Source organism: Podarcis pityusensis (assembly GCF_964106645.2).
Source record: "Podarcis pityusensis genome assembly, chromosome: 11".
Lineage (NCBI taxonomy): Eukaryota > Metazoa > Chordata > Lepidosauria > Squamata > Lacertidae > Podarcis > Podarcis pityusensis.
In genome coordinates, this window is record NC_138036.1 from 46,578,330 (window position 1) to 46,650,232 (window position 71,903).

At 42.4% G+C, this 71,903-nt stretch overlaps 2 protein-coding genes and 1 long non-coding RNA gene across 5 annotated transcripts; 1 reads left to right on the forward strand and 2 right to left on the reverse strand.

Moving 5' to 3' along the window:
• The first annotated feature begins 4,735 nt into the window (after window positions 1–4,735).
• SRFBP1 (serum response factor binding protein 1) lies at window positions 4,736–52,881 on the forward strand. 2 transcript variants are annotated; one of them, XM_080972943.1, is made up of 8 exons: window positions 4,736–4,892; window positions 24,843–24,931; window positions 25,781–25,853; window positions 36,921–36,992; window positions 47,167–47,248; window positions 49,525–50,257; window positions 51,375–51,412; window positions 52,545–52,881. In XM_080972943.1, the coding sequence occupies exons 1-8, from the start codon at window positions 4,863–4,865 to the stop codon at window positions 52,721–52,723; spliced, it is 1,296 nt and encodes a 431-aa protein (XP_080829069.1). In that variant the 5' UTR covers window positions 4,736–4,862; the 3' UTR covers window positions 52,724–52,881. The 2 variants fall into 2 exon arrangements, with proteins under 2 accessions (XP_080829069.1, XP_080829070.1); XM_080972944.1 differs by lacking the exon at window positions 4,736–4,892 and adding an exon at window positions 5,018–5,235.
• Window positions 25,933–31,074, reverse strand: LOC308458587. The gene is made up of 2 exons (XR_013977586.1): window positions 30,973–31,074; window positions 25,933–28,109 (listed from the first exon to the last, which is right to left on the reverse strand). It is a non-coding gene; the product is annotated as an uncharacterized lncRNA (long non-coding RNA).
• Window positions 52,882–56,013: 3,132 nt separating the features above from the next.
• LOX (lysyl oxidase) lies at window positions 56,014–70,945 on the reverse strand (the record flags this gene model as incomplete). Of its 2 annotated transcripts, XM_080972947.1 has the most annotated exons (7): window positions 70,033–70,943; window positions 68,410–68,518; window positions 66,310–66,447; window positions 64,426–64,582; window positions 63,032–63,127; window positions 62,831–62,946; window positions 56,014–60,223 (listed from the first exon to the last, which is right to left on the reverse strand). In XM_080972947.1, exons 1-7 carry the CDS (start codon window positions 70,676–70,678, stop codon window positions 60,217–60,219), a joined length of 1,269 nt encoding a protein of 422 aa, XP_080829073.1. In that variant the 5' UTR covers window positions 70,679–70,943. The 2 variants fall into 2 exon arrangements, with proteins under 2 accessions (XP_080829073.1, XP_080829074.1); XM_080972948.1 differs by lacking the exon at window positions 56,014–60,223 and having other exon boundaries at window positions 62,827–62,946; window positions 70,033–70,945.
• Window positions 70,946–71,903: the final 958 nt, after the last annotated feature.

The following is a 71,903-nucleotide window of genomic DNA, read 5'->3' on the forward strand; positions in this document are numbered from 1 at the left end:
TATGAAAGGACACTTTCTATTGTTGACCGGTAGAAGGAGATCATCTAATGTTGATTGACATCGTTCTTTCACAATACTCTGAGGAGATGGAGTCTCTGTTGGGCTTTCTTAACGGCCTGGGTTGTATTGATTTTCCAAGTAAGGGCTTCACTGAGATAAACTCCTAGGAATTTAAAGGAAGAGACTCTCTCCACACAGCCCTCCCTGATGTACAGCGGGGCTAGTTCTCCTCTCTTCCTCCGAAAGTCCAACACCATCTCTTGTACTAGACTTCAGCCTTTGCATACCCAGAACCCACCTTTAACCCATTCCTTAATTTTTATCATATACAGTGGTACCTCAGGTTACATACGCTTCAGGTTACAGACTCCGCTAACCCAGAAATAGTGCTTCGGGTTAAGAACTTTGCTTCAGGATGAGAACAGAAATTGTGCTCCGGTGGAGCGGCAGCAGCAGGAGGCCCCATTAGCTAAAGTGGTGCTTCAGGGTAAGAACAGTTTCAGGTTAAGAACGGACCTCCGGAACGAATTAAGTACTTAACCTGAGGTACCACTGTATCTGTCGGGTGATAGTGCTGATGTCACAACTCACATAACCTGGTAGTCTGTCCTGACTCAACCGTTGGTCTAGCGCATCCCCTGAAAGTGTTTGGTGGAATCTGAGTCCCATACCCACAGAATCTTACCTTTCCACAAAAACTTCAAACTCAGGTCTATTGTTTCTAAATTGAAGGGGAGAAAGCAGCAGTACTTACATTGCCCTCACATTCCTGCGCAGACACAGGGAAGGCCTCAAAGACAGTAGGGATATCAGTTTTGAATGAATGAATATGGAACACTGTGAAATTTTAAAGCAAACACAAAGTGCAACTATTAAGTTATTAGTGCGCTGAAAACTACACTTCAATACAAACCGGAGGTTTCTGCCTTTAAAAAAAACCCACACAACTACCCAACCTCAATATGGAGTGCAGTGTGATGCAATTGCAATTATAGTGCAAGGTATCTGAGCTTGCACATAGGACACGGGTGACACTGTGGGTTAAACCACAGAGCCTAGGACTTGTCGATCAGAAGGTCAGCAGTTCGAATCCCCACGACAGGGTGAGCTCCCATTGCTCAGTCCCTGCTCCTGCCAACCTAGTAGTTCGAAAGCACATGCAAGTAGATAAATAGGTACCGCTCTGGCAGGAAGGTAAACGGCATTTCCGTGCACTGCTCTGGTTCGCCAGAAGTGGTTTAGTCATGCTGGCCACATGACCCGGAAGCAGTACGCCGGCTCCCTCAGCCAATAAAGCGAGATGAGCGCCACAACCCCAGAGTCAGCCATGACTGGACCTAATGGTCAGGGGTCCCTTCACCTTTACCTTATCTGAGCTTGCAGCCATCCACAACGAGCTATCATTACTATAGGGTGTTATCATGGCAGTTAAACATATATGACTTCTTCACAGAGTTGGAAGGTAAGCTCACTGGTGGCTGCTAGCAATAACAGCAACACTGCCTTTCAGAGACAATGTGTTTCTGACTACCAGATGTTGGGGATTAACAATATGAGATGGATATTGCCGTCACGCCCTGCAGGCGAACCTCCTTGAGGCTTCTGTCTAGCCACTGCCAACAGAGCGGATGCTGAGCTAAATGGACCATTGTTGCAACCCAGCATGCTCCTTCGCAAACGTACACAGGTCCAAATGTTAAACCACAAATCCTATAAAACGGAGGCATCTGATTTAGATTTAATTTAGATTTCTCTTTTTAAAGCGTCTCAAAGAATATAATTTCTAGACAACAGTGCCACCCAGAGGCCAGCAAGTCACAAGTGTACCCCCCCAAAAGTTTATTTGACTAATTATCCTAAGCAACAGTGCCACCCAGGGACCAATGACTTACTAGCAGGTTTATATAAGTATATATTAGAAGAAATCTATATGAACTCCAAATAAAGCAAAGTAGCCTAGTCTCCATCCTAAGCAGTATGAACTGGAAGCAGCATGCAACTTGCATTACACAGCAGTACTGCTGCTGTCAAAGGCTTTGCATTTGAAACATCCATACAAACATTGACAGCATGGCTTGTATCCAAAGTAGCACTCAGCCAGTTGTTCCATTAGCGGGAGGATTTCTGCTTGTGCAATGGAACTCCTCCCTCTACTCCCCCTGCACTCCCCTAAATCTGTTCCAGAGCTTATTTGGGGAGGATGTGGGGTGCATGTGGGGGGAGGAAGTTCCATTGCACAAGTGTAAATCCTTGTGCTAACGGAGCAACCGCATGCTACTGCCCATATGTTGGCAAAAGAAGTGAAGGAATGCAAACGTTTGCAAACGAATGTAAAATGACTAGAATTATAGCGCTTCAAGAGCCATAATAATAATAATAATAATAATAATATATTTATACCCAGCCCATCTGCCTGGTTTCCCCAGCCACTCTGGGCGGCTCCCAACAGAATGTTAAAAACACAATAAAACATCAAACATTCAAAACCTCCCTAAACAGGGCTGCCTTTAGATGTCTTCTAAAAGTGAGAGAGTTTTTTATTTCCTTGGCATCGGATGGGAGGGCGTTCCACAGGGCGGGCGCCACTACTGAGAAGGCCCTCTGCCTGGTTCCCTGTAACTTTGCTTCTCACAGTGAGGAAACCGCCAGAAGGCCCTCAGAGCCGGACCTCAGTGTCCAAACTGAACGATGGGGGTGGAGATGCTCCTTCAGATCCATGCAGACCTTTTCCTGTTACATATTTTCCTGAAGGTGTTGTAACCTGGCCTCACACTGGGCTGCAATCCGAACCAAGTACACTTAGTCGAAGTTCTAGTCCCATTGAACTGGATGAAACTGACTTCCAAGTGGACATGTACAGGATTGAGCAACAATGGGTCTACGAAACACCTCCCCGACCACACTTTTTTTAACAACATCCAACCCATTAAAAATAATTATATTTTATTAAGGTGATTTCAGTTAAAAGAAATAAAGTGATACAGAAAAAAAGAAGGAAAAGTGAGAGGGAGAGAAATAACAACAAAGATACATCTAAAAACTAAAATATACACACACAAAAAGCAATATGTCAGGAGTGCTCTGGTGGTGTTTCCTGCTTGGCAGGGGGTTGGACTTGATGGCCCTTGTGGTCTCTTCCAACTCTATGATTCTATGAATATATATTACCATACATTCTTGTATAAATTGGTTGTTTTTTTGTCCGAGTGCTTATGTAAATGCTAATAGCCTACTACAATTTGTATAAACTCATTCCAAATGTTATTGTATTTATCCATACAGAGCATAGCTGTCAACCTTTCCCTTTTCTTGAGAGGAATCCTATTCAGAATAAGGGAATTTCCCTTAAAAAAAGGGAAACGTTGACAGCTATGATACAGAGTCTGTGCCTGTAGGCAATCAGTACATAAATTGCCAGTGATATCATATCATCAGTCCAGGGGATCATATCTTTATTTTTCCAATTCCTCAACACTCAACCCTATAAACAGGTAGCGGGGAATCCCACAAAGTCACTGGACCAAACTTAGAAATGTAAGAGTTGGAAGGGACCCAAGAAGACTTTCTAGTCTGACCCCCTGCAAGGCAGAAATCTCAAGTCAAGCCTCCAGGCCATCTAACCTCTGCTTAAAAACCTCCAAGGAAGGAGACTCCACCACTTTCCCGGGGAGTCACGTGATGGATTGCAGCCCGAGACTTATAAATGCCTGGATGGCTCAGTTGGTGAGGTGTGGTGCTGATAACACCAAGGTCGCAAGTTTGATCCCCGTATGGGACAGCTGCATATTTGGGTTAGACTAGATGATCATCAGGGTCCCTTCCAACTCCACGATTCTATGAAACTGTTATCTGGATTTGCCACTGATCAGCGTGGGCGTAGCCAAGTGGAGACAGCTGCCCCCCAAATAAATAAAAAACTGAGGTTCTGCTCCCCCTAACAAAGATTCTGGCTATGCCATGCCCACCCAGATATGCTGGTTTTTTAAAAACACAGATAGTTTCTCATCATATTTATGAGAAACCTCCTGACTCCTTTCCCGCTTTCCACACCACTCTTTTTTATTTCATTAATAATAATTTTTAATAGTTTTCAGTTACAATCCAATAACAGCCTCATTATAACAATACCAATTTATAATACAATTATTCAGTGTGTTTTTTTTCTGGGGGGTCGCATACCCCTAAACAGTTTGTGAATCTAAGCTTGGCCTCGTTGAGGGGCAGTATTTCAATATGAGTAGGAAAATGAGAGCACCCCTAAACATTTTTTTAGAAAAAAGCACTGCAATTATTAATACCAATCGTTCGAATACCGAATTATAATTCTTTTTTTTTTATTTTAAACCCCTTTTCACTTAACAATAGGAAGGGAACCTTCCAAACGATGCTGACATAAAAACCTTACTCATGTGCCAAGTTGGAAAAACGAAATTTTTTTTAGTTTGTTTATCCCCCACCCGCTCGTCTTTCCCCACTGGATACCACATTGCCTTACAATGAACATAACCAAAAGACTACTTATTACTATGATGATGATACCTCCTATGCCCGGAGGTCTGAACCAGAAAAGAGAGAGAGAGATTGCACGTTCCTTTGTCATTCATAAAAATCATTTTAAAAACCCCACAGAGCTGAAGCGGACTCGAAAGCAGCCAGCTTGTCCTCCTAAACCATAGAGGCTGAGCTGCAGAGCGGCACCCGGAAGGAGCGCGCCGGAAGGGCCGCGCACGCGCGTGGTTGTTTCGCTCGCGTCCGTCGTGAGGAGAGACGCGAGGGGCGGCGAAGGTGTGCTGCGCGCGTGGGTTTGGGCGCCGAGACGTCCCTTCCGCGGAGCCCCGGTGCGCGCGGTCCAAGGGGAAGCGATGGCGCAGGCGTTGAACCTCAACAACGAGGTGAGCGGAGGGGGAAGGCGCGCGGCGGGTTGAGGGTGACCCGTGGAGGAAAGGCGCGCGGGGGGAGGGCCGCGAAACGGCGCCCTCGCCCACGGGAGTCGAGGGCGGGAGCTCTGCTGACTGAGGTTCAGGGCCCTCCCAATACACGCCGCCTTCTGAGGGAGTCGTTGCAGGGGGTTGGACTGGATGACCCTTGGGGAACCCTTCCAGCTCCGTGAAGCTCGTCCCACCTCTGGGCAGGAGATGTCGAATTACAGATTTAGGCGTGGGACCTTTAACTATTGGCTTCGGCCGAATTTAAATCCCACCGGTCTACTACCCTTAGTAAAATAGAAAACAAAAGGTAAAAGACGTCTGGATGGTTAAGTTCAGTCACAAGCTATAATAATAATAGTAATAATAATAATAATAATAATAATAATAATAATTTATTTATACCTCGCCCTCCCCAGCCAAGACCGGGCTCAGGGCGGCTAGCAACCAATAATAAAAACAAGTTGATTAAAATACAATTTAAAAAACAAGATTAATATACTATGGGGTTGCAGCGCTCATCTCGCTTTTCAGAGTGATGAGTGTTGCACCCCATAGCCCATGGGTAGGCAAACTAAGGCCCGGGGGCCAGATCCGGCCCAATCGCCTTCTAAATCCGGCCCACAGACGGTCCGGGAATCAGCCTGTTTTTACATGAGTAGAATGTGTGCTTTTATTTAAAATGCATCTCTGGGTTATTTGTGGGGCAGAGGAATTCGTTCATTTCCCCCCAAAAAATATAATCCGGCCCCCCCACAAGGTCTGAGGGACAGTGGACCAGCCCCCTGCTGAAAAAGTTTGCTGACCCCTGATAGCCGAATTCAACTGGACTTTACTGTCCAGGGGTCCTTTACCTTTTTTACCTTTACCCTTATGGTATGCATTTTGTTGTTGTTATATTGTAAACTGCCCTGGGATCTAAGGTAAAGGTAAAGGACCCCTGGATGGTTAAGTCCAGTTAAAGGTGACTATGGGGTTGCGGCGCTCATTTCGCTTTCAGGCAGAGGGAGCCGGCGTTTCTCTGCAGGCATCTTTCCGGGTCATGTGGCCACCATGACTAAACCGCTTCTGGCACAACAGAACACCGTGACGGAAACCAGAGCGCACGGAAACACCATTTACCTTCCCGCTGCAGTGATTCCTCTTTATCTACTTGTGCCGGCGCGCTTTCAAACTGCTAGGTTGGCAGAATCTGGGACAGAGCAATGGGAGCTCACTGCCGCCAGGATTCGAACCGCTGACCTTCCTGATCAGCAAGCGCAAGAGGCTCAGTGGTTTAGACCGTAGTGCCACCCGCTTCACTACTCTTAGTATCACAAGATTGTCACGAGAGCACTTGGACTAAAATGGTCAACCCAACGCTTTGCGTTTCTGGTTTATCACCGCAACAGTTATGAACACTGGGCTTCGGTAAAGCAAATAATTAAATCAGACAGTGCTTATATGATATTGAGCAACAGAGTAATTTGGCCACCATAAGGATATTTTGTCCGTGGTATGGTTATTTGCCTCCTAGTCATTTTGACCCAATGGCATCCTATCTGCAAAATGTAACTATTCCAAAATACAGGCGTTCTTTTGCAAGATGGACTATACTGCCTTCGGCTGTACTTGAGGATCAGTTTCAAAAAATCCTGCTGGAAAAACAGTTATGTCTCTGTGGAGATGGCAATATTTAATCAGTGGCTCATGTGTTTCTGGCTCGCACGCTTTATAAACATTTGAGGAGTGAGGTTATTACCCCTCTATTATTGTCCATGCGGGGTTGCTCAACTATTGCTACTGTGTCCTTTCTTCCAGCAGATCAAGATAATCAGGTGACATCAAAAACTGATTTTTTTTTTGCAGGGGCAATTAGAATAAGATCTATTATTTGATTATTGTTGTAAACCTCCAAAATGTATTTTGTATAGTTAAGTTTTTACCTCTGTCTTCAGTACATTTTATTTTATTTTATTGCTATGGCTAGTGGCTGATGCAAGTAAAGATGCGTCTTCTTCTTCAGGAGCGCTACCTCGGCTGTTTTGGCTTTGTAGTGCTACTGCAAAACTCCTGAGCTTGCCCAGTGTCTGTTGCCCTGCAGATATCGAGAGCAGTGCCCATTTGTTTCTCCATAGGGTCATAGAGTTGGAAGGGACCTGGAGGGTCATCTAGTCCAACCCCCTGCACAATGCAAGGATCTCTTTTGCCCAGCGTGGGGCATGAACCCACAATCCTAAGAGTCTCATGTTCTGCTGACTGAGCTATCCGACACAACATTTCCCAGGTGCCTTTTCTTCCTCTTCGAACAGCTGCAGCCCCATGCCTCTGCATGTTTACCCTCAGAAGTAGACCCTGCTAAGTGCACCAGTTAAGGGTGAAGTGAGTTGCAGTATTGACTTTCCCTCTCGCTATAGGGCCACTGTGTTAGGTCACATCCACAGCATACATTTAAAGCACTGTTCTAACGGTCATGGCTACCTGCAAAGAAGCCCAGGAACTGTAGTTTCTTAAGGGTGCTGACCTCACAGTCCTACTACTGCCAGCACCTTTAACAAACTATAGGGTTCTCCATGGCTGTTAAACTGGTATAAGAGCACTTTAAGTCTGCGGTGTGGGTATGGTCTTAGCCTTTTACAGCAAAAACAACTGAGTGTCTTGTCACACCTGAAAAAAACAATCAAATTTATTATAGCATCCTTTTTTTGCAACTTTTCAAAATGCATGTTTATATTGATTAAATGACCTGTGGTCCACAAAAGTTTACTTCTTAATAATCCTTATGTTGACCCAACATTTGGTTGAAACATTAACTTTGCCTTTCCTTCATTTCTGTGACTTTCTTTTCTCCTGCTTCCTTTCTTTCACGCACACCTGTCTTCATTACTTCGTTTTGCATTTCACATTCTCTCTTTCCCTGTTTCATAGTGTTCCTGTGCATTTTTTTGTGAAGAAGTAAAAGAGCAATCCAGCCCCCTTCCCTGCCAGTGGTGGCCTTACTGGGGGTAGCCAGCACAAGCCCTCAAAACAGGGAATTGCGGGAGTAGAGAAGGTGTGGAACTGATAAGGATTTGCTGGTTCAGCTACTGGTTGAGTCTCTACGCTGCACCAGCATGGATTGAGTGCAGTGAAAACTGGAAGCTTGTGGCCATAAGTGGCAGGGCTGCAGACACGTTGTTCTGCACTGTTGCTTCTGCTTGGAAGTTAGACTTGCTCCCTAAGGCTTACAAAATACTTAAGGACACCGATTGTGAAGGAGAAAGTTGGATTTCCTCATACATGTGCACCTCTTTTGTGATTCCATGGAACAGCATCATGTCCTTGACACCTGAAGAAGTAGGTCAATTTCTAAGACTGTAAATGATGAACTGCTCTGTCCTCTGGTGTCCCACTGTAGATCCAGTTAGATGCCTTGACATTCAATTCTTATGATTGTCTTATTTGACAACTTCCAGTGGGATCACTTTGTCAGTCTGTTACACCAAAAAACAAAGCAGGCGAAGTAAACTCTAGTTCATGAAAGCTTATTCCATAATAATTTTCTTAGGCTTTAAGGTATCACAGGATGCCTTCTTCTCTTTCATTGGGTGTTTGATATTTTGGATACTTGCACCAAGTTTACCCTTGCTATCTTTTATGCTTTTTAATGCTAGTTTTAATTGTTTGATAGTTGTCATGCTTTATTCTGATTTTAGTTGGGCTTTGTGTTTTTGTTTTTTGCTGTTTTTATTGTGAATTGTATTTTCTATTTTAGATTTAGATCTGACACACTTGCAAGTGTTAAAAAATACAAGAAGTGGTAGAAAATGTTTGAGGTTACAAAAGGGATAATATGCTCCAGCAATACATTTAATTTTGCGGTTGTTTGAATATCAGACTTCGAATTTAACACTGGTTTATACTATATATATATATTTTAATACACACTATACTTAATCTGCTTCTCCCTGCTGTCCAGCTTGATCATGCAGCACCACAGCTGCAGTTTGTTGTGAGTTCCCTTCTTTTCATATCCATGCAAAGCACTTTAGCATCAGAGATAGCTGTTATTGGGTAAGAACTGCATAAGTGTCTGTTGCTGACTAGGAATCGGGAGTAGGGACAAATACTATTTTATTCAATTTCTAAACTGTCCTTTGTAATCAGTTACGATCCCAGGGCTGTTTACAAAACCAGCGTCAAATTATTTAAAAAATGACGTTCAACCAACAGTTATATTTTTAATCAGAACAGCAGACATCGCTCATAATCACTTCTCAAATTAGCTTCCCCAAAAGATCAGGGTGAAGAGGTAAGTCACCAGCTGGGTGCCAATAATGATGTCACCAGTCATACCCCCAAATAAGTTTCATAGACAAGATGCCAACACAGAGAAGGCCTTATCGCATGTCATTGTCACATGAGCCTATCTTAATGCACAGGCAGGATAATAGGAATATATAGCCACAAGTGAAGAAGCCATTGTGCTGTATGTGTGTGAATATTATTGATCTCATTCAGGTCTCTGAACTGTTGGGAAAAGAAAAATAATCTCTTCATACATTGGTATGAAGCAGAATTCATTTAAGGTTAGTGCTGGAGCAGGGAATGATCCCGATTTGCAATTATACTTGCGATCTGGAAACAACCTTTTCCCGGAGACCTAAACAATCAGCGATGCATCGTTAATTTGTATAATAGAATTTTGTTTCTTCCCGTCATGACTTTTTGGCAGAGAATAATCTAAAAGAAAAAATTAAGATGAAATGGTAACATATTTAAAAACATACTCGTAAAATAGCTTTATGTGCAAATTATACTTGAAAATGTTGCTAGGTGGCAGCACAAAATAAGTAATAAGCTCCTCTTAACCCCTGCACTGCTTGTACAAGTTCTCTTGCAAATGTGCTTAATTTACAAACTGATTAATTTCAAGCCTTAAATATATGTACTGTTCCAAACAGAATTGTGAGATGTATTCTTTTAGGACAGAATCCCCCGGCCCTAAATTTACGTATACATTTTTAATGGCACTTGGGCATTTGGGGTGAAACTTCAGGACTTCATTCTACTTTCCTATAGATGGAGCATAGCAAAGCCCTCTCACCTATTTTGCAAGGAATTTGCTGTAGTGGAATAAATACTGCTGCTTTGTTTCTCCCATTGCATCTATTATATTTAATATACAGTAACACCTGAAAGACCTACATTGGCTCCCAGTATGTTTTCAAGCACAATTCAAAGTGTTGGTGCTGACCTTTAAAGCCTAAATGGCCTCGGCCCAGTATACCTGAAGGAGCGTCTCCACCCCCATCGTTCAGCCTGGGCACTGAGGTCCAGCGCCGAGGGCCTTCTGGCGGTTCCCTCACTGAGAAAAGTGAGGTTACAGGAAACCAGGCAGGGGGTCTTCTTGGTAGTGGTGCCCGCCCTGTGGAACGCCCTCCCATCAGACGTCAAGCAAATAAACAACTATCTGACTTTTAGAAGACATCTGAAGGCAGCCTTGTTTAGGGAGGCTTTTAATGCAGGGCTAGGCAACCTAAGGCCCAGGGGCTGGATGCGGCCCATTTGCCTTCTCAGTCTGGCCCGCAGACAGTCTGGGAATCAGCATGTTTTTACATGAGTAGAATGTGTGCTTTTATTTAAATGGGTTATTAGTGGGGCATAGGAATTCATTCATTATTTTTTTTCAAAATATAGTCCAGCCCACCACATGGTCTGAGGGTTGGTGGATCGGCCCACGGCTGAAAAAGGTTGCTGACCCCTGTTTTAATGTTTGATATTGTCGCTTTTTTATTATTATTATTCTGTTGGGAACTGCCCAGATGGGCGGGGTATAAGTAAATTATTATTATTATTATTATTATTATTATTATTATTTTAGTGAATCAAGTGGAATTGTAAGCTAGGTGAATCAAAACAATTTGTGTATATTGTTCAGTGGGGCTTACACTGTTGGAAATATATTTAGGACAGTATCCATTGGTCTAGTTTACATGTGCATAAGCAGGAAGGTTCACATGTCACACAAAATTATAGCTTTGTGAGGCATGCATTAGCAGGAACAAAGTATTGATAACTTAAAATTTGTGTCCTCTCGTCTCCTCTTCCTTCCCTGCAGCTGCAACAAGTTCTACAGCAGTTTTTCCCCCTGCTTTCCCTGAATCCTGGATTGTCATGTTATCCAGACCAAGGATCATACTTTATAACAAACTTGGGTAGGTTTTAAATCAAGCCAATGTCCAACTGTGGTTTCTGAAGCTCACTTCTTTAACTTAGAGTTTGATAGAAAGCACGATCCTTGGTCTGGACAACACATGAAGTTGATTTGGTAATGGAAAGCAAAACTTAAAAGCTACCCAACTTGTCCGCCCAGCTGCAGGGAGGAGAAGTGGGAACGATGGTGGTTTCTTCCTGCTCATGCACATCTCAGAATACCATTTCTAGGCTATAGAAATCAAATCTTGAAACTAGGTTTAGAACTGAAAGGTCATTTCCTAGCCCTTATGGGTTGTAGCTTGCAAAAGAGGTCTGGAACTACGATGGCCAAAATACTCACAGATCTGAAGTATAGAATGAAAGAGTAACAGAAACCCGGATTTCACGAAACTTTGAAGTGCTATAAAATTAAAACTGTTTGAGATAGAGGGGAAATATTTAAGGGGGTTTCTTTCAACCATAAGGGAAGGGTGTACACCAAGTTTCATCAAAACCCAAGACGGTGGGTGGGATGACCACGTTGAATAGACGTGGACTGACCTGGAGAGTAGCTGGCCACAAACTTCACACACACACTTCCCTCTGCCCAGAAATAGGCTGATTTTTTTCCTTTAATTTCTAAGGATAAGAATGATGAGCTAAATTTAGACTACAGTGGTACCTCGGGTTAAGTACTTAATTCGTTCCAGAGGTCTGTTCTTAACCTGAAACTGTTCTTAACCTGAAGCACCACTTTAGCTAATGGGGCCGCCGCACTGCCGGAGCACTATTTCTGTTGTCATCCTGAAGCAAAGTTCTTAACCCGAGGTACTATTTCTGGGTTAGTGGAGTCTGTAACCTGAAGCATATGTAACCCAAGGTACCACTGTATTATAGTAAGTTGGTAATTCTACACATCTACCAAGTATCTGCTTCATAGAACTTTGTCAGTGTTTGCTAGAAGGCATTGGTAGACTGTATTGAATTCAATTTAGTCTTTTTGTCCAAAGGTATGAATGTGTAGATTGTTAAGAAGCAAACCATTCTTAGGTTGCCCTAAGCCTTTCTTCATCCTTTGAGGATACGTGTAACAAGTTTGTCTCTTGTTTAAAATAGTTTAATATTCTCTAGCAAGTTCTTTAGTAAGAATTTCCTGTGATGGATTGAGTTCTGCTGAAAAAAAATCTCTTGACATTCTTTCGGACCATGTCAGTGTTCTCAGCAACCATTCCGATAAAGCTTATGAAATTTCCAAGCTCAGCCTCTGAGATAGAATTTAGAAGAACATTTTCCCCCTAGGATCTCTTCCAGCAGCTATTATTCAAGTTTTGAGTTGCCACATCATCAGTTGCAGAACATTAAAGGCATACTGTGACCAGCAGATTCAAGCACATTTGCTTGCAGCAGATTATGAAGAAATTAAAAATGCAAAAGCAGCCTGCATACTTGTTGCAAACTGAGCAGTATTAAATGAATATAGATGAAAATGAGATTTTGCCTCCCCCTTCTGCTCAGAGTGGTTTGTGTGAAGTGCATTTGGTTGGGCCACGTAGCCTAGTTAGAGGTTGCCAGAAATAAAACATGTGGCTGCTTACTTGAGCTGGTGCGTAATAAAAAAATTGCAAGCTCAGTCATGGGAGCTTGCTGTAGACTATATTTAAAGGAGCTGTAGCATAGCTGTGATGAAAACACTGACTGGTTAACTGGTAAAGCTACAGGTGTCTAAAAGAGATATTAATTGTACCAGGTGACTTTTAATCAGAACTGATCATATTAGTTATTGCACATGACATCCCTTCATTTTCAGTCATTGAACTGTTGAACACATCATTCATTTTTCTTTGTAATTGGGATGAGGCTGTTTTTGTGTGTCTAAACTCTGAATGTCATTCCTAAACCTGAACAATCACATTGTGTATAACTGAAACTCTGATGTGTACAATTCAATTTAATTTGGTGTTTTTCCAGCATACGAAGGGAAGATGCAGGGTTCCCCCCCAGTCCACTTCTCAGTCTCTCTTCTGATTCAGTGACCCCTACTGCATGCAACACATCACAAAAGAGACCCTCCTGAACCTCCTTTGTAGAAATATGGCAACTTTTGCCTGCCTTCTCCTCACCAGGCTCTGCAGTTCATTTCATTTGTTTTTGCATGGTTCCCTGCTCCAGTTCTGCTGGCGAAGGTTTTGCAGTATATGGTGGTTAGAATTCTTTTTGTTTAACTTTCTGATCCTGTCAAAAACAAGAGAGACACAAACCACAGCTTACACTCTCTTGGTGTAAACACTAATTTGAACCACTGAGCTTATGTATCTTAGGAGCTGTGACCCTGAGCTACAAGGATCTCTTCTTTCGGCTTAAATGGAGCTACATGCTCAGTAGGTGATCCTCAGTTGTGTCCTGCTTGGCTGTGCTTTTCTTTAATCCACAGCAAATATTGACCATAGTGCCAACCATGACACTCTGCACATGTCTAGCAACCCCCTTGCCACTTACTGTTCCCAGGCTCCACAAGTAAATTGGGGCATTAAACGGGACATTCTGCTCCCCATTATACTTCCCCAGCTCTGTATCCATCTCTCCATTTTTCCCTCCACAACTCACCATAAACTATCAGGGAAAAGGAATAAATTAGTTTGGAATTCTCTGCCATACATTTGTCTGATTGTCCTTTGCTTTAGAAACACTTGCCTGTTTGGTTTAGGTTGCCCTGGGGAAGATAAAACAACTAAAATTCTAATTATCATGATGATGATGATGATGATGACAACTTGACCTCATTCATTACTCTCTCAGCGCCACACTCTACCCATGTACAGTGTGGGGATAATCATGCCAGCATGCATATCTTTTTATGTTTGGAGCATTTGAAATGTGCCATTTAAATGCCTTCTTTACATGAAGCTAGTTTAACCAGGCCTTCGGCTGATTAATATTCTGCAGCCTTTTGTGTTTGCAGGTGGGTGGTTACTATTTTGTTGCTTCCATTTTGACTATTTATTTGTGCCTTAAAGGGCAGTATATAAATCAAACAAACAAATACATGTGGGAATGTTGTAATAATGTGTGATTTATCATTTGTAAAGAATGTGAAGTGTGACGTTGGTTCTTGGTATCTTTCTTCAATGTTTCTTCCACATTAACAGGGATTTTGTCAGTCTTCAAGATATTTTTGAACAAGTTGGCAAACAGTGCTATTGATAGTACCAGCTAGGTTCACAAGCACAGTGGTACCTTGGGTTACATACACTTCAGGTTACAGACTCCGCTAACCCAGAAATAGTACCTCGGGTTAAGAACTTCACTTCAGGATAAGAACAGAAATCGGGCTGATGGACTACATGGAACTGGTGGAAATGACTGGCAGAATCCGAGACCAGGGAGAAGAGTTGGTGGAAGAAGACTGGAAGAAATTTAAAGTTTATTTACAGAAACATTGTAAAATTAAGGAATGTTAGAAGGATGTTGGAATGAAATAATGCAGTTTTAGCAGAAATGCTATAAAGGATTAAGAAAAAATAGATTGCTAAATGGTGAAGGAGGGAAAGTAAAGTTACATTATATTAAGATAAAATAGAGGACAAAAACTGGAAAAGATGGCAAGGATTTGCTGAAATAGCTAATTGAACTAGAATACAAAAAGGGAGGTGTGAGGAGGTCAAGGAAATAAGCAAATAAAAGATAAGTTATGGGAAGATTCATTGTATTTTTTTTCCTTTCCTTTTTTATTTTTTTATTATTGTGATGTGATGTTTTGTATTTCTTTAATATGCTGTTTTTTAATTTTTTCTTTTTGTAACCCTTTAAAATTCAATAAATATTATTTTTTTAAAAAAAAGAAATCGGGCTCCGGCAGCGAGGCGGCAGCTGGAGGCCCCATTAGCTAAAGTGGTGCTTCAGGTTAAGAACTGTTTCAGGTTAAGTACGGACCTCCGGAATGAATTAAGTACTTAACCTGAGGTACCACTGTAAAAACTTTTGATTTTTGTGACTTGGCAAATAAGATTTAACATCCAGGTCACTCCATTCCCGTTTTATATTTCCTGTCATTTTAGGAGTGTCAGCTGTTACAAGTTTTGGTTATGAGACCGTGTATTTGGCATAAGAAAAAAAATTATTTCTTACAGCAACTCCATGATATATGGTAGAATATAGGTGGCCAGTATTAAGTATGCAAGGAATGCCAATTGTCAGAAATGGTTGGGAGGCATAATGTTATACACTACCCTAGAATGAAGTATAACTGCAGCTGTGAACACAAGTATGCCACGCTGCACGAGTCATTATCAAACTTATGGATAATGAATATTTCCTTCCCAGTCTTGGTTTCTTTTTGACATTTAAAGAGAGTACAGAGTGGAGAACCAGTGGATGTGGAGAGGAGGTGCTTGAAACCTTTCTGATCATTACAGTATTTATTGATTTAGATGGGGGAAAGCTACACAGAGGAAAGGGTTGCAGGGGATAAGCTGTGGTGGGAACAGGTGTAATTCTACTTTGTATATCAGAGCTAAGCACCAAACTGGAAATCCTTTGTTGGGCACTGATATTTAGTTACAATCTTAGTTCTTTTTTTCTTTTTCTTATTTTTTTAAAGAAAGCAACCACAGCAGGTAATGGATTAGTATCCATACCAAATTAGTTGCACTTAAATTCCCTTTGCAGTCATTGGGACAAATTGCTCATTACTTAAGTCAAATTGATTTCAGTTCATTAACTTTTTGCTCTACAGTTTTCTAGTGCATTTCTTTTTGTCTGTAGTTTTCTCTCACTGTGATGATTATGCTAATTTGTAAGTGATTATACTGACTTCCATATTATAATCCAAATAAGTTTAGCTAAGTGAAGCAATTTAGTCTATATTTGGTCTTTGTATTCCATCCAAATTGGATTGGTGGCTTATCATATTTGAATTAAGGCAAGCCATGAGAATAAAGCAAAGAAGAATCCAACAAGTTTGAAAGGGAACTTATAGGTTACTGCCAATTTAAGAGAATTGTGGCCATAGCATGTGTGTTCTATATAAAGCTTGCTACAGCTGTTTTCATGTCAGTTAAGGAGGCCTGAAAAAGGGGCTAGAATCTAAAATTCAGAAAACATTCTCTTAGAACTGACCATTCATAAATCTTCATTTTATTTATTTGTGGGGGGTTTTTTTGCAAAATGATTTAATCTGCTAAAATATATCTACTACTCATTTAAGTGTAGGTATTCCTTTGTATATAATTTTAAGTTTGCAATGCCTACAATTGTGGCAGCAGTTTGGGGGGGCACTGCTGCCAAGTTTATCTGTCTACATTTCTTCACTCAATGCTCTCTTCATGCAGGAATGTTGAACAGTAGAAGAAATATTGTTTTACAAAAATTCCACAAAGTAGACAGGCATTTTGTAAGGAAATACTCCTCACCTCCTTCTTAGTTTTTAAAGCATTTTTTTTCCGATTGAAGGAGGGAAATCTGCTTCTAATTGAAATCACACACCCGCATCCATCTCGTACCCTAATTTATGTCACAAGTCACTGGTTATTAGTCTCTGTTTTCTAATGGTTCCACAGACCAACTTGAAAAGCAGGTGCAAAATTTGATGCTTGCTTGAGTAGCAGTTGCTCTTGGGGCAAGCAGGTGAGTGGCTGCATCTGTCTTTCATCACCACCACCACCTTCCAACATGAAAAAGCATGTTGCTGTCAAAAGATGTGTCTGGCATCATCAAAACTCTCCCTAGGGGCCAGTGAAGCCGAGGATGCTGGCAAGACAAAGCTGTTTTAAGACTGAAGATTGCTATCAGTCCCAAGGCAAAGTGTCTGCCAGTTGCAATTTGCAAGATGCTTAAGGAAGAGTGCATAATACTGGGTACAGTGCTCTTAAAAAGATTGCCCAGGTAAGGATGTCCAGGGGGAAGAGGAAGGGAGTGAGGCTTAGCCTGGGGGAACAACGCAGGGCAACTTGAGTGAGAGATAAGTTTTACTTTACCTGATGCCAGATCACTTATTTATTTCACCAGTTTATCTTGCTCTACAGCCAAAAAACAAAAAAACCCCAGCCCACCCCATTGTTATTTAGTCGTTTCGTTTCGTGACCCCATGGATCAGAGCATGCCAGGCACTCCTGTCTTCTGCTGCCTCCCTCAAACTCATGCTGGTAGCTTCGAGAACACTGCCCAGCCATCTCGTCCTCTGTCGTCCCCTTCTCCCATTCCTATAGTGGTTTACAAATTGTCATTGAGAAGCTAGTCCCAACCCTCAGGCTCACAACATAGGAGACACAACATGAAAGGAGAATGGACAGGAGGGGAGTAGGAAAAATGGGCTCAGGCACTAATTCTTAGTTACAGAGATCTTGTGGTGAATTGCAGGAATTGAAAAATTCACAGAGGAAGACAAAATTTGCCAGTCTTACGAGAAGCCACTCTCACATCCTGATGCAAAGGCTGTTAAGGGGCGAATTTACACTGTGATTGCTGATGGTAGCCACTGCCTTGTGCAAAATTAAGCTTTGTGCATGACGTTGAAGACACTTGAAAAAGTGACCTTGGCCAACAACATTCAGCAGTTGGATGGTCACCGAGTGCTGATGTCTTGTGGGCTCAGTGGTCATATGCCTTGAAACGAACAGAATTGAGGTGCGATAGGAATGGTGTCCCACTGAATGGCTTCCAAGTTAACATTGTTAGAATCATAGTCAAACCTGCATTTTAAGTTGTTTTATAGATGTATATTCTAAGATGTATATATCTAAGTGATTTAATAGTGTCCTTTGGCTTTTACTATAAATTCAGTGTCAGTTTTTCTTGACTCTTTTTTACTACTTGGGTGTTCAAGAACAGAATGTAGCTCTCATCTTAACACAGGTTGGTGTTAATGTTTTCATACTTTGACCAACCCACGGTGATACGCTTTAAGCTATAGATTTGTACTGTTCATGAGAGCTCTTTCCCCTTTTGGTCAGACTTTCCTATGAATGTTCTTAAATTCTTGGCTGTGGGTTCGCTTAGGTTGGACCCCTTCTCTCTCTTCAGATTTAAAGCAAGCCCCCAAAGTAGCCAAGCATAACATTTTGTTCTAATGCAATACATCTTTCCAATATTTGCCACCCCTTACAAGGTCTTTACAATGTATAATCTTTGGCTGTGATCCAGCGAGTCCTTTTAATACACCCTCTTAGCATTCCATCACCCTCCGCAATCTCTAAAGCATGCCTTAAACTTCTCTGCAGTTTGTTAGTTGACTAGGCTCTGCTAGATTTTTTTCTTTCTTAAACTCGCTGCACCACAGTTGTCATGAGTGGAATAATCAGATGCTTGGGATTCCATTGGGTGTAGGAAAGGAAGCAAGGAAGTGTATTTGATTAACATTCTCAAGTAAGTTGAATCTGTAAGCCTTCTCAAAGTCGGGTTTATTTTGGCTGCATGGGAAAACATGATTACAGTTGAGTAATTACGTGAGAGTCAAATGAAGTGATATTTGAAAATGACGCAAGAATGACCTACACTTGTGAATTTGCTAGAGGAGGCATGGTGGACACATGGACCGCAGAAGTGCTGCCATTCCAATTTCCAAGTTTAGAACATGAATCCCCATTTCCTTTTTCTTCATTCTCATCTGGCTCTAATCCAGTTCAAACCTTACCTTGCATGATGCTGCCCTTCCTCTTCCCTCCCCCTGCGATTCTCTGAAATTGCTATGTTAACCATCTTTAAGTATCTTCAGTTCCAAGCACGGATTTCCCAACCATCTGCTACATATTTCCCCATACCCAGGTCAATATCTTGCATTGTTAAGAAAATAACATTTACATTAGAAATATTAATGTTTACATTTCAAAGCACTGCGGTCTGCGCAGACATCCCAAGCCAATGTGTTCCCACCATGTGCACAGTTGATATCTATTTGCTTTTGCACTTTACCAGCCCCCTTGGATGAATGGGTCCTGGCTTTTGCCCCAAACCACACAACAAAGGAAATTGCATGTAAGTGAAGAAGTAAACACTTGTTATATCAGCCTAGTGATACAGACTCAGTAGCTAGGAAAGCGCTCTTACAAAGGCAGAAGAGCAGCAACGAAAAATTCAGTCCGACAGCAAAGGCCAAGGTTACTGGCAAGAGCTCCAAGACTTCAGGGGAGCTGCTATGTTGTTTCAGTAAATTTCCCCGCCTCTCTGCCAAGCTTTTAAGCAGGGAGAAGAGGCAGATGAGTAATGGAGTCCATAGACAATTACCGTATTTTTCCGTGTATTGGACGAGGTTTTTTGACTCAAAAATTACGTCAAAAAACTGGGGTCGTCCAATACACGGATAGTGGCATAGGGGGAGAAGTGGTGCGCCGCCAGCCAGCTCATTGGTGAGAGCGCAAATTCCCCCGATGCCACTGCGCATGGCGGGCGCTCCCTGGATCGTTTCCCGCACAGCGGCATCAGAGGAGGTTGTGCTCCCAGGAGCACAACTTGCCCCGATGCCGCTGCATGCGGGAAACGATCTAAGGAGTGTTTCTTGCCCGCAGCTCAACAACTTTGGGTCATCTCCCCTCATTTTACTAAAATTGAGTCCCCCAAAATGGGGGGGGGTGTCCTTATACAAGGTGATGTCCTATAGACAGAAAAATACGGTATTTCCAGGACTCTGAGGGCAATGGTAGGATCTGCAGAAGCTGGTTGGTTTGCCAGACACATTCTAGTCCCTTCACATTTTCTGTCAGGCCACCAGACACCCAAGTCATTGCATGTAAGGTTATGTATTGCACAAAAAGGCCAGCTGTTCAGCTGCCACAGCATCGCTGACGTGCCTGAGCACATAATGATTCAGGAGGCACATACATGCGCAGTTAACAGTAGGTAAGCCCTCTTGCATGGAAAAGGCAGAGTCTTTGGCTCCTTTCCCTTCTGCTATTTCCTGCAGTTTGGTGAGCACAAATAGGTCTTGCAGTTACAAAATGATACAATTGTATTCATACAGTTTTCACTGTATTCATGCTGTTAACCCAGAAGTGGCTTCAGCTAACACCCCACCAAAGCCAGTGAAATGCTCTTTGAGCCAGTCTTTGGCATCTAAATGCAATGTCAGATCTAATAGCTCTGTCAGGCTGTGGGAAATCCCAGAAATTTAGTAAATTGCACTTCCAGAGAACTCTGTCTCCATCTTGTCTGGATTGGGCATCACTTTATTACCTTTACTCTCTCTCATTGCTGATCCAAACACGTGTTTAGAAGATGAGTAAAAAGGAAAAAGTAGATATTGGAAGCATATTGGTTGAAATAAGCTTGCTGGAGACATTGGACAGCAGCTGATTTTTCCACATTATACTGATTTGGACTAATGTGCCAAATCAGTATAAGATAACATGTCTATATGTTCTTACGCCACAGGGTGTGTCCTCTTTCTTGCATTCATGGCCAGCAGTTAGTTGACCTTTGGTTAAATGGGTTCCTAAAAATATACTATGTCTCCACACATAGTCCTGGAAAGAATAAATTAAATATTGGATAGGAAGTTAAAAATATATGTTTGAGTACGTAATGATCTGCTGTGATTCTCTAAATTGTGGGCCTTGCTTGTGCCTGGTTGTTGTTGTTTTTTATTATAGCTTGTGAACTTTTCATCTATATCAGCTAACGTATCCATGGAAGTAGGTGGGTTTGCCGTCAGTTTGCCAGATCTGTGACAGGCAAGAATTAAACTTGTGCAGCTATTACTGCTAGAGACAATGTATTAACAGCTGCAGACATGTCAAAATCCAAGGCACAGTCCCTTGTTGGGGAGCAATGTTGTAGTGACAAGTCAGATGTACAAGTCTGAGCACCTGATTCCTTAGGAGAACATTGGAAATCTGGTGGGAACAGGTTGGATGGGCAGGTACAGGATAGAAGGTGGGCCTTGTTTGGCCCTCAAGTTTTGGTAGAGAAACATTTATATAGGGCGGCCAAAAACAACTGGTGGGAACCCTACGTTTAGTTTGAGTACTTGTTATTTATAAACTCCATTTTCATATCCGTACTTAAAAGAGTGGCCTAGTGAGTTCCGATTAAAATGTTTTTATTTTTTACATCATAGTTTATTTTAAGTTGTGTGTGTTGAGCCTTTTTCCTTATAAACACTATCAGGGATAATATTTATGGACAATCATTTGCTATTACAGGCATCATTTATTTAAATTTTGACTCTGCAGAAGTGTTTTTGCAAGCCAGTGCTTCCTGTTTGCACGGTAGTAAGATGGAACCGTAGCATGACATGGTCACTCTGGCCAAATTTCTAATTCCTGACCCAATTGGTTTCAAATATGCAAACACGTCTACCTTGCAATAAACTGTTTTTAAAGGGTTTTAGTTTTAGTATCATTTTACATCAATATTTGTTCCACATGGGGTGCATTTTCCCAGAGGGAGGCTGCCTTTTTGGAGACTGTCACAAGGAAAAGGAAAACAAGCCTTTTCAAATTCTCTTGACTCCTTTTCCCCCCAACCTTAAATAAGAGGTCAGGCTGATGGTTTGGAATTGGCTGTTACACTTATACTTCCCACTACTAAACAAATAGGAAGTGTCTACAGAGTCGGAATTTGAATAATAAACTACCCCTCCCATAGCAAGTAACATTAATAAATATTTTCTCAGGTCTTAGGGGAGGAAATAGTGACATTTTACTTATTTGTTTTTTATTAAATTTCTAGCCTGCGCTTCCAAGGACCGCAAGCAATGCAATTTACAATTTAAGGCAATGCAATTTAAAATAAAAAAACATTTAGAACATCTAAAAACATTTTAGAGCAAGCAGGTATCTTCATGGTTGCTAATTTCAAGGTTGCCATGGTCAGTAGTATCCCATCCAACACCTGGCTAGAAATAGATGTTTTTTATTTTCTCCTGAAAGTCAGCAATGAAGGAGGCAGAAACAGCTCACCAGGGAGGGCATTCCACAAATGGAAGCAATCCCTAACCCAGTCCCTGGTCAATGCCAACTGGGCAGCAGCTACAGGTAGCCCTACCAACTGGGCCTCCTATACCCGGAGGTCTCAGGGCGGTTCACAGAAAAAATCAGAATATAAAACCACAAAATATATAATAAACAACAACCCAGTAACCCCCCAACACACACAAAACCACATTTTAAAAGGGCATAAGATGTCATTCAAAGTAAGCCAAGGCCCAGTTAAAAAGGAACCCTTTTGCCTGGCACCTAAAGGTGTATAATGAAGGCGCCAGGTGAACCTCCCTGGGGAGAGCATTTCACAGACGGGGAGCCACTGCAGAGAAGGCCTGTTCTCGTGTTGCCACGCTCTGGACCTCTTGCTTGCATTTATAGCTGATAGTCAGTCTGGGAAACTTTGCTGTACTACTAGCTCTCCACCCCTCACACCATTGTAGCGTAAATCCCTCTCTTCTGTCCTTGTTAGCAAATAACCCAATAACTCTACAGTGGTACCTTGGGTTACAGACACTTCAGGTTACAGACTCCACTAACCCAGAAATGGTACCTTGGGTTAAGAACTTTGCTTCAAGATGAGAAAATTGTGCTGCAGCGGCACGGTGGCAGCAGGAGGCCCCATTAGCTAAAGTGGTCCTTCAGGTTAAGAACAGTTTCAGGTTAAGAACGGACCTCCAGAACGAATTAAGTTCTTAACCCGAGGTAGGAAAGGTAAAGGGACCATTACATCCAGTCGTGGCCAACTATGGGGTTGCAGCGCTCATCTCACTTTATTGGTCGAGGGAGCCGGTGTACAGCTTCCGTGTCATGTGGCCAGCATGATTAAGCTGCTTCTGGCGAACCAGAGCAGCGCACGGAAACGCCGTTTACCTTCCCACCGGAGCAGTACCTGTTTATCTACTTGCACATTGATGTGCTTTCGAACTGCTAGGTTGGCAGGAACAGGGACCAAGCAACAGGAGCTCACCCCGGCGCGGGGATTCAAACCGCCGACCTTCTGATCGGCAAGTCCTAGGCTCCGTGGAGCCCTGTATTAAAAAACCCACAGAGCCCTGTATTAAAAAAAGAAGGTGTCATTTTCAAAGTGGCATTTTTACTTCATTGGATATTTCATTGTGGTCATATGATAAATAGGAAGTCGGTTGACATATTTGACTATCAGTTAACTGATGTACCAGTTTTCTGAAAGCCGCTTGCTTCTGCCCACAGAGGCCTTCCCTATCTTCCTGGGGAAAGGGAGAGAGGGGGTCAAATGGGCTCCTTGTTCTGCTTCTTCCTGCAGAATTCGCACCAGCAGCTCTCCAGGCAAGTAAATAGAAATACTGTAAGCTGAAAGGGCTACTTTAAAATGTGTTTCAGGTTCCTTTCTAGTGTTGAGTCTGTGAGGTAGGCTTCAAAAAACACCATCATATCCAAATCAGCTTTGATCATGGTGGAATTAAATTAGATACACACACGCATTCGCACATTGCCACATAGCAGCTTTTCACTGAGTTGGATCCAAACTTACATTTTTGTGAATGGAAGAGCTTCCATCTGTGTACTTTTGATCCAGCAGAGGTCTCCTATTAATGGAAGGGGAGGGAGAGGCAGTATTTACCAATCCTCCCTACCTCAAGAGTGTGAGGCACTATAGGAGAAATTGGCATGTCACCTCCGTTCATCCATCAGTGAGAACAAAGTCTAGATCTGGTGGTGTTCTCTGGTTAGAATTTAGTGTTCTTATACAGTTGTACCTTGAAAGCCAAACACAATCCGTTCCAGAAGTCCATTTGACTTCCAAAACATTCAGTAACCAAGGCTCAGCTTCTGATTGGCTGCAGGAGCTTCCTGCAGCCAATTGGAAATTGCGCCGGATGTTCGGCTTCCAAAAAAGTTCAAAAACTGGAACACTCACTTCCGGCTTTCGATTGTTCGGGAGCCGAAATGTTAAGCAACTAAGCCATTCAAGATCCAAGGTACGACTACCACATTTCAGGTTCTCAAAGCAATTGACATGACCTCAACTATGGCACCATTGTAAGAGAGGCTAGTGTTGCTATTTTGGTTATTAAACATACTTTAAATAACTTGGGTAGGCTAGCATTCTATTTTTAACTTTGGGGTGTGGTGATTTCTGTCTTATTTATATGGGTTGCTTTTTTTAAGGCGTTAACCTTGTCTTTGTGCTTCATTTTGGTTTTTTTACCTATTTATTGCATGCTGACCTCATGTTGTAGGACATCATGGAAGTGCTGTAGGAATTTATAGGGTTGCCTAGAAATGTTTGATCTAAGATAAAATTTGGGTCTTCTTGACTGTCAATGCCCATTTAGCCCATTCACTGCACCAGAAAACAGTCTATTTCTCTGTGAAATGGAATTTGAAAGAGTGTTTTACCGAAGAATGAGTCAGGTTTGCATTAACATCATCTTAAATTAAAACATTCATGTGGTTAACTGAAGGAAGTCTTGTTCTGTAGAAGGCTTAGAAGAAAGTACAGGTGTTTTGTGGTAGTGTGAGTACATAAATGAACATGTAACACAAATAAGCTGTCTTCACCTATAGCCAAGCCTAGGTCTAAGAAAATTAAACATGACTGCATAGGAATGTCCTGGCTATTTCATGGCTTGTTTCTTTTCAGAACTCAGACATGTTTTGAGACTTGGTTTGTTCCTCAACTGGCTGGCTGTTTTTGGAAGCAGTTTTGACTTTTAACAGAAAAACTGAATTCAGTCTTTTGTTAAGCAAGGGAGCTAACTATGCTCAAAGCTGTTTGTAAACTTTTGAGTGTTTATTCAAAATATGCTATTGATGGTTGTTGTTTTTTACAACGCATTTTCTTTCCCCCCCCCCCAAAAAAAAACAGGTTGTGAAGATGAGAAAAGAAGTGAGGAAGGTCAGAGTGCTGACAATTCGCAAACTAACTAGACATATTGCAAAACTGAAGGCAAAAAAGTAAGCTTAACAATTATTCTTTTTATGGTTTTCTGCAGTCCCAGGGCAACTGGTAGTAGGAGCTAAGGGCTCTTTCTAGCAAGAAAGTGGGAAGCAAGCCTCCTCCTTAACCAGGGGCATAGTGTGGGGAGGGCCAGGGCTGCCGTGGCCCTGGGCACAGATTTTTGAAGGGGCACAACGAGGGGGCGCAGCCAGGGGTCCTCATCAAGTTCGGAGCAGTGAGAAGGCAAGCCAAGCTGCACCTGGTCCAGGCCTTGCGGGCTGGGGCAGCAGTGCCTCCTCCTCCTCCTCGTGGCTGGTGAAGGGCCACCCATGTGTGCCCTGAGCCGGCCGAGAGGGAGGAAGGGGGAGAGCACCACCACCAAGGAGAGAGCCATCTCCACCTTTGCCAACAGGGCACCTCAGCCCTCAGGTCTATCCTCAAATGGCAGCTTTGAACCTCTTTCTTCCTCCCCTCCCCTTGCTTCACCTCACTTGCTGCCGACTCAGACCGCCGTGGCTCAGTTGGTGGTGAGGGCTTGGGCTGGCATGGCTGCCCCTCTCTCCCTCACACACACACACCCCGGGTGCCAGCAGCCCATGCTACACCACTGTCCTGTAGCCAAGCTAAGTCAGACCTTGGATTAGCTGCCATTCTGCACTCAAATGATGTGCAAACCATTCCACTATGCTCCCAGTGCAACTTTTGCATTTCCTAACCGTGGATAAGAGATTGCAAAAAAGAAAGGGGGGGGGGGGAGAACTGCACTAGGCCTTGGTAACTATTACCATGAATTATTTTACAGTGAATAATAACGGAACATAACATATGTAGTATTGCAATATTATTTAAATACCTTCCTCTTTCAGGGGCACGGAAGATGCAGTATTGAAAAACCATAAACGTGCAGAGAGGTTACTGGAAGAAATTCATGCCATGAAGGTAACGCTATGCAGATGCCTTTGAATATCTAGTCTACAAACTGCTTAAATTACAAACATCTGTACAGGTCTTTTTAAAAAAAAAAAAAAATCCACTTCAAATAAATTTGTTTCAGATTTTGTATGGACTAGTTTTGGCTGTAAATAGAACATATGGGAGAGCAACAGACCACAAACGTGGTGGGAGACTATTTTTAAATTTATATTTTACTTTTTATTGGTGTAACTGTCAAGGTGCTAGACTAATTTGACTTGTACGTGTTGCCAAGCTAAACTAGCGTTTGTTTCCAACAGACCAGTGTGCCTCAATTTTTAATTCCTGAACTGAATGATGACTGTTAAGTGCCTCTGCTGCTCAGAAATGCGATGGACATTTTGGTGGTTGACATCATAGTTTCTAGTCTTCCCACTTGCCAGCTCCTTACATTTTTCTGCAATGCTGTCACTGCTCTAATGTGCAAAGCAGTAACTGACAAAATGGATTGAAACCAAAGTATTTTTTCTCTTCTGAAGCCAGGGTATTCATTAGCATTTGCAAGGCTCTTTTACTTCTCTTACACTGACATGCTGAGCCAGTAAATGTCTGGCAGGCTCTTGAATAACAGATCTTTTTTGTAGCAATGAATAGCTTAATTACAGTCTCTTTTCTTCGTACAATATTTATAATTTTAAACGTCAAAGTGCAAGACTGGTCTTTCCAATTAGCCGTAAGATTAAGCTGCAGGAATGCTGTTTTGCCCTGCTAATGAATGCATAGTTTACTGTTCTAAACAGGTGAGCTATAGTAATTTTACACAATATGCTGGTTCTTGGAAGTATTTAAGAACTCATTATTAATGAAAAGTAGATTAAACAGCTTCCACTTTGGTGCCTGTAGAATTGCCTTAAAATGTATACAACAGTTTTCAAAGCACATAGCAAATGCACTGGTCTTTGTGATCGCCAAAGAAGAAGAAGATAACTTTAAAAGAGGGGAAATAAGGAAATGTTATTTTAAGTCTCTCTGAGACAGGCTACAGCCAAAAAAACAAAATAATAGCAGAACTGGGTTGGATCCAGAATTTTGCTTAGCAGAGTTTCACTGGCACTGGAAGGAAGAAGTGATTTTAGTTTATTTGTCCTTTTCTCCGACAACCCCTACACCTCCTGAAAACTGCTCCATAGGGTTGGAGACCTGCAGGAGCTCTAGAGACAGCATGGCAAAAGGGGAAGTCAGTGGAAATCCTTTTCCATTCCTCTGGACAGAACCAGAACCCAATGCCTTCTATGAATGAACTCTTCCATTGAAGAAATAGCCATTCTGGATCCAGCCCTTTGTCTTTTAGCTATCTTGCCCTTTCTTCATTCCATCAAAAATGAAGGCTTTTAGTATCTGTGGAATTGCAGGGCACAGCTATGTTTTTGGACAAGCAAACGGACTTGCATTACAGAAACTTGATGGTGTGATTCAGATATCCAGTTCCCTGCAGAAACCAGAAATACTGATTACCTGTACCATTAATACAGTGGTACCGCGGGTTAAGTACTTAATTCGTTCTGGAGGTCCGTTCTTAACCTGAAACTGTTCTTAACCTGAAGCACCACTTTAGCTAATAGGGCCTCCTGCTGCTGCCGCGCCACTGGAGCACAATTTCTGTTCTCATCCTGAAGCAAAGTTCTTAACCTGAAGCACTATTTCTGGGTTAGCGGAGTCTGTAATCTGAAGCGTGTGTAACCTGAAGCGTATGTAACCCGAGGTACCACTGAATTGGAATTTCGGCATGTTGCTGTCCTTGAAATGGGTCAAGCCTTTGAAACTTTGAAGCACTCCTAAAGTGAACCGTTGCAAGCTTGCATTTGGAGCACTTGCAGAATTCTTAGAGGACACACACAAAGCAGCCCTTGCCAAGATTGTCAACCTCCTTTCCCTGCTCCAAGGTCTGGAAACTTTCCTTGGCGAAAGGAGGGAAAGTGGCTGAGGCATTGAGTGCGCCTTGGGCTCCTCAGGTTGTCTTCTCCTGCTGTTGATGGGACTGAGACTACCAGACCCAAAGTGCCCTAAAAGGCTTCTTTGTTTGTGGAAATTATGTGTAAAGTTTGTTTCCTACCAGTATTCTTGGACTTGGAGTCCAGTATCATCTCTGGCAGGAAAACACTCTCTGCCGTGGCCTGTGAAGCATCCAGTTCTGCTGTCGTCTTCTTGTGCCTTCTTGTGCCTATAGTGCATTTCAGAGTTTGGGGGCAGTTCACGGGATTGAAGGGATTGCTTGCTTCGATCCTGGTTGCAAACATTCAAGCAGAGGCTCTCACATTTTACAATGAACTTTGCCCGAAAGCTTCTATAACTCCTACTGTCAAGCTCAGGCATAGGCAAACTCGGGCCCTCCAGATGTTTGGGACTACAGTTCCCATCATCCTTGACCACTAGTCCTGTTAGCTAGGGATGATGGGAATTGTAGTCCCAAACATCTGGAGGGCCCGAGTTTGCCTATGCCTGGTCAAGCTTTTCTCTAGGTGTTTCTCTAGATGCTTGTACCTCTTTCATATGTAAACATGAAGTTTCTTTGCGAAACAGATTTCGAAATGGATTCAGGGGCAAAAACAGCTTCAGCTTGGAAAAAAAACCATTTCTATTTTGCAACGTAACTTGCATTATATAAAATTTGAAATACAGACCGCTGTTTGTCGAGCACTCTTAATCTCATGTCATGTTGGGCTGTGAGTTTACCTGTTTTTTTTATTTTAATGTAAAATACTTTTGGGGGTTAAAACATTCTGCTAGGTGCTAACAGTTATATATGAAGAATTGTTCAGTAGTCACTGTGTATGGTACCCGATAAGATTTAGGCACTTGCGCTTGAAAAATGAATACCAGCCAGAGGATGGTATGTATTTGATGGAACTTGAGAAGTCCTGTCACTAACTGTTAAAAAGATTAAAGTTTTTCTCTATGGCAGGTTTGTTCTTATGACATCAGTGTGGTCTGGTCCAAGGGGCTTTCCCCCTTGATATTTGCACTTTATATTTATTAAAAGAGGACTAATAGGCATATGTAGTAATCAGATGATTCAGAAATCCCAAACATTCCAAACTCAAAAGCTAGAAATATCCTCTTTGCAGGCAAACAACATTGGTTAAAAATTCTAGCTACGTGGATGAAAAAACTGGGTTAATTGTTTGCAGGAGTTCTTGAAGCTATTGGAACAGAAAACTGTTTTTAGATTCTTCAGGCTTCATTTTGCCAGAACTGTATAAAACATTTATTTTAAAATACAGGAAAGAGACAAAGAACGCTATGAACCTTGCTAGTTCTTCCTCTGTACGTGATTTATTTTATGGATGTCCAAACTGGACATATAAGATGTATTTGTAGAAAAAGAGGGTGGATTACAATAATACTATTATTTGGCCTTCATTGATTCAATTTATCCTATTTCACAAAATATTTATATCACATGACATGTTACTAGTTTTTATGTAAACCCATGTCACTGTTCTGAAATGAGCATTCTGGGCCAGTGTAACAGAGCTGAGGTGATGCCCAGCTAATCCCTACTCACGGTAGAACCATTGAAATCAGTGGACTTATGTTACTTAAGTTCATTGATTTCCATGGATCTGCTGATATTGTGTATTAGTTGAATGTTGCCTATGATCCGCAAACCCTAATTAAGAAATTGGGAACTTGCCATAAGATTCCATGGTCCTGGCAAGGAACAAATTCCCTCTTCCTGCCTTAACAGCAGTTAAGGCGCACATCAGTATCAACACAGCTGACCATTAAAGCTAAAGAAATTTCAGGAATAATCTGCCTCCTATGGTTCAAAGTTAGGTATGAATTTGTCTGCAAATACAGTGGTACCTTGGTTCTCAAACGCCTTGATACTCAAACAACTTGGAACCCAAACACTGCAAACCCGGAAGTAAGTGTTCCAGTTTATGAACTTTTTTCCGGAAGCTGAACGTGCTCTGTTTTGATTAATCTTCCGTTTTGAGTGACACATCTGTCGGTTTTGAGTGACACACTTCCATTTTGAGTGTTACGCTGAGGTCTATCTGGTTTTGCTATTTATTTTGCATTTTTGTTTTTGCTGCTTTTTTGTGACTGTGTGGAACCCAGTTCAGCTACTGATTGATTGTGTGGCTGCAGTACATTGTTCATTGCTTTCATTTTATGCATCGGTGGTCTCATTAGATAGTAAAATTCATGTTAAATTGCTGTTTTAGGGGTTGTTTCTAAAAGTCTGGAATGGATTAATCCATTTTGCATTACTTTCTATGGGAAAGCGCTCCTTGGTTTTGGAATGGACTTCCAGAACAGATTAAGTTTGAGAACCAAGATACCACTGTATGGACCTTATAGATATAAACAGTTTTCTAGATAAATTTGTATATTTGTTTGTGTATTAGCAATAGTTCTTTGGAATTGTTTGAGTGTATTTCTTCAAAGTGTGGTGGCAAATGACAGCGCATTGATCAAGTTGCCATGTTCATTAGCTACACCTTGGATAATAGTTTTCCTTTCGCCACAGAGGAAGTGGGGAAATCCTTCAACAGGAAGGAAATGGGACTGAGCTGTTATGGCCAGCTCTGAACAGCAGGGTAAAGGTAAAGGACCCTGACAGTTAAGTTTAGTCACAAACGACTCTGGGTTGCGGCACTCATCTCGCTTTCAGGCCAAGGGAGCCGACGTTTGTCCGCTCCGCAGACAGTATTTCCAGGTCACATGGCCAGCATGACTAAGCCACTTCTGGTGCAACGGAACACTGAAACCAGAGCAGCGCATGGAAACGCTGTTTACCTTTCCGCCTATTTATCTACGTGCAATTTTTGGTGTGCTTTCGAACTGCTAGGTTGGCAGGAGCTGAGTCAGTTCGTTATCATTAATTTCTGAAATAATCGCCACGCATCATTTAACAAAACTGGATATATCTTCTCGCATACTCTTTCATCCATAAGGGAATCTTCCATAAGGGAATCAAGTGTTTAGGAATCAGCTGCCACACAGGTGTAGTAAGTTAAGTTGAAATGCTATCAGTCAGAGTGCTATTTGAGGATGTCAAGTACAAACTCTTAAGAATAATACGATGACTGTTTGGGGATAGTACCTGAAGAAAAATACCCAAAGAGGCAAGGCCAACCTTGGCATTTAATCGAGGTGTGATCACTCCTTGTTCTGTTCGTTGTCTCCACTCTCATCGATTTACTGCCTCCAGGACTGCCTTCCCCCACTAGCAACCTGTTAATCTTAAAAAGGAGGCATTGTACGTATTCAGGAAACAAAGTACTGCCTTGCTTTCACAATACAGTGGTACCTTAGTTCTTGAACTTAATCCATTCCAGGAGCCCATTTGACTCCCGAAACGGTTTCAAAAACCAAGGCATGGCTTCCTTCACTCAATCGGAAGCCGTATCGGACATTCGGCTTTCGAAAAATGTTCACATACCAGAACACTCACTTCTGGGTTTGCGCGTTGGGGAGCCAATTTTGTTGGGGAGCCAAGCTGTATAGTTTCCTTGCAACTCCCTTGCCTGCTTTAGAATGGCTGCAGTTCTACATGTATGCATGTTCACTTTTTGTGCCTATAATGTGATACATGCAAGACAAAGAAAGATATGGAAGAGAGTTGCATTTTTAAAAAATGTTTCTGGAATGAGTTGCAAGCTTGGGGGGTGTATTTGCGTGCTTCTCTCCTCCCAGCGAGATGCATACGTTCCTGGCATGAAGGCGCTTCCTTCTGTGTGTGAAGTTGCCACAAGTTGCCTTTTTTCTATATGTGAGCTGCTGTAGCAGGATGGCAAATTATAAGCAGATTAGAATGGCTATGGCAGCTTGAACTTTTGCTTTGTGCAAGGAAGAGTATTAATATCACACAAGAGAAGAACAAATGGCTTCAAGATGAAATTTTTATGCACCGCATTGTCTCTTCTGAAGTCAGTTCAGGGAGCAGGGTCATAAATAATGTTTGTTTTTCTTAATTATTGAATAATGACAGCCAATACAATCCAAAACAGCTTAATGGCTTGCCTTGTGACCAAAATGGAATTTTAAAAATCTGCTCTGTGTTCTGACTGCTTTTCTCTTCTCTCTGCTTGAATCTCAAACATTTTAAAAGTTATTGCAGTTGTTTTTCAATGCCTGTGCCATGTTGGTAAATATGATTGCAAGAAAATGGCTTCATTTATTGTGTGTGTGTGTGTGTGTGTGTGTGTGTACTTCTTGAACTTCAATTCTAAATTTGCTAACAAATGGAGTTTAGAGTTTTCCTGAAGAATTTATAAAGCAAAAAAGGAGACAGAACTATGTACTTCCTGTGAATTTACAGCTGGCTTTTCAAGCGAAGGATTTTTTCTACTTTACTTTTACAAAGTGGCATGAATATTTCATGGAATGTACTTGTAAGAGCAGTGGCTAGCTAAATTACAGTTATACCTATGCCAGTGAAATACCATAACATCTAAATTTTAGGACTTCCAACTGTAATACCATTTTCTGCCAGAAAGGGTTTTAGTGGACTCTTCAAGTTCTAGGTCATAATGAGTATGGATTGGCTTTACCTGCAGCCAATTGGAAGCCGCAGATGTCCTGTTGGACATTCGGGTTCCAAAGAACGTTCGCAAACCAGAACACTCACTTCCAGGTTTGCAGCATTTGGGGGCCAAAATGTCTGAGTACCAAGGCGTTCAGGATCCAAGGTACAACTGTATTTGAAAATTAAAGAGAAAACTGCTTATGATGATAGTTACTACCTAAGTACATGCCCACATATCAAAACTAGGAAAGCCTATTCTTGCTTTAATCCTGATATTGTTTATAATTGAAATTTGATGTTGACTTTGGGGAAGGTGATGTGGAACACAATTCAAGTAAAAATTAGAGGATACTATCCCAAGCGAATGCTGACATACACAACTGAAGAATTGCTAAGGAAATGGAATGTTCAAACATTGCAATTTTGGTTTTTGTGATGGCCCCACTGAATGATGCTATGACCCAGCTTTTTCCTTTTGTCCAACTTGGTTTTTGTAGCATCGATAACCAAAATACTTTCTGCAGTAGCTTGCAAAGAGCAGTTTGGAGAGCGACTGCTTTTTAAATCACCACAAAATTACAGTCTTGCAAACGAATGTTTTCATCCTAGAGGAAAGACGGTTAATTATATTTCCTATATGTGACTACTGACTTGAATGGGAACCATGGGGCTGAAACCGTTCCTCTAGTTACACTGTCCAAAATGCTCATATCATAGTTTCCAGTTTAAACTTTAAGCTGAAGTCATTGCTTCCATTTTGTCTTGGAAGCCTTTTAAAATCATGAAAATAAGTTTAGGAACATGTCACTGCATTTGAAAAGTTAACTGTGCCAACACTTTTGTACTTATCTGAATCATATCTCACTGATTTCGTTGGTGCTTTTCCCAAATTCAACAACTACATCAATGACATTTTATTACAGTCATAGACCAGCATAAGGAAAGAGAGGTACAATCATTTAAAATCATATAAAATCTAAAAAACAAAACAACACTGAAAGGAGTTAAAACAGAATATATATATATAAGTCCAAAAGAAGCTGAGAAAAGTCTAAAGGAAGGGTTAGGACATCAGACAAGAGTCAAAGAGTGCAAAAGGCTAGTATATATAAGACCACAGATATCAGTCTACAGAGCACTCCAAGTAAGTATTCATAGAATTACAGTCTTAAATCTATATGTGAGCCAGTAGAGTTTAGTTTAAAAGGAAGCATTATCCAAAGGGGTTATTTTAGGGATTCTAAGGGCATATGCATGCCCAAGGCCTTTTTAAAAATAAATGAATGTGGTTTTTTGTATAATTTTAACAACATACCTTTGTTGTTGTTAACAACTGCATTTAACAACTGCATTAGTTGTTGGTTTTGAAGAAAGACTAGTTCAACTCTGAAGGTTGCAGGTAAGTAAGACTCACTGAAATGAATGAACCAAAGATAGTCATTAATTTCAGTGGGGCTACTCTGAGTAACATTGAATACAACCTCCAGTTTTTTTTAAAGGAATTATGTTTATTTGGATTCTTGTCATTATTTGGAATGGTATTGTGGCTGAATTTGAGTGAGTGGGGATTCTTAGCAGCAGGAGATAAATTTGTGTCGATTTAGTACATTGAAATAATGCCATTGTTATTGGTAAAAATACCAGTGCATGAGTTTACTTCAAGATTGAATTTCGTCTTAAATTTTATGTACTTGTAGACTATTTTATATTTTATGAAACTTTGATAAATAACAGCTCTGGTCAACAGAGCAGAGTGTTTTAGCAGCCTGCCTACATCTGTCTACTTTGTGTGTAAATATATTTGTGGGTTTCTTTTCTTTACACCTGTAGACTAAGATTTCCCTGGGCCATAGGGTTGCATTCCTTACCACAGGAGTTGGAAAACTCAGCCCGGCAGCCCTAACTAGGCTCATCATAGGCCCCATTTGGTCTGCGAGGTAGTTTTCCCCAAACCTCTCCCCCCTGCCCTTTACTTAATGTCCTTTGTGATATCATCTGCGGGACAGGTAGTGACACAACTGCCAAGGAGCAGTCAGTAGCCTTAAGGTGCCCTTCACAAGGCTGCCAATCAGCCTGTCAAGAACTCTGTAGCATAGCTAGCCCCTGCCAAAAGTGAGGCTTGAAGTCATTGCCAGTCAGCTGTAAGGTACTGAATTTAACCTGGCTAGGATGGTTGTACCGTGGAGTTCCCGATGGAGAACTCAATATTCCAGCTGCCCCTGTTGAAAACACGGCTTGAGGTCCTCTGCCATCAGCTGATCGGCACTGACTTCAACCCCTAGGGGTTGGTTCTGTGCTCCTTGAATTCCAGCCACAAAGGAAAGATTGTGATGTCGGGGGATGGGCAAGTGGGCATCCCTTTGGGCATGGGAACCCTGGATCTAGCCCACCAGCTAGAAAAGGCCCCGCCATGCCTTATGCATTTTGTCACTACTTGTCTAAGCTGGTCATTCTCATTTTACAGAGAAGCTTGGAAATGTAACCAGAGAGATTGTGACTTGGTTCAGCTGGCTCTGTTGGGAGTTGTGATTTTAGGCCAGGTCCACTGCACAACTTTATCAGTTACACGCTATTTCTGTGCCATCACACAAGATGCACGCTCAATGCTTCTTTGTTAGCATTAAATATGAACTTGGAGATACAGTCGTACCTTAGAAGTCGAATGGAATCCGTTCCGGAAGTTTGCAATGGACGTTTGGGTTCCAAAGAACGTTCGCAAGCCAGAAGAATCACTTCCAGGTTTGCGGCGTTCAGGACCCAAAACATTTGACTCACAAGTTGTTTGAGATCCAAGGTACAACTGTAGTGGGTATCAAGTTCAAATTAACTGATGATTCTTCCTTTAGGTTAGGTGGAGGTGGTGTTGGAACTCCTTGTGGGTGAAGTTTATTGTAAAGCTAGTAAGTGGGTGAGTGTGTTTTCCCTCCAAAGGCATGAGGATGTTTTTCCCCAGTTGGCACCAAAACTTCAAATGACATTTCCATCTGCAAAACCTGATGTGAATTTGACCACAGTAGCTATCAGATGGCTGGAACTTTCATCACCTGGCTATGACCAAAAGGGGAAAAAATCCCCTTGCTATTTTAAATTTGCAATTCCAGATGTGATGTGTTACTTGCATTTCTTACCAACAACCAGACAATAAACAACAAGTTTTAAAATAGAATACTGGAATGAAAGTCACAAACTGAATTAGCCTAAGCCAGTCTCCATATTGTAGCATATTGTGGAAGAATTAAGAACATTTTAAATGATGCTTGGTGAACTGCATGTTCAATCCACTGCTCAATCCATTACTTGAATTGTGTCTTGTATGGAGTTGCCAAGATACAGAAGTACATCAGGGTACCATAGGAGACAACTCCCAGGGGCTGTGGGGGCTTTGACCCCCACAATTAAATATTTGGGGGGCGGACGCCCACAGAGTTGATGGGCATTCCCATTCAAATGGTGTGTGTGCACTGTATCATGTGATCAATTATGCAGGGTGGGGCTTACCTGCCCCCCCCTATATTTTATTCAGGTTGGCACCCCTGCATTGTAGAGAACATCACTAAAGAATGTAATGCCTTATGTCAGTTAGAAATCATTTACATTTCCAGGGTGACCCGAAGTGGAAGCTGTGTGCATTGTTTTTTCTAAATCTAGATGATTCAAATGCAGATTCTAATTTTGAATTTCATATCCAGTGGTACCTTGGTTCTCGAATGTAATTTGTTCCAGAAGTCCATTTGACTTCTGAAATGTTTGCAAACCAAGGCGCTGCTTCTGATTGGTGCCAGCACCCAGGAAACAATAGCCAACAGATCGGATGTTCAGCTGCCGAAAAACATTCGGAAACCGGAACTTTTACTTCCGGGTTTTTGGTGTGTGGGAGCCAAAATGTTCAAGCACCAAGGCGTTCAAGAACCAAGGTTCCACTGTATTTTCTAAATAAGCATGCATACTACCTGATAAACCAGCTGCTGTTACTCTGTATTGTAACTCTACCTCATAACTGTACATTGTATCTCTACCTAGTGTAGCCATTTACACATCACCACCAAAAAAAGGGGGAATTGCAACAAAATAAGGCTATTGTTGCCAACATGCTACGAAAGAAAACTGTACAGGAGGTGGAGAACTGTAAATGCCGAGTGGTTGAAATTTGGGGATATTGTTTACTGCACTATGCAGCTGGCGTTATCCTAGAAGGGCTGTGTTATAGGTCAACTTGTGTGCATGTGGTGGATTTGTTTTATTTTATTAACATACAAAATCAAGCATAAAACAAAACCATCACAGAAAACAGATATGAAATATCAAAGCAGAAACAAGAAGGAGGCCAGAGACATCAGTAATGCCTTCCAGATTTTTTGTATAATAGGAATTACAACGAGTCTATATAGTAAAAAAAATTCAAACACTATTAACATAGATATCTCTTATTTTTCAAGCGGGATGAGCTGAATTTCCAGTTAGATTTTAATCTAAATTAGATTTTAATCCTGTTTTGCCAAAAAGGGGAAATGAAAGCCTTTAGCTAACTCTATTTCTCTCTCTTTTTCCCCCCACAGGAGATAAAGCTTGACCACGTTACCAAATTAGCACTCGAAAGAGAAATTAATTTTGAGATTGTTTGCAAAAAGGTAGGATTCTTTGTACATTTGTGTTAAGTCATCATGTAAACATGCTTGCGGGAAGGAACCCATTTTCGACCTGAGCAAATATATTTAGAGTAGTACCTCGTGTTACATACTTAATCCATTCTGGAGGTCCATTCATAACCGGAAACCGCTTGTAACATGCGGCGCGCTTTCGCTAATGACGCCTCCCGCTGCTGCCGGGCCTCCAGAGCGCGACTTCCACTCGCATCCCGGGGCAAAGTTCGCAACAAGGGGCATCTACTTCCAGGTTAGCGGAGCGCATAACCCGAAGCTTTGGTACGGGGGACGGTACGTAACACAAGGTATCACTGTACAGCCATCCCAAAGGTTTGTCACAGGGTTTCATGTTATGTTGGTGCTGATGGCATATGTCATTGTAGATCCTTCAGAACACTTTTCTAACATTCTGACTTTTCAACAACAAAGGTATGTGCAGATGCCTGCTTTGGTCATGATGGATGCCTTGATGAGATTTCTGCTCTCAGTTGCAAATTTCTCTGTCCTTCGTTTTTTTCTGTGCACTGCAAGTTTAGAAGAAAAAAAACTCAATACATATCTCATAGAGATACTTTACAGGTGTCTATTTAGATTGTCAGCACTTTTACTTTTGAGGTGAGAGGTGGGGATAGAGCTGGGGATGTTTTTGTAAGCACCTCACAGCTGATCTGCATTGTCCTATTTTATTTGTAAACTAGCATTATCTCTACAGATGCCAAAATAAATTGTATTTCAAATCTCATCTCTGGTTCAGTTGATTACATAGGTTTTAGGTGCAATTGTCTATCCAAGAAAGAGGGCAAAAGTTGCTGGCTGGCATTTTGAGATACATTTTGCAGATTTTACATTGGGAGACATTCAACCCTGTCAGACACTTTGCACAATGGACTTCTGTTCAGACAATTGGGGTTCTCTCTTCTCCCTGAAGCCCTTCATATGTCCCCAAAATCTGCTGCAGAGGCTTGGGGAAAATTCCGCCTGGGTCAGAGGAATGTGCCACAAGCGTAGGCACCGGCAGATATTCCTGTCGACCTCCCTGCGTCTCCCAACCTCTGCTGATAAGCAGGCGAGGTCCGGCGATTCTTCTCAGATGTATGAGAGGAACACACCGTTCTTCCTCTCTCCCCTTTGGTGTCCCCAGGGAGGGGAAAGAAGCAGACAGAAAACTATTTACATCATTTATTTCTGCCTCTTACATCAGTACAGAGAATCATGTCTGCACTCAACAACAGCAAGGAGAAACTCCTCCCACGTACATCCAGTACGGGTCATATGACACACACACACACTGAGCTAACATCCGGTGCTCAGTACAGAATGGACTGCCCCTTTGTTCCCATGGCAACAGTCACAAACATCCTGTCTGGCTTTCCAGCCACAAGCAGCTGGCTGAGCTGCTAGAGCCTTTGCTTGCTGCAGCATTGGTGCTTTATGGTAACATACTCCCCCTAAAGTATCAATGTGTGCTGCGAGCAAAGCGTCATCCAGAGAAGAAAACAAACAGTTGTTATATTTATAACATTCCCCTGTTGTTTCAGTTCCACCCTTGGAACTACCCGCCACTGGTTTAACCAATGTACCTCTCTGGTTGTGTGACTTCGCATTACCTGGGTTAACAACTCTCTGTTGTGCCTTTGTCTCTGACTCAGACACAGCTTCAATCTGTCCTTGGTCGTTTACAACAGCAACATATGCAAGGTTAGCAAACTCCTTTGAATACCTCTTGGGTGGTACACCCTTCGTTGCTCTCTCAGACCTGCGTATGAGGTTCTGATCCTCTGTGCTCACTGGTTCAACCTTTGGACTCTGTCGAGAACCAGTAGCAATCAGTGGTTCTTCCTTCACCTGTGAAGGTCTATCCATTGTGTGAGATTTCCTCTCAATGACTGTTACAACTGAACTCTCTGAGCTCTCACTGTCATCATCAGTACTACTGAACTCAATAAGATCAAACTCATCATCATCATCATCATCAGAATCGTTTCCTGTGGGAAATGTCTGTTCTATCCGCTCTTGCTTTGGAGCACTCTCTAGGAACTTTGTGAGAATCACCTGACCAGATTCAGACAAAATTACTCTGTAGAGACCCTTTTCATAACCTACGAAAATGCCTCTGGCATTCTTTACTCCACCTGGAGCTTCTGTTCTCACATGAGACCCGAAAACCTTAAAATAGGCAACAGAAGGTTTTCTATTGAACAGCTTCTCAAAAGGAGAACATCCCAACTCTGTTGAGACCTTTCTCAACCACACATGAAGATAGGACGCTAGCGATTCGGCCCAATATTCATGTGGCAAATGTGAACTCAGCAATTGCGCATTCATTCCCTTTTGCAATTCCTTGTTCACTTTTACACAGACCCCCCTGTTCCACGCTTCTTGCGAAACTGCCACTTTGTGGTCTATCCCTTTTCCATCCAGGAACTTCTGAAACTTCTGTAACAGAAAAATTTGCTTCTCATCTGTGAAAAGACAATCAATGTTAGCATCATGCATACTTTTAACCTTGTCACAAAACTCCTGAAACTTTTCTAAAGTTTCTTGTGGTTTCTCCATCATATAAACCCAAGAATAATTAGTGAAACAATCCACACACAAAAGGTAACATCGTGCACCGCCTCTAGATGGTTCTAGAGGACCAATCACATCAGCATACACCCGCTGAAATGCTCTGTCGACCTTCTTCGTCTTAGTCACCTTCCTGGTGCTCACACTGGTCTTGGTCACCCCTGCAAGAGAGATTTCGTTAGAAACAGAAGAATTACATTTCATGTAATCACTTTGATCGAAAGTCAACAAATACAGTCCATCTTTCTCTTTGGCAGTAAGAAACAGTTCTCCATCTTTGTAGATCTTGCAGCTTTTAGCATCATAGGACAGTTTCAGTCCTTTCTTTGCAATCTGCGACACGCTCAGCAGATTAAATCTCAGTTCTGGAACCAGGTAAACATCATTTATAGTCAAGTTCAGACTCTCAAGATACACAGTCCCAATTCCAGTCGCTTCCAACTCCTGACCGTTGGCCTGTTTCACAGTGAAGCTTTGCTTCTTCAACGTCGAAAACAGTCCTCTGTGCGGGCACATGTGAACCGTTGCGCCCGTGTCAATTATGAACGAGTTCCCAATATCTGGCGTGGTTCCTTTCGCCATCATAGCCTTTGCAGGTTTCACCTGGCACTTGGTACGGCTTTTGCCTGACGCCTGAGGCTTCGTAGAGCTGCTCTTTGCTCCTCTTGACTGGCGCGGCTTCTTACAGTTTCGCTGTAGATGCCCAGTCTGTCCACAATTGTAGCATCGGACAGCACTCAATGCTACACCATGCTCTCCAGTAGCATCAGCAGTGGGGGAATTAGAACTCTGTTCTTCCCTCCCCCTGTCTTTTTCTTCCAGTGCAGCAAGTCTGTCGTGTTCATTCAGGACCACAGCACAAACTCTCTCCGCGGTCAGCTGCGCGGCCGGTAGGGAACCAAGCTGACTGGCAACAACCTTGTAGGTGCGGCTAAGGCTGTTTATCATCATGAAGCAAAACACTTCCTCCTGAAGACGGAAATTGCGTTCCACCATCTGTTGACGCAGAAACTTCATTTCTGTCAGGTGCGCTTGAACATCTCCATCAGGCGCAAGTCTCAGATTGGTCAATTTCTCAAAATACAGCAACGCTGAAGAACCAGCATCTCTCTGATGCGTTGTACGCAGCGTGTCCCATACCTCTTTCGCATTTTCTAAATGCTGAACATGCACCAACTGATCATCTGAGACACACAGAATTATAGCAGTCCTGGCCCTTACATTCCGTGATTCCCAACCTCTGGTTGGTGCTGCAGGGATGGGGTTTTCAATTACATTTGCCTGATTTTGTTTCGCTTTCCCAGGCTTACACTCAGAGTCCAGCCCCTTTGCCAGTAAATTTCCAGGACCGTTACCTAGCAACAATGCATTTCAATAGGACTTCTTATCTACCACAAAAATTTGTGGAATGCAGGCTTCAGCCTTCAAGCTGCAGGCCTCTTCTCCCGGAGCTCTTGTTTTCTTTGAAACGCAGCTCCGTGAACCAGGGAATTAATCTTCCTGCGTTCACACTTTTAGCCCGAAATGCAGCATACCTTGAACTTTGTTGCTCTGGAAAACACCTCTTCTTTCCACCAGCTGTCTGTGGAGCCTCTGGCTGTTCTCAGACGCTTCTCTTCCTCCTTGGAGCAGAGGAGGACAATCCACCAGCCTCTCATGCAGATGTTCGATGAATCGCAACCATCCGAAGGCTGCCACTGTTGGAATTCTGCCTGGGTCAGAGGAATGTGCCACAAGCGTAGGCACCGGCAGATATTCCTGTCGACCTCCCTGCGTCTCCCAACCTCTGCTGATAAGCAGGCGAGGTCCGGCGATTCTTCTCAGATGTATGAGAGGAACACACCGTTCTTCCTCTCTCCCCTTTGGTGTCCCCAGGGAGGGGAAAGAAGCAGACAGAAAACTATTTACATCATTTATTTCTGCCTCTTACATCAGTACAGAGAATCATGTCTGCACTCAACAACAGCAAGGAGAAACTCCTCCCACGTACATCCAGTACGGGTCATATGATACACACACACACTGAGCTAACATCCGGTGCTCAGTACAGAATGGACTGCCCCTTTGTTCCCATGGCAACAGTCACAAACATCCTGTCTGGCTTTCCAGCCACAAGCAGCTGGCTGAGCTGCTAGAGCCTTTGCTTGCTGCAGCATTGGTGCTTTATGGTAACAGTTAGCTGGTGTGACATTGAATCTTGCTCATTTATTTTTTCAGGGATTGTTTTTTCCAGGGGGAAAAAGGCTGCAAGTTCATTATATGCAATGAAAACCTTTGTGTTACAGGTTTTTCATTGCTTGAAATGGTCAGCATTTGTTTTAAAAATCGTATATTTCCTATGGTCAATGGATAACTTAATAGCAAGGATATCTTATCACAGGATGGAGCAATTTAATTATTATTGAGATCCATCTTGTTAGTTAATGGATATAGTTAGAAAGAGGCAAACTTCTTGTGCCTGCGGGTGTCCAGCTTACAGCTGTCTTTGAAAGGGGGAGTTCTCAGATTTCTACCAATGCCCCAGCTTTCCTTTCAAACTTTGCCAAAGCAGAATGAGCCGATGTAGGCAGATTTGCTTACTCTGTGTAATATAATTTAAGCATGTAATGTGAGTTTCTTTGGCGGAATTTCTGTTTCTAGCAAAACCACAACATACATACAGTTCACCAATATGGTAGTTTAGGGTTTGTTGTGATCTCTTTTTGTTGTCATTGGGTTTGTTGTGATCTCTTTTTGTTGTCATTGGTTGTCATTTGTTGTCATAAATTGTCAATTTATTAATACAAGGTACAGGAATCAATGTCATTTCTCCTTTCGGTGCTTCTCAGTGCATTTCATTTTGGCCACCACAACTAGTATACATACATTAAAAGGAAGCGAAAAATTATTTTCAACGCTTGGGGAAGATGAAGAATTAGAACGCAGAATAGAGTATGCTTAAGTGGAACAGCGGGTTGCAGTCAACCTAGCACAAAGTGGCCACTCTCCTCCCCCATGTGCCCCCTAAATCTGTTCTGGGAGTTCCCTCAAGCCCTCGGAGCAGATTTTGGGATGGTTTGGGGCATGTCCTGGGGGAGAGGGGGAACCCCATTGTGCTAGTGCATCAAATATTTGTGGGGTGGGGAGTCTGCTTTAGAGAAGTACACAAAGCAAGAGTTTCTCTCATGTGCCCCTCAGTAATGGGGAACCTGTGGCCCACAGGCCTTATTAAGCGGGCCAGGCTTCTCTGTTTGGGTCGTGAGGCCGTTTCAGCTAAGTCACACCCACCTGTACTATACCTGACATCATAGATATACCGTATTTTTCGCCCTATAGGACGCACTTTTCCCCCTCCAAAAATGAAGGGGAAATGTGTGTGCGTCCTATGGGGCGAATGCAGGCTTTCGCTGAAGCCTGGAGAGCGAGAGGCGTCGGTGCGCACCGACACCTCTCGCTCTCCAGGCTCCAGGAAGCTATCTGCAAGCCTTGCGCACCCGGGAGGGAGTTCCCCCGGGCACGCAAGGCTTGCGGGCGGCAGCCTGCAACACGGAGCACGGGGGCCCTCCGGAGGACGCCCCGTGCTTCGCGCAGGTGTCGGCAAGCCTTGCGCGCCCGGGGGGAGATCCCCCCCCCCCGGGAGCACAAGGCTTGCGGGCGGCAGCCTGCAGCGCGGAGCACGGGGCGCCCTCCGGAGGACGCCCCGTGCTTCGCGCAGGTGTCGGCAAGCCTTGCGCTCCCAGGGGATCTCCCCCCGGGAGCGCAAGGCTTGCGGGCGGCAGCCTGCAGCGCGGAGCACGGGGCGCCCTCCGGAGGACGCCCCGTGCTTCGCGCAGGTGTCGGCAAGCCTTGCGCACCCGGGGGATCTGGCCCGGGGCGCGCACGGCTTGCGGGCGGCAGCCGGCAGCGCGGAGAATGGGTGCCCTCCGGAGGACGCCCCGTGCTTCGCGCAGGTGTCTGCAGCCTGCCGCTCGGCGCGTGGAGCGCCCTGAAGCAGAGCGCCCCTCACGCTGGGCAGACATCGGCCAGCCCCACAAGCTCTGGGGACAACGGGGAGGCGCAGCGCCGCCATCCCACTGTTCCCCGACCTGGTTTTGGGGGGGAAATAAAGGGGAAAAATTTCCCTTTATTTCCCCCCCCAAAAAGTAGGTGCGTCCTATGGGACGGAGCGTCCTATGGAACGAAAAATACGGTCTATGAAATAAGGTACAGAGCAGGAAATGGGGCTTGACAGCACCTGCAAGCTACACTGCTCAACCCTCAACTGTGCACTGGGCTTTAGAAGTTGCAAAACACCGACAATCAGCTTGTTGGCAGTGCCTGCAAAGTACCGTTCTTCAGCCATGTGGTTTGATTTGAGACCACACAGACAAAGGGAAACAGGTCATCTGATGTTATTGTGATAACAGGTGGCTTACAGGTAGATGGTTCCACCCACCTGTCAGACACGGCACCTGGTGGAGAGGAGAGAAGACTCCAGCCCATGGACCAGACCTAGTTCTCCCACCCTCCATTGCAGTGATCTTATAAGGAGACCATTTCTCCATCATCAAAAGTGTTTTCTTGGTCCACATGTGGAACAGTCTGTCTCGGCCATCACTTTTTTTGTATTTTTTTGGAAGATGAGTGAAAACAGGTCTTTCCCCAATATATATGCGCCAATAGATTGTCAGTTATTTGGGACTCAATATAACTTTGGCAAGCTTTTATGGCTAATGATTGAATAGTATTTTATTGGTAATACTGTTACTGTGTTCTTTGTGAGCCATTTACACACTTCAAAAATAAATTAATAATTAAAAAAAATACTTAAGCAATGAAAGCATGGGAAAGCCCGTTGCTTTTATGCAGTGTGCATTACAGCCACTTGAAATTTATTGATTCAGAAGTTTTGGAATCCAAATCATGATGTTTCTCTGCTGGCTCAAGGCCATTCACTTTGAAAACGTTATGTTTTCTTCATGCTAATTATACATTTATGTTGCTTGATAGAAGATGCTGGCATTTGTTACGACATTAATAACAGAACACATAATTACTTACTTGGATTTTTAACATTCTTTGCCTTATTTAAAAATTCTGTGTGCAGTCCTTAAGCCAAGAAGAAACAAACTTCTGTGAAATCTCTGCTGTCGTTTTTAGCTAAATAAGTCTTGGTATTTGTTGGTGACATCTTATACTTAATGTGTACTTTGTAGGAAGTGAGTGCTTGGGATTCTGTCAATATGCATCTCATCCTAAAGTCAAAAGATACATGTGGTGAGCAGGTGTCATTGCTTTTGTGATCTGCACATCTTCAGGGCAAGACCTTATACTAAGATATCCCAAATTACTGCAGTGGGGTAGCCCTGTTAGTCTCTTGCTGCAAAAAACAATTAAACCCCAGACTGTTGTAGCCCCTTAAAGGCCCTTATGGCATTATCTTTTGTGAATTCAAACCCACCTTGTCAGATCACTCTGCTCAGTAGGGCTTTTGTAGTAGGTTAAAAGGCTGCTCGGAGTTCCCTGGACATGAATGCAGTAAGAAGCAAGTTTAATGTTTCTTCATAAGGCACAAGATAAGATACCCTAGGAATAACCTTTATAGAGCCTGAACAGTCCCCTGATTCTGTCTGAAATGGAATTGACTGTGGGTGTTTAAAAACCACTGTTTCCTGATAAATTTCCATGGCAAACAGATCCTAACTTCAAACACAAATGGTTGTGGTTACTCTTAAGAACATTGGCGATGTGGGAATGTTTCATGAAGGTGTAAGATTTGTCTCCCTGTGACTAACTCTGTTCCTGTAATGCAGATGATTCAGCCTTGTGGTCTTCAAAAGATTTGTACGTTTGAACTATGTTCTTAAATATTTTCGCAGCCTTAAGAATTTGTTGTCTAGCTTAACGTCTCCTCGGTGCCAAAGGTACACTGTCTGCCCGGTGATTTTGGCTTTTGAACGGAAATGAACTAGCTCAAAAACGGTTTCAAGAGTTAATATCCAGTCCTGGTGCCCGACAGTGTATTTTTCCTGTTGGTCTACCTCTAAACACTGTGCAAAAGCATAATGGATAGTTTCCATGTGTACTATAGCCTGCCAAATGGCTTTCCCCATTGCATAGATTATTTCTTCACCACCAGGAGCCTGGGGAAAATTTCAGTGAGAACAATCCATTTAATGGGGTTTTCTGTGGCCACCATACAGAGCAGCTGCTACAAATAAGCTGTTTAATGGAGCTTTGCAATGGCAATGCAATTCTGAGACCCTGAGAATCCTGAGAAATGAAGGGTCCCCTCCGCTCCTAACTACAGAGGAAGTGAGTTCAGTTCCTAAATCAACGTCTTACGAATTTTGTCTCATACACTAGTCCAAAATCCTGCCTCATTGTTGAGTCTCCTACTGATGCAAGGCATGCACTTCATACAAGGAGTATGGGCAGCAGAGATCTGGATGAGATCAGTGGCTACAGTCACTGTGGGAAAGACTTTAAAATATTTTTGTTTTGTTTGGCATTTTAACATCTATGAATAAGCGAGCCTAGGATAATTGTTATCCACTATGCAGTTGACTTTTTATTTTATTTTACATTTTTAATTCTATAGCACCAGAGGAAACTTTTAAGCTAAGATTGAGAAGTGAAAAAGTAATGCAGCCTTTACATACAGTGGAACCTCTACTTACGGACGTAATCAGTTCCGGAGGTCCATCTGTAAGTCGATCCAGGTCGCTGGTAGAAGCGCCGTTGGGCGCAGGCGCATTCGGCGGCAGCACACTTTTGCACAGGCGCAAATTGCAGCAAACCCGGTATTTACTTCCAGGTTTGCTGCGGTCGCAACTTGGATTGGGCCCAAGTAGAGGTGGTAGTAAGTAGAGGTTCTACTGTACTGACTTTGGAATAAGCCCCAATCAACTTGGTGGAATGTCCTTCTCAGCAAACATACAGAACATCAGGTTTTAACTCAATTCATCTATCCATGCAGTCCTGCATCTGCTCATCAGAAGCACATCTTACTGAGTTCCATAGGATTTAGGATTGCAGCAGATATGTACTATAATCTGCATACCTTGGATGCATTGAAAGACTTGGGCCAAATTTTTTGGCATAGTGTCATGGGCATTCTTATGGGAAAATATGACTGCTACCATCTTTTGCCAGGGTTTTATGTGCAGAAAAATACTAGTAAGCTATAAAAATGTGGACGTCAAATTGTATGTTTAGCAACCCTTTCCTTCTCAACTGTCACTATAAATGGGAGGAAATTGAATTTGTTGTAAAATGAAAGATTTTAGTGTTTTCCATTCGTGCATGAACTAAAGGTATTCGGTACTCACACAGAAGCTATGACTGCTCTTTGGTCACGAGAAAGTGTTTCCTAATCCTGCAGGTTGGCAAAAGTAAGTTAGATTCATTTTTAGAAATACAGATTCTAGCTGTTCCTAAGTCTCTGAAGATAATAGTATTTGATCTTCAGAAATGCCGACTAGGGTGTAGTTTGGTGTAATACCACTGCCATTGGTAACCTTTCAAGCCCCTTATTACAGCATATGCAGATTTAATCTTGATAGGGTTGATTTTCTTTTTCTCCTTTTTGTTTTGTCACTCATCAAGATGCTTCACCATTTTTCTAATACAGCCTAATTCTACAGTAAGAGAAAGAGCCGTTGCTAGATTGACAACGCACCCACTACTGAAGACAAAAATTGCCAATATTAAAGGTAAGCCAAAATTTGCCCAGCTAATCTTCGTACACTGGAGCATGTACAGTAATAATAATAATAATAATAATAATATAATTGTCTTAAGCTGCAGTGTGTCTAGGCATTGATGACCTTCTCAAACTGAGTATTTGCAATAGTCGAGTAAGCTAAATGTATTGTATTCTGTGTACCTGAAATAATGGGGGGGAGAGATCTCAAAAGCAGTGCATCTACAGATGCCTAGCACACTCATAAGCCAAATGTTTCTGGGTGTGTCTTAAGATTTTCAGGGCTATTCTATAACCATGTGCACTATTGCACGTATGTATTGTTACTCATACCAACAAGTTGAGGGGTTACGCTGACTCATAATTACCACTCTTGCTATTTCCATAGTTGCTAAACTAGTGAAATTAAACAATGATTCAGGATGTTCTGGTAGAACAATGAATACATACTGTTAAAGCAAGACATGTGCAGTTCAGTTTTTATTTAAAGGCTTTAAGAATGAGACCTTGATGAACGGCTTAAGTCTGTGTGTGATTGAAAGTAATTTCACTATGCTCAGTAGGGCCTGTGACTAAGTAAGTGTGTCTACTTTTGCAGCCAATGTTTCTTGGTAATTTATCTTTTCATCTTGGTTTTTTTTTCTGTGAGCCCTGGAAAAGAAAGAGTCTCTAATTCCCCCACCTCTGTCTTTACTCTATTACTTGGAGAGACTTGGAGTTTTACAGCCTTGCATCACTGGGGCCATCTTTAACTTCCTTTATATTTTTCAGTTGTCTTTCTCCAGTAGCTGTAAGAATATGCTTAAGTGCCTTCTAATGACTTTCTAATTAGATAAAGAGGTAAAAAAGCTAAAGGGACCCCAACCATTAGGTCCAGTCGTGGCCGACTCTGGGGTTGCGGCGCTCATCTCACTTTATTGGCCGAGGGAGCTGGCGTACAGCTTCCGGGGCATGTGGCCAACATGACTAAGCTGCTTCTGGCAAACCAGAGCAACGCACGGAAATGCCGTTTACCTTTCCGCCGGAGCAGTACCTATTTATCTACTTGCACTTGACATGCTTTCAAACTGCTAGGTTGGCAGGAGCAGGGACCGTTGCAGGGATTCAAACCGGCGACCTTCTGATTGGCAAGCCCTAGGCTCTGTGGTTTAACCCACAGCGCCACCCGATAAAGAGTTACTAGCTTTCAATTCTACGCACACTTACCCATGAGAAAGTCCCATTGAATTTAATGAGAGACTTGGGGCCATCCCATGGCATAATTGTCACTGGGAGCCATTGAGTAAAAAGTCCAAACACTCCTGCAGTCCTATACTCCTGACTACCTTTCCAGTGCCTCTTGGTGCATGGTTCAGTGAACTGGATGTAGAATCCAAATTGTGTGGGTGAGAAGGCTTCCTATGTCCTATAGCAGACATAGGACTCAGCTAGACAGGTAAAGAAAAAGTGATTTATATGTGTTGGATGTGCCATATAACATTGTGCCACCAGATGGCGATGTGGAGCCCCGTTTTTCTCTACCTGCTTTCCCTGTTTAAATTTACAATGCTTTAAACGCTTCTTTGATGTGTCTAGATCCAGGCTTAGTAATAGGTATGACTTTGGGCACACTTGCCAAAGGTGTTGGTCGAATGCCTTATACTTGATGTAAACATATTCCTCTAGAAAACTGCCTTCCCTAACACAGACCCTGTCTGGACCATGTATTCTCTACCCCCATTGTTCAGCCGGGACACTGAGGTCCAGCTCCAAGGGCCTTCTGGCGGTTCCCTCCCTGCGAGAAGTGAGGTTACAGGGAACCAGGCAGAGGGCCTACTCAGTAGTGGTGCCCGCCCTGTGGAATGCCCTCCCATCAGATGTCAAGGAAATAAACAACTATCTGACTTTTAGAAGACATCTGAAGGCAGCCCTGTTTAGGGAAGTTTTTTATGTTTAATGCTGCATTGTGTTTTTAACATTCTGTTGGACGCCGCCCAAAGTGGCTAGGGAAACCAACCAGATGGATGGGGTATAAATAATAAATTACTATTATTATTATTATTATTATTATTATTATTATTATTACTATTACTATTATTATTCTCTTCCTGCTACCAGAGACCCTCTTCACATGAGGTGCCACAAAGAAAAATATATTTTTTTCTACCACTCCACTATGGGGCCCCACTCCAGCACCCTCCACAATGAAACGAGTTTGCTTTAGAACCCCTTTTATCATTTCTGTGTTTGTATTTTTACCATTTATTCTGCATTATTTAAAAAAAATATATCTTGCTTTTTTTTAAGCTGCTGTAAAAGCCTTCAAAGATGCGAGACAGAAGCCAGCAGGACCCATTTCTTCAGAAGAGCATAAATCGGAAGAACAACTTACCAAACAATCTGAGCTAACCCAGCATTCCAGTAGCAGTCTACATAAGAAAACAATTAAACAAGCTGGAAACCAAGACAAAATAAAGGTGAAAGAGAAGCCAGGCTCTGACATGGGAAAAGAACAAATTTGTGTGAGAGAGAAGCTGAAAATGGCAGGTGGTGAGGAAATATGCGTGTTGGATGATGTTACAGTGCAGGCTGCAGAGCATCATAAATTAGCTCCTCAGGCACAAGCAGAAAAGTCAGTATATTCCGAAGTTACAAAATGTTTGGATGACCTCCTGAGTAGAACAGAAGTTGATGCATCTGATAGAGTGACAAGTGAGGAAGCTGGAATGGAGAAGGAATACTTTGATGACAGCACTGAAGAAAGATTCTATAATCAGTCTTCTGGCTCTGATGAAAATGATAGTGATGATGACTTCTTCATTGGCAAAGTAAAGAGAACGAAGAAAAAGAAGGGAGCAGCTGATATTTCATTACCTACAGACCAGAAAGGCAAATGTATCCAGCTCAAAAAGGGACCGCAGTCTGACACAGCCCAGGACACAGACGCAAAAGGCAAAAATCAAAGCTCAAAATCAATGAAGCTAGAATCCATGTTTTACTCTTCACTGTCAGACACAAATAAGTCCAAATCAGTGAAAAGGTAAGCCATCAAAACCCTCAATCTAGTTTGCAACCTTTTAGGGCAAATGTTTTCATCCTTCAAGTGGCTTACACACTGTGAGAAGTCTTTGCATGTTTTCTGACTAGCCTCCTCTGTTGAGTCAATTTTTGCATTAGACTTTCCCTAGAGGAGCTTCCATGGGACGCGGGTGGCGCTGTGGGTTAAACCACAGAGCCTAGGACTTGCCAATCAGAAGGTCGGCGGTTCGAATCCCCGTGACGGGGTGAGCTCCCGTTGCTCGGTCCCTGCTCCTGCCAACCTAGCAGTTCGAAAGCACGTCAAAGTGCAAGTAGATAAATAGGTACCACTCTGGCAGGAAGGTAAACGGCATTTCCGTGCGCTGCTCTGGTTCGCCATAAGCGGCTTAGTCATGCTGGCCACATGACCCGGAAGCTGTACGCTGGCTCCCTCGGCCAATAAAGCGAGATGAGCACCACAACCCCAGAGTTGGTCACGACTGGACCTAATGGTCAGGGGTCCCTTTACCTTTAGAGGAGCTACCATTGTCAGATTCAATTGCTTTAAGGAAGTCATGGAAACTGAGTCTTATTCACGATGAGACCGTGAGCTTGGCTTGGCTATCAAACCCCATTGATGCAGAGCAGGGGTGAGGAAAAAATTGGCCCAACTGAGTGAAATTCTTAACTTCCTCAACTCCGTAGACCAACTGACAAGTGGGCAGGGTCACTGCTTGTCAATCATCTGATGTAAAAATGATCCCCAGTGAATAAAGTTGGCCTACAAAGTTGGGGACAGAGAAGTCCCCATGCAGGAATGAACTCTAACTCATCAGCATATGGACAAGGGGGTTCAATGCGACTTTCTTCAAGGAAAGGAGCCACATCTCTGCCTGCCCTCCACCTCATCTTTCATATGATGTCAGGTGTGGAGTAGGTGGGTGTGGTTTGGAGAAAGTTGCCTTGTGGGACAAATGGGGAGGCCTGGCTGGCCATATTTGGCCCATGGCCAGAGGTTCCCGCCCCAGATATAGATAATTCTCAGGTCCATTTATGTGCTTTAGGTTTCACACATATCACATGTTTGTTGCACTCAATAATGTCTTGACTTCTAAAAATATCCCTTTTTTCTGTTCTAGAACTGTAAAAGACCACCTTCCCAGAAGTAAAGCAAAAGGTAAGTCAAGTTGATGTTGCTACTTGCATTCATGCAGCATCAGAACAAAATCTCATTTTGTATTTAAACTGTAGCAGTAGTTTTTCAAATGCATTTAATTGTATTGATTTTTTTAAAAAAACAGTGTACTTGAACTTTATAGAGGCTTTTAAATTTTCAGTTTTGGAAAGGACATTTTTACAATCTAGGTTTGTACAGCTAGTTTTACTAGCCCTACTCCAGGTCAAGCAATCGCTATGATTTTACTGAAGTTTGGAATAATGTGCTCTCCTTGTTTTCATATTTTCCAAAAGGGTTTATGAGTCACAGGAGTCTCATTTTCATATTTTATTAAATTTCGGGAGGAATTCAGTGTTGCACCAAGAAGATCATTCCATCAGGGAAAGAAAGCACTGTGGCTTGTCATATGTAATAATCCCCTTTTCTCTCTCTCTCTCTCTCTCTCTCACACACACACACACACACACACACGGCACTGTTTTGCAAGTTCTCTCTGCCCCACCCCAGGGCCAATTTGGGCCTCCGATGGCCCAAAACTTTACCAATGCTGCATAATTCAGTACTGTTTTATATACAATCAGAAGAAATTACTTTTGAAAACCACCTATCTCTGTACCATATTTTGAAGTTTTGCTTGTCCTCCAAAACTGCATGAAGTTCCACTTTGCATTGTCATGCCTGGAAGCTTTCCATAAGATAATTAAAAGATTGTCAGTGGCTTCTGTTTAATGTGTAAATGTAACCGGGGGTGTTGCATCATAAATATATAATAAATAATCCCTAAAGCACATAGGATAAGGTGGATCCTGACTTGTGCTCAGTGGAGCTCTGCGATCTCCACTTATCTTTTCCCAGGTGCCCCCTCAAATGCTGCTCAGGAGGGATAGGAGACAGTCTGAAACACCATCGGAGGTGGTGCTGGGGGCTACACAGGGAAATGGGAGAAAATTACAGCTTCACCCTCTTTGTATATTGAGAAGTCTACTGCGTCCTAGGTGGGAAATATCCTATCTGTTCACAGAAGAGCAAATCTGGTTCCAGTTTCTTATCTCTGAGGCACCAACTAGAAGCTGTATACCTCAATGGTGTGCGAATTGTCGATGCTCTTAATGGTCTATGAATTCTTGTGCAGGTTTTGAAAGAAACGGTCCACAGAAACAGATGTCCAAAGGTTTGAGTATGAAGCAAGGTATTAAGAGAGAACAATTGGAACAGCCACTTCATCCTTCCTGGGAAGCGAGCAGGAAACGTCGAGAGCAAGTATCTCAAATTACAGCATTCCAAGGGAAAAAAATTAAATTTGAAGACTAAGGGGGTTTTATTTCTTAAGGACTCTCTTCTTTTCCTCCTTTTTTTATCTCATCTGTTGACAACTTGTTGACACAGCTGTATAAACTAAAAACAGACATTTCATTTATAGATTTCCAATATAACTGTAATATATAAAATAAATGGTTGATTTTGAAGTCGTTCATCGCAAGAGGCTTTTTTTCTATAGAAACTCTTCTATGTTTGTCAAGAATAGCTCCATTTGCCATTTTTTTAACTTCTTAATGGGAACTTGCATGAAAGATCATGGGTATCGACAATTGGTGAAGATGCACCTCTTTAGATTCAATGGAATCCTTTTCCTGCTCCTGTTTTGTTGCTTTGCCATTGGTTGTTTTGTGGTTTTATTTTATGATTTGAATGCAAATTGTACTCGCTTACACTGAGACATTTTTGTGACGTTTGGAAACCATTCAGTGAAGGGCTAGCTAGAAGTTCAAAAATAATAGGCGTTTGTGGAAATCCCATAAGCAGAAAAAAAACATTTTGCTGTACATCATAGGATCTTAGAATTGTAGTTGGAAGCAACCCCAAAGGTAATCTGGTCCAATCCTCTGCAATATAGGAATCTCAACTAGATCATACATGACAGATGGCCATCTAGCCTCTGCTTAAAAACCTCCAAGGAAGGAGAGTTAACCACCTGTTGTGGGAGACCATTCCACTGTCGAACAGCTCTTGCTGTCACAAAGTTCTTCCTGATGTTTGGTCAGAATCTCCCTTCTTGCAACTTGAATCTGTTGGCTCGGGTCTTAGCTTCCGGAGCAGGGAAAAAGAGGCTTGCTGCATTGTCCATGTGACAGCCCTTTAGATATTTGAAGATGACTATCATATATGCCAAATGAGGATACCATTCTATGCACCTTGATGGTGTTTTGTTGCTTATTAAGATGCCGCAGGGCTTGGCTGTTTTTGCTTGAAATGTCAGAGTTTGTATTAAAATACTGGTTCTGGAACAAATGTATAAACAGAAACTACAGGAAAACAGCATGCGTCTTGCAGTGTGAATAACTGACATATGCTGTCCAAAAAAGAAGAGAAGAAGAAGAGTTTGGATTTGATATCCCGCCTTTCACTCCCTTTTAAGGAGTCTCAAAGCGGCTAACATTCTCCTTTCCCTTCCTCCCCCACAACAAACACTCTGTGAGGTGAGTGGGGCTGAGAGACTTCAAAGAAGTGTGACTGGCCCAAGGTCACCCAGCAGCTGCATGTGGAGGAGCGGAGACGCGAACCCGGTTCCCCAGATAAGGAGACTACCGCTCTTAACCACTACACCACACTGGAAGACTCCACATCAGAGGGCAGGAACCTGTGCCCAAATGTTGGATTCCAGCTCTTGTCAGCATGGCCAATGGTCAAGGATTATGGGAATTGTAGTCCCAACAACATTTGGAGGGACACAAGTTCACCATTCGTGCTCTAAAGGAATGAATCTGGGGTTAGATCGTATATTTACCTCCTTACTACAGTGGTACCTTGGTTGTTGAATGGCTTGGCTCCCGAACAAATCGGCTCCCAGTTTGCGAATGTTTTTCATAAGCCGAACGTCTGACGCAGCTTCCGATTGAGTGCACAAAGCTCCTGCAGCCAATTGGAAGCCGCGCCTTGGTTTTTGAACGGTTCTGGGAGTCAACCAGACTCCCGGAACGGATTAAGTTTGACAACCAAGTTACCACTGTACTGTTAAATGAAAGTCGGAAATTTGTATCTATACTGTTCAATGGTTTCATTTGTGTTTTGATATTCTGAGATTAGAAGGGCATTTGACTGAATTGAATGTCATTATCTATTTTCAGATTAGTTAATTCTTTTGGTTATCTAGAGTGCATTAATTGAAAAAGTAGGGTGAAGTTGTTTGCTTATAATACTGCAGGATTTGTCTTTTACGTCCAAAAGAAATTATTTTCATATGGTCCTTCATTACTCTTGGGATTCAAGCTACGTCTTAACAAGCTGTAACTATTAGTGGCTCCACTACTTTGAAAGCCTTTCCCCATTTTACATGCATGTTGGAGAGAAAAATATTACATAAGTTTCCTATCCCTTTATTATTTAGTCTCTCATTTTCCTAAATTTACAAATACTACACGACATGCCCCGAATCTCTCTAGTTGATAAAAATCTTTCCATTGGAGAAAAACAAGTTGTGAATGGCTAAAGAAAACTTGCACACTACATACAAAGTATTAAGATAACGCCTTTTCCTGTTTTAGTTGAAAATAGAGAAACTTGAAAACTTTATAGCTTGGGTAGCATCTCTTTACATGTCTCTGGACTGCCAAGAGTGCTTAGTTTTTCTTGGCAATTGATGAACAGGAGAGAATTTCTTACTGCTATAACTTATGACCCTAGCAGTATTCCTATGGGGTGTCTAGCACATCAAAGCATTTTTTAAAGTGCCGGATTTACAGCAAAGCTTTTGATCTAAGAAACGAGCTATGTGGACTTTGTCTACATAGGAGGGCAATACCAGGTGAATGTAAATCACATCTCTTATTTTCTTCTATTCAGATAAACCAGTGTTTTTAAAACTGCAAGACATACAGAGACGTAGCACCAGTTGAAAAGCACCAATATAGAAGGAACATCTAGCAACCTTAAAATACATTATTGAATGTTTTTGTTTAGCGGCGTTTTGGATGCATGGCAGGCTAGGATTCTGTTGTGGTCATACTATTGATACAAAAGTCTCAGTCTTATACTGTATTGTATTTTGTAGAAATAGAAACATTCTGAACTCAAGGATACATTTGAACTCAAAGTAATTTTGCAGACAGGCTTACTAAAATGGTGATACAGGACAATAAACTAACCTACTGAAGACCCGTTGACTATCTGTCTAGTCTTGTGGCAAGGTCCTGATCATGAACATCACTGTTTTTTTATCCTATGAGCTTTGTCCCATAATAATCTTGTCATAATGCATAATTAGTAGCATTTTTACAAGCTTTCCCTCTGGAAAGTAGAGGCAGCCCTGTTATAGTCTGTTCTCCAAGCTCGATATGGTCTGTTAGCTATTAGGATTAGCAAACTTTCTGCTTATATAATTTTCCGCATCCATGTGTGATGACTTCTATAAACTCCTTTAGCTCTCTTAGGTTGACCCTCCTTTCCCTAACAAGGTAATTACAAAATTATCTAAGGTTTATATCTGAAGTATCATGTTTGTATTTTTTAGAGAATGAAATGCTTCCCCCATACAGAAGAATGATACAATCATGTAAGATTCCTCTTAACCTGTCAGAAAGATTTTGGTGAAAGCTGGAGAGACGTTCTGAGCATTTGAAAAACAAATTTATTCAGGTCATTTTCACATAAATCTGCAACCACGATACAAGAATTAAACAAGAATATGGAAGTGCAATGAAGGATACAAAGCTAGTGTATGAATAATTATAAATAACTTCTCAGAGAAAGATGCAAAGATTTTAAAAGCAAGGCTCCTTGAAAAAAAATGAAGTAAATATTAGAATTCCTTGCAAGAAGTTAGAGTGGCTCTTCACTAAATTTGTAACATTTGGTTGCTTATAAATTTCCTGACAGAAAACTGTTTATTTCAATTCAAGTTAAAATATGTAAGCACCTTTGTAGTATCTGGAATGTGAAAATGATGTTTTTGGTGTAAGGCACAGGATAGACCACTTATAAGAATATAGTACTTCAGTTATCTCCAACTAAACCTATGGGAAGGTACTAAAATGGTGACTGGGGAAAAATCAGTTTACCATTAAAAATCCCTTTGATCTAAATGTGAAATATTTGAATTAGAAACATTTTCTGCTATAGTCCAAATAAGGGCCTGCCAAAAAAAAGTGAAGAAAATCTATCTCTGTGTCATGCAGCTGGAAGGGGAAAGGATTAGTTTCTCGCAAAAAGATGTAGCCCATTAATTCCTCGTGTGTTCCAAAAACCACAAGAAAATCTTCCAAGCTGCCATGAATCTTCATGAATTAGTACCTTTCTTTGTTAGAACTGATCTTGGCAAAGTGAATCTTGGCTGAGGTCTGAATCCAAAAGTGTCAGATATTCCAGTTCACATCATATGTAACAGCAGATAACCTGCTTCCCTCCAATAAATGAAAACACAATTTTGTAACTGGAAACGCTGCTAAATGTGAGATAGTGGTCCTACGAAGTTGCTCGGCCCTATTCTTTGAGATGCCATCGTCATGCCATCAGCTTTCCTGACCCCCTGCTCTTCTCAGTAGTCACTGGCTCCGCAATACCAGCCCACAGTTTTTCCTGCTGCTACTAAAACACTTTTAAAAAGAAAGAAAAATTTCTACATATAAGCAAGCAAAGCTGCTTACACACATATCATGTGGATAGTTAAAGGTAGGTAGCCGTGTTGGTCTGTCGTAGTTGGGGAAAAAATTTAAAAATTCCTTCCAGTAGCACCTTAGAGACCAACTAAGTTTGTTATTGGTATGAGCTTCCGTGTGATTGCACACTTCTTCAGATACACTGAAACAGAAGTCACCAGACCCTTATATAGAGAGAGAGGGTGGGGAGGGGTATTACTCAGAAGGGTGGTGGGAATGGGTGATAGGTGTTGACGACTGTTAATGACTGCAATTGGTCTTACAGGAAAAAGCAAGGGGTGAGATGATTAAAAATAGCTTCATCATGTATAATGAGATAAGAATCCAATGTCTCTATTCAGACCCGGTCTCTCCATGGTTTTAAGTTTGGTAATAAGTTGCAATTCAGCAACTTCTCTTTCCAGTCTGTTTCTGAAATTCTTTTGTAATAAGGCAGCTGCTTTGAGATCTTGTATAGAATGTCCTGGGAGATTGAAGTGTTCTCCTACTGGTTTCTCTGTCTTGTGATTCCTGATGTCTGATTTATGTCCATTTATCCTTTGGCGTAGGGTTTGGCTTGTTTGTCCAATATAGAGAACTGAAGGGCACTGCTGGCATTTCATGGCATACACAATGTTAGAAGTTGAGCAATTAAATAGTCCTGAGATGGTATGTTTGATGTTGTTGGGGCCAGTAATGGTGTCATTCCCACCACCCTTCTGAGTAATACCCCTCCCCATATAAGGGTCTGGTGACTTCTGTTTCAGTGTATCTGAAGAAGTGTGCATGCACACGAAAGCTCATACCAATAACAAACTTAGTTGGTCTTGTAAGGTGCTACTGGAAGGAATTTTTTAATCATGTGGATAGCAATTGTTGTTGACGTATGAAAGGGTGTTGCTTATGTTCATGTGTGATATTGGACATATTACACATGGTAGGACTGGTGATTTCAACATCCACCAGAACTATCCAAGCTAAGGGGAACGCACTGGCAAGCAAAATAGGCAGAAGCAGGTCTTGTCAGCCTGGACAGACAGTGGTGTGGATGACAAATTTTTGTTTAAATTTGCAAAATAAATTGTAGTACTAAAAGTGGAGGAGCTTGAGCGTCTTCAAGACAATCTGAAACGCATATTCCAAGCCATTAAACATCTCCAAGAAATGGTTATTGAAAATGTCCTTATACAGTGGTACCTCGCAAGACGAATGCCTCGCAAGACAAAAAACTCGCTAGATGAAAGGGTTTTTTGTTTTTTGAGCTGCTTCACAAGACGATTTTCCCTATGGGCTTGCTTCGCAAGACGGAAACGTCTTGCAAGTTTGTTTCCTTTTTCTTAACACCGTTAATACAGTTGCGACGACTTCGAGGAGCAACTCATAGAACGCGGTGTGGTAGCCTTTTTTGAGGTTTTTAAAGACTTTGGTATTTTTGAAGCTTTTCCAAAACTTTCCCGACACCATGCTTCGCAAGACGAAAAAAATCGCAAGATGACAAAATTCGCGGAACGAATTAATTTCGTCTTGCGAGGCACCACTGTATTCCCCAAGCTTAATGTATATCACTTCTTTCATATTTAATGTATGGAATGCACTCAAAATGCAGCAAGTTTTAGTTCTAACAGCTAAAAAGCATGGCCAACAACTGAATATAGGGCCTTTCAGCAAGCTAGTCATGGGAAGGAAGACTCCCATCTGCTAGAAATTATTTCACAGTTTTGGGGGGTGAAGAAACCCATCTATTTCACTTTAGCCAAAGGAGGAATGATTCTTCTACCTCTAACAACCAATTTTCAATTTGGAATTATGATTTTCTTCACTTGAATTATTTACACGTTTGCCTGTGGAATCCTGCATATGGCAGGTATTATCATATAATACAGTACTGCATTATTTAGTATGCAGCCTACTGAATATCCTGCTAGTATGGTTTTTTTATATAAAAAAACCTTCATTCTTTCTGACTGCCTACAAGGTTTAAAACACAGTATTCATGGAGAACATCCATTAGCTCCTTGTGAATCAGTCTTTTAAGCCTTGTTTTGTGATGCTACCAAGCTATATTACTCCTAACCTTTTTTTTTTTAACCAATTAAAGTTTGCACTAAATAATGGAATATATTGAGAAATTCCACCTTTGTAAATAGACTTATTTTTTTCTGCCGAGTGTATAGATCAGCTTTAATCCAGGTTACCCAAATTCTATTAAGGGAGAATAGTTTCTAAATAATCATAATTTAAAATCTTTAGAGCTGTACGGAAAAAAAGAAGAAAATGTGCAAAGCAATCTGCAGCAAACATTGGAAATGGGTAATTCACTATCTCATATTTCTTCTGAAAAAATGGCTTGTCAAAATATCAATAGGCATCTGGTTTAAGAAGAAACTTGCCCAGTAATACGTCTAAAATGCAAATACTTTCATCTGAAAAGGTGTAATGAATAGCCATTGCTATACATGGAGCATGAACAGTTCTTAAAAAGTGAACAATACATTTTGTCCCAAGGATAGAAAATTATCATGCTGGGTGTTTAGCTCTGTTGGAAGTTTCATTTCCCCAGAGTTTGGTCCAGATTTTGCCCCATGACCACTGATTTTTCCTCCTCCTCCTTACTCTCAGTATTTATTATATGGCTGCAGACCAAATAATTAGTTCCATGACCCTTTGGACACCACTGCCCTGACCACTTGCCACATAGCAATAAACCTCCAAAGAAAATGAAAATGTAAAAAGCATAGTTTTGATATGGAGGGGTTGGAGTCTGTTGTTAAAAAAAAGTAAAATGTGTAAGATTCCATTGGGCATATATGAACCTAAAGTAACTCTTTGAATATCCTTTAAATTGTTCCTTAAGCTCATTCACAAATAGCGTACTGATTTTCCAGTAGTCAGAGAAAAGGCATTTCTGTGAATGGGTTAAAACTTCCTGTAGAATTTGAAATACTGTATATAAAGCACCAATCTTTCACTGTCCTCAAAAGTTGAACACATGAATTGAGTGACAACATTCATTCTGAAGGAGGTCTTAATGCTTCAGAGTCATTAAAATTCTTTTTGTATATACTCTGGTCCTTTTTTCGTTTTCGCTTTCAAAAGTTTTTACATCCTGTCTCAAGTTTATAAAATAATTTCACCTCAAAACCTTGGGCACCGTTGCATAAATTTTCTTTCATCTTAATACCTATTAAAGAGAAAAGAAGCAGTCGTTAAGTATAATATACATCAAGACAAAAGTACTAAATAGACCTTCAGATATCGTCGCTGGATTTAAAATTTAAGCAACATTAGCACAACACTTTTCCTCTGCTTAAACTGCTCCTATTGATTGACCTAAATGAGATGCAGTAAAAGACAAATCACTATTGACTGTACCCTTGCACAGGTCTCTAACATTAACAAGTCTTGTTAAGAGTTTAAACACTCGTGCACTTAGACAACATTTCATTACTTCCAAATGGAATTGTGCCAGGTTCTTAAAGAAAAGGGGCTGTTCCCCGAACGTTGTTTTAAATTATTTCTTAGCATAGTGAGAAGCTGTGACAAATTCCTCTTGCTGCTCTGCTAATGTCACTGTTGACCTCTTAAGAATCCTGCTGTTCTAGCTCTTGGGCTCTTAGAAACTCACACTTGCAAGAATTCATAAAAGCCTGTGGCGAGGCCTCTTAACTTGTTGATTCTGTAAACCAACTGCAACTTTGGGCTAGTGGTGACAAAAATAAGTTCAGTGGGTTTGTTTGGATGAATAAATATAATTGCCTATTCTTAGGGCTAGTACTGGTGCTGGTGTTCTCTAGAATGTGTTTAATAGCTCGTTCCTTAATGCAAGCTGAAGAATAAACATGGATATTGGAACAGGGGTATTAAAGACAAACGTTGCATTGTTATATATAGATGAGCTCATGCTAATTACTGAACACCAGAGTTGCAACTTCCTCTGAAGCACAGATCCCCACCCACAACAGATACCTCCATGCAACCATGTTAACAATCCTATCTCCCCAGGCACACATTTACATGGAAAAACAGTGAGACGAGATACAGTGACTCCCATAACTGCTAGGGGAAGTCCTGTCCAAAAGACCATTGGCAGTGCTATCAGTGTCAAACATAATTCATCTATTTATGCAAGTGTGGGCCTGGACGATGGACCAGACCAACTGTATATGGGCAATCCCCAAGGGGCTTGGTAAAACTAAAGTCAGCTTGGATTCGTTTGAACTTCCTTAGCAATGTTCTCTGGGTTTTTGTAAGGATGCTCTGTATGTGGAATGCATAAGCAGTATCCGGAAAGTTGTGTGAGCCAGAAATAACAGCTGACGCTTGCTAAGTCCTACTGCTGTAGGAATGTACAAATCCCTTTAAATCCTCAAAACAAGATTTCTAAAGAAGTATTTCAGAAAGAATCTGACTTGAGTGTCTTGCACTGGCAAGCAATTCAACACTTGCGTTACTCTTAAGTTCATTCTAGGCCATTCAATCTTACAGATTTTATGAAAAGCCAAAGGATAAAGCACATCATTTCACTATGAAGAGGTTCAAATCTGAAAACAAAACAACTGAGTCTAAGAAAAATGACATAAACAGGCCATGTTCATACATTATGGTAAACCATGGTTAATGGTTTACTGTTGACACTAAGATTGTTACTGCTTTGCTCCCCTGCGTCTGTATGAGTGGGAGCAACAAACTCCAATCCCTGACCTAGGATTACACAGGAAGCAGGGATCATGTTACAAAGAAACCAGGATCAAACCTCAAATTATCCATGGTTTGATTGGAGGAACACAAACCATGGTCCTTGATCTATTTGTAACACTGAGCCAGGGATTGTGCTCACAGTAACTATGATTTATTGTGATATATGAATACAGCCATTGTTACAATGACAGGAAGGGAAGCCTGCATTTTATAGAATGAGCCTTTTTAGTCAATAGCACTAAACTATATGTTAGGGACTATATATAGGGACTATATATATAACTATATATAGGGATGCGGGTGGCGCTGTGAGTTAAACCACAGAGCCTAGGGCTTGCCGATCAGAAGGTTGGCGGTTCGAATCCCCACGACAGGATGAGCTCCCGTTGTTTGGTCCCAGCTCCTGCCCACCTAGCAGTTCAAAAGCACGTCAAAGTGCAAGTAGATAAATAGGTACCGCTCCGGCAGGAAGGTAAACGGCGTTTCCATGTGCTGCTCTGGTTCGCCTGAAGCGGCTTAGTCATGCTGGCCACATGACCCGGAAGCTGTACGTCGGCTCCCTCGGCCAATAAAGCAAGATGAGCACCGCAACCCCAGAGTCGGCCACGACTGGACCTAATGGTCAGGGGTCCCTTTACCTTTTTATATGTTAGCATAATATGCACATAACTCAGAATCGTACAATTCCCCCCTCCAAAACATTGGAAGCATCTGCTCTCACTTTTAACTTAACCATAGTTCCCCGTTACATTTGAACTTAGGAATTCCAATTGATTTAAACAAGTGATGGTCATAAGCCATGGTTTGATCCTAGCTTGTTTGAACAAAGCCTAGTTTGAACTAGCCATTGACCCCCTGTGATATGAAAAGGAACTTTGTTAGTTTAAAAGCACAAATGAATGCTTCTTGAGCTCACCCTTCTACCAGATAAGAGGAGGAAAGGAGGGATTATGTGGTTTGGCATTATGTGGTTGAGATAAGACCAAAAAGTCTCATTCTATAAAATACATTCTGTGCAACACATTTTTGGAAAGAACATAAAAATGTGTAAACTTTTGGTGTAAAAATGTGTAAACAGGAAATTACTTACGGTGAAATTGTGCAGCCAGACGCATATGCATGGTGACCTGTATAACGGATATCGCAACGCACTACATTGTTGGAGTAGTCGGATTCTGGTACCAAGTAGCTCGGGTTTACACTAACCTGCAAAAGAAATGCATGCTGTACTTTGCAAGTTCATATGGTGATAATTATTATTATTATTAACTTTAAAATGTAATTTCCATACCTTTAAGATGTAATTTCCAGGTTTAACATCTGTGATATCAATCCATTGGCAGTCTATGTCAGCATTGTATGTGTCGTAACACCCCGGGCTCAATCCCTAAAATCAAAGTGTAGCAGGAAAGTGAAGTGAAAGTCTTAACTTTCTTTTTTATATATATATAAAAAGTACAATGTTGACAAATGCCAAAAAGCTTGCCTGGATAGTTAGCATTTCTCAGTGATTCATAACACCATACTGCCACCATTACTTCTATCAAAATGATTGCTCTCCTGCTATATGAATAGAATGACCCTTATAGAAAAGGTCTAAATTCTAGCAAAATAATTTTGCCTTCCAAAACAAACAAAAGATCCAGTATTTTCCCATTCAAAAGCAAAGGAGCCATTTTCATGAAAGACAAGGATATCAATGGCTGCTAGACACAATCACTATATTCTTCCCCCCACTATATTCTCCTCCCAGTTGTTGCAAGTCACAAGGACAGGACCTCTTTGTGAGCTTCCCATTAGGGTAACTTGGTAAAACAGGACTTAGGCTCTTTTCATGTCTCATTGTTATTTTGCTAGGTTAAAAGGGAGGCTTGACTTTAGGAAACATATTTTTGTCCTGAAATGACAGCTCCCCTTAAGCCATGAACTCGCAGCTCTTTGGGTCTACGTAATGTGTGCTGTTCAGTTCCTTTCCCTACCCTGAAATCATTCTGAGTGGTGCCTGGCTGCCCCTACGAAAAGTACAATGTTTTGCCACAGACTGTGTGTCACTTGGCAAGGGTTGCGTACTTGCTGCGGAAAGAAAGCTCATGGGTATACTGAGAGCTGGCAGCTATGCGCATTTTTTAAAAAATAGGATGCAGTCTTCATTTGCTGAGGAAAATACTTTGCAACAAGCACAGGTCTCAAAACAGCGGATGAAGCCACAAGAATTCTAAAAGAATTCATAGTAGCAATCAGATGCTATAATACTTTAGAGACTCAGCTAGCCAGTTTGCAGAAAAGTTAGGAAAGCATTCCAGGACCTAAATCTGTAGGGGCTCACAAGAAGGTAGTTGCCAGTTGCCTCTAAACTTAGTTGTACCCCTTGCAACCAATATAGGGATCAGAGCTGGAAGATATCTCAATGCATTGTCTGAAACTGGTTTGAAGTTCAGATTGTGATACCAGTTTCAACGTCATTATCCAAGAGATGGCATTTCTACATCTCTCCGTGAATACTGAATAAAAGACCTTAGTAAGAGCTTCGTGTCTTTCCATTACTGGCAGCCTGCCATGAGGGAGGGGAAACAGATTCCCTGAAGCCTATATGGTGCTGTTGTTTCAGGGTCAGTCAAGACTGATGTTTGAAATCCATCTATATTCTGACACCAAGAGATGAAAAATGATCAGTGACTACCTTACCTGCGTATGTGCTGTACACGCATACCTTCTATAGTATCCGTAATCGCAGGATGTATCTTCAAGACAAAAGCTTGCTTTGTGTCCTTCAGCTACCCTCCTTTGGGAGCTTGCTTCAAGCAAGTCATAATGGCTGAATTCATCCATACTGTGGTAGTGTCTGTTAAACCACAGGCAAACTTTTTTATTAAGTGTTAACCCAACAATCATAATAATAATAATAATAATAATAATAATAATAGTGGCCCAGCAAAACAACGTTGGCATAGAGCCTTACAATCGCTGTTTATTATTCCAAACTAATGGGCTAATATTTTGTTGCCCTATGATACTGTTCTTCATATAGTTTCATTATTCAACAATTATATTACAAATACAGCTCTTGAGAGTAAATTGTTGCATAGCATTTAGTTTGTTTAAAGACTAAGCAAAATTGTTGTTCCAAAATTTCCTGCTGCAAGAATTAAGAAGCATATGAGTGTCTATATCGTTCATCTGAATTAAAAAAGCTTACTTTGTATACTGTAAATTCCAAGGATACTATGGATTCTGATTCTTTTTCTATCAGCGGCCCCCAAGTATTTACGCAAAATATTTTGATATTTAAACTCCACTGTGTTAAATATGTTCTAGTTTTACACACATTGCCTTATTATGCTTCTGATTATTCATTGGTCATATTGTGAAAGGCCTATTCTGTTGCTACATTGTATTTCTCACAGTAGAGTAGCTGGAGGGGAAATAGATTCAGGTAGGTAGCTGTATTGATCTGACGCAGTCGAAATAAATTTAAAAATTGTGCAGTAGCACCTTAGAGACCAACTAAGTATGTTCTGGATATAAGCTTTTCTGTGTGTGCGCACTTCTTCAGATACCTTCTTGTGTGCATGCCCAGAACATACTTAGCTGGTCTCTAAGGTGCTACTGGACAATTTTTTATTTATTTGGAGGGGAAATAGGTTAACTTTAGACAGCCACCTCAACGTCTTCTCTCCACTGTATTTTCTTATTGTTGATTCCAACAGAAGATGGAATCAAGCAACATGTTTCAACACAAATGTCCCTCTTTGGGTCTAAAGCTGCCTTTGCAGGCCCTCCCAAGCTGATGTGAGTTGTGGTACCAAACATCTGGGGGCACCAGATTGGCAAAGGCAGGTCTAAAATCAACGAAGGTAATATTTGCCCTATGTGTGGCCTAAGCAGCTGAAAACCAAAGGCTACCTTCTGTTGTATGGCAGTCTTCAGATCACAGAAACCATACCTATATTAGCACATCTTTGAATCCTTCCCATATGCAGGAAATGCTCATTGAGTTAAAGAGCTCGGATACCAACATCACCTTGAGTCGACCAATTTCACCCACCTAACATTTCCACTGATTACTGAGTAAGTATGTTCTGAATGTCCAAAATGTATACATGGAAGATGAACAAGTTACGTTTTCCATCACATTGGAATAGCTCCTATTTATTTTCTACAGTGGAACCTCGGTTTTTGAACGTCTCGGAAGTCGAACGTTTCAGTTTACAAATGCCGAAAACCCGGAAGTAACTGCTTTGGTTTTTGACTGCTTTTTGGAAGTCGAATGGCTTCCGTTTTGAGTTTTCTGTAAGTAAATACTGCTGGAATTGAATGCTTTGGTTTTTGAACGTTTCGGAAGTCGAACAGTCTTCTGAAACGGATTGCGTTTGAAAACCGAGGTTCCACTGTATTCCTAAAGCAGGGTTGTAAACTTGAGTTCAGTGGGTAAGGGTTCGAGTCCTGCTATTTTCTGCATGGCAGCAAGAGCAGGGGAAGGGAGTGGAGTGGAGTGCTGGAAGCCACATCACAACAAACAAACAGCAAGTGAACATAATTGGAAAGTACCATACTGAGCCCTTCACTCACTGATGACAACTGTGCCACTCCCAAGAGTATCGTGGTCTGCTTGGCAAGAAATCCGAAGTGCCTTGGTTTTTCACTCTCTGGGGGAATCTCAGAAGCATTCTGTTATCATAGTCTCTGACATCCGACCTGTAAGCTGAGCTGCAAATATGTAAAACATATATGCGCATGAAATAGGCTTGAAATTGCTCGTTAAACACACTTTGCCTTATGGTGCAACATTTGTAGTTGAAACGATCTCTTGGGGATTTTTAGAAAATGCAACATAACGAGAGCTGAAGCTGCTTAACAATGTCCAATGTGGTATATATCAGTGTTTTCCCTTCTCTACAGACCCTCTCAGGTGTTAAGATTGGCAGAGGGGGCCCACCCTCTTGGTAGTTCCCCCACCCCTACTGGGAGAGGGGTAGACTGGGAGGGAGTTTTCTATGGCAACTCCTAAGCTGTGTAATTCCTTCCCCAGAGAGGAAGAAATCTTCATTGTGCAGTTTCCATTATATGCTGAAGATGTGCCTCTTTACCCTGACCTTTGACACCTGAAATATGTATTTTAGGAGCCACCCTATTCTACTGACTGTTATTGTTTTAACTGATTTTAATACTGTATTATTAAATTGTGGAAACCTGTCTTGAGACCTCATAGGTGAAAAAAAAATAACAATTTACTATTGTTACTACTACTACTACTATTCCATTTGCTATTAATGTTTATGTTTGACTCCTTTTTGATTATGCCCAGCACGTGCCAAGTTGAGGAGCATACCCAATTCCTCTCTTCAAATCAGAGGAAGTATGCATTAGTTCAATAATATATTTAGGAAAATATTTTTTAAAAACTAAGAAGTAGTAGGCCATGGCTGAACGTCAGATAAAACATATCCCATGCCTACTTTTTATTTACTGAACTTCTTTTTAACTTCCCTTGTTGGTGTCCTATGAAAAGTGGATTTTCTGTTGTTGCAATAGACCAAAATTTGCTTTGTGTACTGGGCCACCAAGTCCAAATCTTTTACCAGATTTTTTTGTGTCTGCTGAGTCAGAGTAGGTGTTGATTCCTCTTCCTGCTGATCATGTCCATGTGATCTCCACTTCCTTCCTCTCCTGCCAATTTCAGCAGAGTTTCTATATTTCCCCTTTAAAATGTCAACTAAGAATATGATGGAGTTGTGTAACATTAGCTAGCTATTTTTCTATCATCCTCAAGTACAATATATTCTTAATCAATTTGCTGGCACTACTGCAAGTGTAAAAAGCATATTGGCAAATCTTGGCTGGCATTGCTATGAACTAATTTTTGGAGGCTGTTTTGCATAACAATATTCCATCAGATCTAAAATACATATTTTTATATTAGTATCCTCACAGCCTCATCTTATGCATATTTACAAAGAAGTCTAACTGAGTTCAATGGAATTTTCTCCCTAGTAGATATGCATTGGTTGAAAAACCATGGAATAATAATAATAATAATAATAATCAGAAAGTAAATGGTTTATTAAGAGCTGATTGCAAATTGCAATCATCAAATAGCAAGATTTTGCCTTTTTTTTAAAAAAAAACCCCAACTTATTTCACAATTTGTAAACCATGTGTTCAAGGGGGACTTGTTTTCAAAAATTAGCGAAGCACTGACTTAATGAAAAACAGGCACTTCTTAAGGCAGTAATTCCCAAACAATAAGGGCATGGAAGCCTTGTAGTTTGGTCATCCAGCTCTCAGCAGAGGGTAATAGAAACAGTATGTTTCATCAACTGGAATGGAGGCAGAACTCTCTGCTACTTTTGAAATTAACTCCTCTTCCCTCTCGTTAAGCTGCCAGTGTGACATTGTGACATTTTTGTCAGCGTGTCCTGAACTGTGATGTAAAAGCCATGTTGTGGTTCCACACAAAGTTGGTCGTGCTTTGGTCCTATTGAAAGCAACGGTACTTTTTAAGGTAACAACAACCAACTTATCCCACCAATTTCAATGTGACATTCTGAATCTAATCTGGTGGGTGCCTCTTTTACAAACCCTCATTCTAAGACTCCAGATCTTCCCATCAGATTCAGTTAGGAATCCAGTGCCAACATAAACCAAGGGGCAGAAGTGACTCCTGTTTACCTTGCTAGGCAGTTCTCTTCAGCAGCGCACCTCAGATTGTACATGGAAGTCCTCTGCACATAAGTGGATGCTTGGATGTAGTACGGATCTGGTACCAAGTCTGGGAGACCTGCAGTGCATCATGCCACAACACACACACACACACACACACACACACACAGAGAGAGAGAGAGAGAGAGAGAGAGAGAGAGAGAGAGAGAAACAACTGATCAAGCCCAGAACATGTTTGCAAACTTCATTTTGCCTATCTTAGAGGAGTCACAAACTAAATCTTCCTAAACACTACATACAATCCACATCTCTCACACCCATGGGTGGTTAACAAGAACCAAGAGTCATTTTTCTCAAGATCAAAAGGGGGGGGGGGATATGAAAAGACAACGTGCCTTGCAGATTGGCAGATACTGTGAAACACAGCACTCTCCAAAGCAATTTTTCTCATAAATCTTCAAGGCATTCTTCCTCATAAGGATACCAGCTGAGGAGTACACTTAAATCTGCCAGATCAAAATACCAGAAATGTGTCCGACACTGTGGAGCTTTGCTCTTTGTTATATGGACCTGCAGCTATGCCGAAACAAATGATGCTGGCCATCCATTAGGCAGGTTGTGGTTTGAATTAACCCCGTTCAAAGAGCCTGAAGATGAAGGGCATCTTCCAGCCTTACTTTAAAGCAGAGAGACAGAGCATTGGTGCAAGTTTCCTTTGTTCTGGGAGTGGGGAAATTTGGCAGCAGGGGTGCTATAACCATAAGGCTTCTTTCTTCAAAGCGTGTAGTAGGGGTCTTAATTGATCCATGGTTCAGCCCCAGCAGTTTGCGCACAGGAGCAGATTTAATAATAACAGTGCCTCTGAGCATGCACAGAGAGCTTTTTTGATGGCTGGCAAGGGGGCTTGTGGGCTGGAGTTAAAATGTCAGTGCAGCAGTAGGACAGAACCCCACTCCCTCCAGCATAAAGGAAATGAACCACCGCTAAGATAACAGAACGTTTGTCCTGAAAAACCTTCCCACTCCAGCGCTCTGCACTGAATTGTATAAGCTGATTTGTGGGTTGTTGTTGTTTGTTTAACATTACTTTTTAAAGTACAGAGAAACAACCCTTGTTGAAAAAAAAGTTTCCAGTGAATAAGGGATATTCTCGTGCAGTAAATTCCAGGCTGACAACAACGCAGACACGGTGAGGGGCAAAGGGGGAGGGCTGGAACCAGATGGCGAATAACGGCAGTGGAGCCGGCCGCCTTGCCAAGCGCTCCGTGTTAAACGTGCCGTCTGGCGGGGAGGGCAGGATTTGCCACGTGGCTGCGTCGGGGTTGGGTTATTATTATTATTAACTGAATTTATATACCGCCCTATACCCGGATGTCTCAGGGCGGACGGCAGAACAAAATCAAAAGATAAAACCACAAAATATATACTCGAAATAAAAACAACGACCCCCTCCCCCCCCCAAAAAAACCCACCACGTTTTAAAAAGGGTGGTTGGGGCTTTTTTTGGAGGGCGACTGCTGTTGGCAGAGCAAGCGACCAACTCCACGTTTAAGTCCCTGCAGGGGCGCAATTCCTCGCCACACTTTCTCTCGGAGAGGCAGCGCCCGTCGCGTGGCAAACTGCGCGCTCTTACCGTACTGGAAGTAACCGGTGCCATAACCGGGCCGCTGTCGGCTGTCGGGCCGGGGCCGCTCGTACGTGTCGTAATAGTTATAGTACGGGTTGTCGTCGGAGTACTTGTACGGGTTGTAGGGGTCATCGCCCACCATGCGGTCTAAGCCGCGCGCCCGAGGGAAGTTGCTCAGAGGAGGCGCGCCGCTGCTGTTGCCCGGCCTGGAGGGGGCGCTGGCGAGGGGCGTTCGCCGAGAGCTGCTGCTGGCAGCGCCGTCTGCCCCGCGCCCCCTGTCGCCGGCGGGCTGCTGGTAGCCGGCTTGGAACCAGTGCTGCGCCTCGGGTCTCCGGGTGGTGCCGTCGGCGGCGACCGCTTGCGCCCTGCGCGGAGCGGTGCCATTGCCCCGGAGGAGCAACACGTGGCCGCCGTGCGCGGGCTGCTGGCTTGCGCGCCGCCGAGGCGGCTGGTACTGGGAGCCCACGCTGAGCAGACTGTATAGCTGCCCCTGGTTCTCCCACTGAATCCTTTGCCTCCACACGGCCGGCGGCGGCGGGTTCCTTGGCTGAGGCAGCGCGCCCGACGGCGCGCACAGCAGGCAGCTCCAATAGACGCACGCCTGCAGCTGGGCTACACGGAGCAGCAGCGGCGGCCGGGTGGAGAGGCGCATAGCGGCGGCGGCGGCGGCGAGTGGGGTACCCCTTGGCACCCCTGGGTCCTGGAAGGACCGTCCGAGCCAAACAACAGCCCGACGGCGAAGAAGCAGCTTTTGCAGGCGCCTGGGCGCTCTCTTCGTACACAGGTGGCAGATTTCCTCTTTGCAACAAGCGTCCCCTCTCCTCCTCTCCAAGATTGCTAAAAGGAATGCGCTCGGCGCGGGACTGAGCGAGCCGCCTCTCCCTCTTGCTTTTGCTGGTGTCTGGAATGAAGCGGCAGCGGAGGGAGGGAGGGAGGGGCGGAGGGTAGGTGGGTGGGAGGAGATGAGGGCTTTTTAAACTTTTCTGGCACGTTTGCAAAGTTACACAAGCCCATTCTGGCAGGCGGCTCCTGCGCTATTTGTTCGCGTAATGCGCTGCGAAACGTGCCGGCCCGACAGTTCCCGGCCCGTTAAACAAAACAACAACAAGAATCCTCTTTTCGCATCTCTGCCTTCTCCGTCAGGCTTCCAGCCTCGTGCACGCCTAAGGCTGCGTTGCCACCTTTGTTTGGCAAAAAGACAGGACCGGGCGAGACGGGGCGGTTGGTGAACCGTTGTTCTTCTTTCATCTGTTGCTGAAAGGGCTTCAACGCGTTACAGTCGAGCTCAGTTGGGCAAACACAGTCATGCGTTCGAGCCCCCAGTTGGGCAAAAGATTCCTGCATTGCAGGGGTTGGACTAGATAACCCTCGTGGTCCCTCCCAAATTCTATGATTCTACGATTACAGCCTAACAGGATGGTCCCTCTGGAACTGGTCACAGACACATGCGCGCGCACACACATGGATTTGTGAATCTGTCTGTGCTTGGCTACCCCGGGTTTAAATACAGGAATTTGCCATTCAAACACATTCATTTGGAGAGGATCCGTAACTTGGCACAAGGAGAAAGATAGAGGAGAAGGAGAAGACCTGAAGTACAGGACAAACAATACAGGACGTAGCGTTTTGCACTGAAATATGGGGCAATCTTGTATTATACAGGAAAGGGCAGGTGGCAGCCCTGCGCTACCGCTGGCTCTGATGGCCTAGACGGACAGGACCAGACAGCTTATCTACTAGGCGCTCGGTTCAGCAGGGGTCTCCCTCTCTCCACAATCTGCAGGCACCTCGCCATCCAGGGTTAACTGCATGCAGGCCTTTCGCTTCACTCAGACAAGTCAGGCTGCCAGGTGGCAAAGGAGTGCCAAAGTATGCAG

Bases quoted from the DNA above. Each gene is read 5' to 3' on its own strand.
- SRFBP1 (XM_080972943.1), top strand. From the start codon at position 4,863: ATGGCGCAGGCGTTGAACCTCAACAACGAG. The intron at 25,854-36,920 runs GTAACGCTATGC...TTCCCCCCACAG, and splicing joins AAGAAATTCATGCCATGAAG to GAGATAAAGCTTGACCACGT. The intron at 50,258-51,374 runs GTAAGCCATCAA...TTTCTGTTCTAG, and splicing joins AAGTCCAAATCAGTGAAAAG to AACTGTAAAAGACCACCTTC.